At 37.4% G+C, this 72,089-nt stretch overlaps 2 protein-coding genes across 2 annotated transcripts; both read left to right on the top strand.

The window, feature by feature from the left end:
* The first annotated feature begins 16,014 nt into the window (after positions 1 to 16,014).
* LOC149180888 (zinc finger CCCH domain-containing protein 17-like) lies at positions 16,015 to 21,600 on the top strand. Its single transcript, XM_089414021.1, has 4 exons — positions 16,015 to 16,134; positions 16,221 to 16,230; positions 16,770 to 16,855; positions 20,524 to 21,600. The coding sequence occupies exons 1-4, from the start codon at positions 16,015 to 16,017 to the stop codon at positions 21,598 to 21,600; spliced, it is 1,293 nt and encodes a 430-aa protein (XP_089270147.1).
* A 19,870-nt stretch (positions 21,601 to 41,470) lies between these two features.
* LOC149180887 (pentatricopeptide repeat-containing protein At5g27110-like) lies at positions 41,471 to 45,580 on the top strand. Its single transcript, XM_089418239.1, has one exon. It carries the CDS (start codon positions 42,255 to 42,257, stop codon positions 44,931 to 44,933), a length of 2,679 nt encoding a protein of 892 aa, XP_089274365.1. The 5' UTR covers positions 41,471 to 42,254; the 3' UTR covers positions 44,934 to 45,580.
* Positions 45,581 to 72,089: the final 26,509 nt, after the last annotated feature.

Below are 72,089 nucleotides of genomic sequence, written 5' to 3'. Positions count from 1 at the left end.
TTAGTTGGTAGTATTTAACCCTTCTCATGGCATTTGGAGAAGGGTCCGGAAACTCGTCAAAAAACTTGTCCTCAGAACATGCACTTTTGCACCCTCGGAGGGGGTTTTTGATGAATGGATGGATCAAGATTTATTTATGTTTGCATTTTAATGTCTGCTACTGATGTTGCACTTCTGTACTCTTAGTAGATGTTAGAAGTAAGTAGAGATAAATTGTTATTGCTTGAAGTTTGTGAGTGAAATCAGTCATAAATGGTACTTTTATCTCTTGATTAATTTCTGCTCATATTCTCAGAGTGATACACAGCTGAATTGTTTATATGTTAATGTATGAATGTCTGGGTTACCATTTGGCACTTTTGTACGGTGGAATCATTTGTTTGTGCTTAACATATGAATAACTTATCATACGATATGCTGTTCACAACTGTTTTGCCTAACTTCTTATGCAGAATGGTTTATCTTAATTGATTTATATTCTTATGATAGCTGAATGATCTTTATTACCAGTTATTGTATGAAATCTTTTTAGATCGCATGATGAAAGAATCCTACCCCGGGTTAGTATAGATTAGATGTGTTGTTTTTGTTAGATTATAGTAGCATAGAGTCAGTTTAGAGTTTAGAATTAGATTAGCTTAAAATTACCTCTAGAATAGCATCATCAAAATCTACACACACACACACACCCTTTTAACTGGGAAGTTGGTCCCATCATCCCCAATCGGACCCGCTACACCAAACGGGCAAGGAGCCGCCAACCAGGTTCCGGACCAGGTGGGTATCCCCCTTGTTGTTGACCCGATTTTTGGGCCCTCAACATAATTGGCGCTAGAAGGAGGGCACGAACTATGAATGGCAACTAAGTCAAAATCCAAATACCATTCTAAGAGTAAATCACCCTCATCAACTCCCCCGACTTCTCCAGTACGGTTAAACCCAGAGTTAGAAGTCGCTCGAGTATCCACCGCTGCTACCTACCCTAATATATCGGACCAACTCATCATTGAACCCCCGGAAATTCAAACTTTGATTCGTAAACTCCAGGGATTCTCTATTTTTTCTCAGAGGTCTGATAAATCTCACAGCAGTGTGACTTCGCAGTACAATCCTGCTCATTCCCTAACCAGATTGAAGAGTGAAAAAATTGGTATTCAACCAAGTGAACTCCCTCTCCCTACTAGGAAAAGAGCAAGGAAAACACCACTAGAGTCTGACAGTGAGACTCTTTCATCTACTTCATCCATTTCAACCCCTTCACCGCGAAGTCAACCACCCACATCCTCATCCCAAATCACTCATCCATCTTCCACGACCCTTCCTCTTCAATCATCAAATATCATAATACCTTCATCGCATCAGGGACCATCTCCTGCACTTTCATTTACTAGCAGCTCAACGATGGCTCAGTCTCCATGGAACAATCCTGGGGCGGTTTTAATGCCTCCACCCCTGAGCCCAATACCGGCCCATCCTGAGAAATGGCTACCTAAATTCAATCCAGAAACAGGCATGCTAGCTGAAGAGCATATCAATAATTTCATGCTTTCTGTTAATCTCAACGGAGTTACCAACGAGGATGCTGTCGTCCGGCTTTTTCCTTATACAATGCAAGGAACAGCCGGGTCATGGTACTTTTCGTTACCTTCCGGGTCCATCACAAGTTGGGACATTTTTCAAAGTCAATTCCTCACCAAGTTTGGCGATGACAGATCAACAGCGACATTGATCAATGACCTATCTAATCTTAAGGCTGGGGCTAGAGAACCCATTAAAGATTTCAATTTACGGTTCAATAAGATCCTCAACAAAATTCCCGCCGCTTCTCAACTCAGCGAGGAAGTAAGATGTGAATGGTACATCACGCCCTTACCATCGAACTTGGCTATCTTCGTAGATAGGGCAAGCAAGATGACCTTAGTTGAAAACTTGACTGAGGCGTTAGCAGTAGAAAAACGCGTAGTTGCCCTAGAAAAGATATCTGCAATAGAAGAACGCAAATCTAAGAAAATCTCTTTCAAAGAAGACACCAAGAAGAAGCAAACGAAAGATCCTTTCGATATGGAAGGATTACAAAAAGTGTTAAAGGCCATGTCGAACGAGATGATTGACATAAGAAAACAAGTAGCAGAGACTTCCTCAAAAAAGCCCTACAGGTATTTTAAAAGAAATCCTCCCATGGAGGTGAAACCACCCAATGTTGTCTCAAACGTCGAATCTGAAGAAGAAGAAGAAGAAGAGAATACCACTGAAGGGCAGACTAATGATGAAGAAGTTGTGGAACTACAAGGAATGTGGGATTTCATCCTCCCACAAGAAGAAGATCAAGAAGCATTTCCGGTTAGTACACGAAGCAAAAATCAACTTGATCCTCCCCAAAATACCCCTAAACAGAAGGGCGCAAGCCCTACAACAAAAGATAAGGTCGCAACAAAGAAAAAAACTGCTAGAGCGACCCAATTTAGCCTAGTCCGATCAGATCAAGCACCTCCATCAAGAAAACTGATAGTGTCGGATGAAATGGAGTATAACATTATCGATGACATGAAAAAGACTAGGGCTAATATCACTCTTTACGAGTTGAGCAAATTGAAACATCAATAGAAAATAATGATGAAATAATTACATGCCGTGCCTACTACATCTTTACCTATAGCTGTAGCTTCCCATAGCATGGGAAGACCTCCAACCAACACGATCAATAAGATTGATCCAAATGACATCGCCTTGATTGGAGGAAGATCAAGATCCCATACTCCTCCTCTTCTTCTCACTTACGAAATTTTCAATAAAAACGTGCACAATTGCTTGGTTGATTCTGGTGCTTCAACGAATATTTTACCCCGATCAATATGTGCAAAATTGAATGTTCAGCCACAAAAATCCGCAGTGCGCATAGTTCAACTTGAGCGATCCCAAGTCGAAGTGATTGGTGAACTTAACCATGTGACCATAAGATTGTCGTCTAACCCGAAAGTATGCCAGGTTATCGACATTCTAGTAGCTGATATCCCTAAATTCTATGGTTTGATTCTTAGCAGGGATTGGTCCGAAAAACTCCACGGATATTTCTCAACCGACTGGTCGCACATGTGGTTACCCTACAACGGTAAACCCAATCAAATAAAGGTTGAACGAGAGTTGCACCAAAATTACATAGTGACTGAATTGGAAGGAGAAAATGAAGCAATAGCATACAACAACAGTATCATAGGCAATTACTCGGTAGATTCTTTCCTCGGCAATTTCAACGCTCACACCTCACCTTACTTTGAAAATTCAGTTTTGTCCCAAGTTGAAAATTTTTCCCAAACTAATGATTCAAAGTGTTTTAAATTTTTAGATAACTCTGTAAATACATCTTTGTTTTGGAAATTATATTTTGATGGCTCTAAATCTAATGAGGGAGCAGGAGCAGGATGCGTTCTGATTAGCCCAGACGGAAACAAGACCATGCTTACATGCAGACTTGAGTTCGATTGCACAAACAATACAGCGGAATACGAAGCCTTGGTGCAAGGCCTATACAAAGCAATCGGGATGAATGTTAAGTATCTTCAAGTCTTTGGAGATTCTGAAATTGTCGTCAAACAGGTACGTAACACCATACATTGCCTGTCAAGTCATTTAAAGCACTATCAATCTTTAGTACAAGATCTGACTTCACATTTCATAGCATTCAATATTTCGTCAATCCCAAGACTTCAAAATGCTAGCACAGACCTGTTAGCTAACGTAGCCTCTAGACTTATTCCCTCCGAAGATTTTAGTCCCGATAGGTTCTCAATAGAATTAATCTTCAGACCATCCATCCCTGACAACATCACCAACTGGAGAGTATTCAACGACGATCCTGACATTGTAAATTTCCTCACTTCTGAAGGATCCTACTCAAATCAAATAATTGACGAAGACCATCATGATCACCAAATTCAACAAAATAGCACTGATAATGTTATACCTAAATCAGTGGTTAAGTTAGAAGATTTATATGATTTGAAAAGTCGGTTTAAAAGGTCTGCCAATTCTAAACTCTACAGTTCAACTCTGAATTATGAATTAGTGAACCTAGGAACCGATCAGAAGCCGCAAAACGTTAATCTGGGCCACGGCCTAGCCCCTGAAGAAAAATCAGCATATATCCGTCTTCTGAGACAATACAAAAACGTTTTTGCATGGAATTACGATGAGCTGAAGACATACAACACTTCTATCATTCAACACACTATCCCTATGATTGACAATGAAAAACCTGTCCAGCAGAAGCTCAGAAAAATCCACCCCAACTTAGAAAATCAGATAAAGACTGAGCTAAATAAGTTGTTGAGAGCCAGAATAATTTTCCCCGTCAGACATTCCAAATGGGTATCCAATATGGTGCCCGTTAGAAAGAAAAACAGAGATATTAGAATCTGTATTGATTTCCGGAATCTCAACAAAGCCTGTCAGAAAGACAATTTTCCCCTCCCACCTATGGAGCAAATACTATAGGCAGTAGCGGGCTCAGAATTAATGTCTTTCCTGGATGGATTTTCAGGATACAATCAAGTGCTGGTACATCCCGATGATCAGTTGAAAACCACATTCCGAACCAAATGGGGCACATATGCATATCGCAAGATGCCATTTGGTCTGATCAATGCCGGCGCTACCTTTCAGAGAGCCATGGACATCGCGTTTAAAGGTTTAGTCAATAAATCGGTAGTGATTTACCTGGATGATATAACAGTGTACTCCAAGAAGCGAAGCGACCATCTCAAAGACTTGAAACAAATTTTTCAAAGATGTTTAAGGTATGGAATTTCACTTAACCCAAAGAAATCTTTTTTCGCATTAAGTGAAGGGAAATTGCTCGGATTCATAGTGTCGAAATCTGGTATTCACATTGAACCTGACAGAATCAAAGAAATTTCCGAAATATCCATTCCCCATAACAAAAAGGCAATGCAATCTTTCCTTGGACAAATCAATTTTGTAAAAAGGTTTGTCCCGGATTTTTCACGTATCGTTTCTCCTTTACAAAATATGATAAAAAAGAATTCAAGTTTTAAATGGGGTCTAGACGAGCATGAAGCATTCAACTTGATCAAGCAAGCAATCATTAATGCTCCATCTTTAGCTACCCCAGATTTTTCAGAATCATTTATCTTATACACTTTTGCCTCAGAGAAATCTTATGCCGCGATTTTAACTCAAGCAAATCAAGAGAAGGCAGAAGCTCCAATCGCATTCTTTAGCTCAAGCTTACAAGGTGCTGAGCTCAATTACTCAGACGTAGAGAAACAAGCGTATGCTGTTTTCAAAGCGATCAAATATTTCAAACCTTTCTTACTTAAAGCCCATACCAAAGTTGTAATACCATTTCCAGCGGTAAGAAACCTACTGGTACAGAAGGACGTGGGCGAAAAGAGAGCAAATTGGATTACCGCTTTACAAGAATACGATCTCGAGATCAAGCCAGCAAACATCGTAAGAGGTCAAGGCTTCTGCAAGATGTTAGCTGGAGCATCGCAAATTCCTGAGAACTCATCTAAAGAGGTACATACATATGAGGTAAGCCTAAACGACGCAGAATCATTATATGCGGACACCATTTATTATCTTAAGAACGGGTATGCTCCATCACATCTGGACCACACCAAGAAAATAGCTCTGAGATTGAAAGCTAAACAATACCAGCTCATAAATGATGTTCTGTTTAAAAGGAATTACGATTCTGTACTTCTTAGGTGTCTTGAGAAAACTGAAGCCGAAAAGGTTTTGCAGGAACTCCACGATGGACCAGCAGGTGGACACTATGCTGGAGAAGCTACTGCGCATAAGATATTACGTGCAGGATATTATTGGCCCACGTTGTTCAAAGACTCATACAATTTCGTAAGGAAATGCCAAATCTGCCAGACTGCTGCAGGGAAACAAAAGAAAGCGTCCATGCCACTACAGCCGGTTAACATCGAGCAACCATTCAGCCAATGGGGCTTGGACATAATAGGTGAGATCGTTCCTCACTCTTCTAAGAAGCATAGGTATATCCTCACGGCAACAGACTATTTTACTAAATGGGTAGAAGCAGTTCCTCTCAAGACAGTCAATTCTGAAAATATTATTCAATTCATAGATCAATTTATCATCACTAGGTTTGGATTGCCAACGGCCTTAATGTTTGATAATGCATCATACTTTTCTGGAAATGCAATGACTGAGTTTGCACTTAAAAGAGGGTTCAAACTGAAGTATTCTGCCAACTACTATCTGCAAGGTAACATGTTGGTTGAATCAACAAACAAAAACTTAATCAGGATTATTAAAAGAACAGTCGACCAAAACCAAAAGAATTGGCACAAAGCGCTGGTTAATGCTTTATGGGCAGACAGAATTACGAAGAAAGATTCGATCGGCACTTCTCCCTTTAATTTAGTTTATGGGAAAGAAGTGGTTCTTCCTAGTCACTTAGTCATTCCCTCTTTGTCTTTAGTACAACACATCGATGAAGTATCTACTTCCTCTTTACAATTGAGACAAATGGAAATAATCAAACTAGAAGAATGACGAGAACGAGCTAAGAAAACCCATGCTCACCACCAAGCGCTAATAAAATCCTCTTTTGACTCAAACATCATAACCAAAAAGAACTTTCAGATGGGAGATTTAGTTTTGAAATGGGATAAGGCTCATGAAGAAAAGGGCAAGCATACGAAATTTTAGAAGTTGTGGCTTGGTCCTTTTCAGATTGTAGAAGTCATAGGCCCATCGACGTTTATGTTGCAGGATTTGGCAGGTAGAAGAGATTCTTTGCCTGTGAATGGACAGATTCTTAAAATGTATTTTCCATAAGAAGATCATTCTTCTATTTTTGTAGGATAGTTTTAGTTTGTTTTTATTTTTATTTTGTTTTTTCTCTTTCTTATAAATAAAACCGGTTGTAAGCGATCATTGAAAAGGATTCATGAAAGAGCACACCAACTCTCTATCAGATTTTGATTTCACTTGTACAAATAGCAAAACTTATCGAAAAATCTGATTTTTATTATTGACAGATAGAGTTAACTTTGCCCTGAATATGATATTAGTTTCAACCTCTCAAAAAGACTTTGATGAAAGCAACCTTTGGTAAAAAATTGTTTTATGTCAGCACAATGAAAGGTATCATCAATAATAAAATAAATATTCTCTGTAAAGCTGTTGTTTTCAAACTCTATTATTGTCGTCCAGAGCTTTCTTAAGGAAAAACAATGACTGCCTCCCTGCTAAAGGAAACCGCAGCATTCAGAGAAACTATCCGAGAAAACACTATATCTCAAAGAATAAGAGGTCTCATCACGAGCCAGCTTATCATGATCACAGATATTATAACTTGCTGACTTTGCCAAAACTGTCTATCAAAACAGGGCAACGACTCAAGATTGTTGCAATCAAAAGACAAGGGGTCTCATCACGAGCCAGCTTGTTCAGCAAAAGTGTAAATCAAGTGAATGACTGTGTCATAATTTGGCCACCAAACCAAGACATTGTTCTTTAGAGAATAAAAAAGGAAAAAGTGTCAAAAAGGATTTTTCTCTGAAATGCTGTAAATAACCTCAAGCAGGAAAAAGGCTCATTGCTGGATAACAAGGTAACCCTGTCGAGGCTATGGACGCTTGCGGGCAGCAGAGGCTCTACCTACGACAAATGAGCATATTTTAAAGCCAGTACGCAGAGAAGACCTTATTTTATCTTCAAAAAGGACCGAGTAATGTCTGGTATGAATGCAAGAACTAAGCCTAGGGAAGCAAACAATTGGACAAAAAGAAAGGTTGAAACAAAGTATCATTGACAGGATGAAGGGTAATCTACTCTATCTGTCCATAACAAAATTTAGACATATGAAAATTTTTCTGTTTCAGAAGTGAAAATGTCAATAGAAAAGCAGAGATAACTGGTTCTTCACAGTGAATCGCCATTGTTGTGGTCACCAACAACCCCCCTCTTTGTTTAGTATTAGAAATAATATCAAGCAAAGGGGGACCCTTAACAAAAAATCTCAAAAATATTTTTATCAAAAGTTTTTGTATTTAACTTCCTAAAAGCTATATCGCATCGCAAAGAGAAAGTGAAGCATTTTCCTATGCGCATAAGTAAGCTGCAATGAAGCGATGCGACATTCATCGCATCGCATATTTTTGAAAGCGCCCTTAAAAGAAAATCTAAAGAATCTCCGATGGCCGATATGCGACGTCGCATATCGCAACGTCGCGTAAGCAGCACATAATGAGCAAATGAAAATTGCGATACTGCGATGTGCGACGTGCGATCTTACAAACTGCGATTTGTGATCTGCGACGAATGAGACTATTAATTGCTGCGATACAAATCGCAGAAACCACTCATCACAAAGTTTCTTCGGCATGATCTGTGAACCCAAAATCGAGCGCTCACCTTAAGGGAAATTAATGATTGCACGCATGAGTATCCAAAGATGATCGTGTTGCATTTTTCGAAGAGTCAAGTCATTATGAGTGTCATGATTATGCATTCATTAGAAATTAAAGCTTTCATGTCAATCTTTTCGTCATTCCCCTTTCCTTTGCGTAAACTGTAAGGCAACAACTAATATAAATCTATATGCAGGAAACATCTAAGGAAAAGGGGAAAGCGCCAATACTAGAAGAACAGAGAGGAGATGCCTTCGCAAATAGATGCCGCATGCAGTAGAGCCGCGGATTCCAGAGTATCACTCCACAGACACTGATGAAAATAGACTATCCAACACTCAGAGTCAAAGGCGCACAAAAGCAGCATGTTTGCAAAAGATCCTAAAGCTCAGATTGGATAAAGCAAAAAGAAAAACGCTAAAAAGGGATGATGCTTCAGAAAAGCCTGGAACAAAGAACGGAAGCAATTTTCAATACGTAAAATTGTTCAGGCAGCGAAATCCCTAACTCATTGAGTCATTCGCACGGCCGGAAGCCGAAATAGCAACAGCAAAATCAGTTTGAAAGAAATCTGGGTTATACTAAATATACACACAGCAAATACACCCAGCCAGAGGAAGATTTTCAAAAATATCTTCTAGTTTGTCAGAAAGAGGTGCCAGCTTTTGTTATTTCTACTTTTATCGCTCGAGCAAAAGGAAAAGACAACCAGCCGACTCTTTCCAGGCGAACCTCGCATTGCTTACAACACTAAGGAGCAGATACAGAAACGGTTAGAAATTAGATTCAATTTTTAGAAATAAATTTGTTTTAGTAAAAGGGCGGTCATTTGAAGCCGTTCCTAAATTCGTGTAATTAAGATTAGTTAGTTGGTAGTATTTAACCCTTCTCATGGCATTTGGAGAAGGGTCCGGAAACTCGTCAAAAAACTTGTCCTCAGAAGATGCATTTTGCACCCTCGGAGGGGGTTTTTGATGAATGGATGGATCAAGATTTATTTATGTTTGCATTTTAATGTCTGCTACTGATGTTGCACTTATGTACTCTTAGTAGATGTTAGAATTAAGTAGAGATAAATCGTTATTGCTTGAATTTTGTGAGTGAAATCAGTCATAAATGGTACTTTTATCTCTTGATTAATTTCTGCTCATATTCTCAGAGTGATACACAGCTGAATTGTTTATATGTTAATGTATGAATGTCTGGGTTACCATTTGGCACTTTTGTACGGTGGAATCATTTGTTTGTGCTTAACATATGAATAACTTATCATGCGATATGTTGTTCACAACTGTTTTGCCTAACTTCTTATGCAGAATGGTTTATCTTAATTGATTTATATTCTTATGATAGCTGAATGATCTTTATTACCAGTTATTGTATGAAATATTTTTAGATCGCATGATGAAAGAATCCTACCCGGGTTAGTATAGATTAGATGTGTTGTTTTTGTTAGATTATAGTAGCATAGAGTCAGTTTAGAGTTTAGAATTAGATTAGCTTAAAATTACCTCTAGAATAGCATCATCAAAATCTACACACACACACACATCCTTTTAACTGGGAAGCTAGTCCCATCATCCCCAGTCGGACCCGCTACACCAAACAGGCAAGGAGCCGCCAACCAGGTTCCGGACCGGGTGGGTATCCCCCTTGTTGTTGACCCGATTTTGGGGCCCTCAACACCCACACAGCTGCAGGGGTCTGCGCACTCAGCTATGGACTTCTACCCTAGGCCTCTGCTCACTCAACTGCAAAGCCTCTTCCTACGCTAAGACTCTTTGGTCTTTGCTCTCACAGACCCATAAACTTACTCAAAACTCTACCAAAACCATATGAACTGCCTTGGACTCTTTAAGCCTCTCCTTTTTATACATTCCCATGGCCCAAAAACCAAGGGCGGATCTCATCAAGCCAACACAAACTATCTAACTTAAGGGCAGAAACCCTTTTTGATTGTTTACATCCTCGTGCTCCGCAACCACAAAATGCGAAGTCTTTACATTCTTTACATAAAACTTGGGCCTTTAGCCCCAAAACTTGGGCTTTTAACCCCAAAATTGACCCCAGGGGACCCGTTCCCAACACCAACTCTATACCCAAGACTACAAATAGCTCCTTCCAAAACTTGGAACTTTTCATCCCTGTCCCACACAATCTTGTTCGGAACACCATGCAGTCTCACTATTTCTCTGATGAACACCTATGCTACCTCATTGGCTGAATATGTAGTCTTTACTATAATTAAGTGAGCTACCTTGCTCAACCTATCAACCACGACCATAATAGAATCATGCTACCTCGCTATCCTCTGAAGACCTATGATGAAATCCATGGAAATGGCCTCCCATTTCCATTTGGGAATCACAATAGTCTATAGTAGACCGCCTGGATGCTTGCATTCCACCTTTACTTGCTAATAATCTAAAAATCTAGCCACGAACTCTGCCACTTCCTTCTTCAGATTTGGCCAATATTAGAACTTAGTTACCGTCGTCAATGTCTTATGATATCCTGGATGACCCGAGTATGGCTTGATGTGAAACTCCGTCAAGATAATCTTCTTGATCTCACTACAATTTGGTGCATAGATCCTATCCTTGAATCTCACCAACCATCTTTCGTAAGACGATAGTCTGCATCCTGATCACCTATACTTGTACTCTACTATAACATGTGCATGATGTCCATGTATTTTTCATCCCGCTGTCCTACCTACAATATCCTATTATGTAACTCTGTCCCATAAGAGCTCATAGCTGCTATATGATTTACATGTACCTTCCTGCTAAGAGCATCTGCAACCTAGTTCTCCTTCCCTTTGATATATCTGATCTCGAAGTCGAACTCGCTAAGGGTAGCCAACCATCTAGCTTTCCTGGAATTTAGATTTGGCTGGTCAAACAAATACCTCAACCCACTATGATCGCTCATTAGCACAAACTGTCTGCCCAGAAGATAATGTCTCCACATCTTCAATGCATGTATGATCGTTGCTAACTCAAGGTCATGTGTTGGGTAGTTCTGCTCGTGCTCATTTAGTTTTCATGACTCATAGCACACTACATATCCTTCTTTCATGAGAACTCCACCAAGTCCTCTCTTCAAAGTGTTTGTACACACTACAAACTCCTTGTCCGGATCTGCAATCTTCAACACTGGTGCATGTGTCAACAACTACTTAAGCTACTCAAAACTAGCCTCACATTCCTCTGTCCATTAAAAATTCTTACCTTTCCTCTGCAATGATGGGATAGGATATGCAATGCATGAGATGTTCCTAATGAACCTCCTGTAGTAACCTACTAATCCCCTAAATGATCTCACCTCATCCACATTCTTAGGAGCTTCCCACTCCATGATGGCCCTTATCTTTTCAAGATCTACTACAATGCCTTACTTAGAGACAACATGTCCCAAGTAGTGTACCTCAATCTGAAAGAAGCTTAGCATACAACTGATGCTCTCTTAGCAACCTCAACACTGTTGCTAAATGTTCGACATGCTCTTCTTGATTTTTAGAATATACTAGTATATGTCATCAATGAATACAATAACAAACTTGTCTAGATAAGGACACAACACACTATTCATCAAACACATAATGTAGTTGGAGCATTAGTCAAATTGAATGGAACAACAACAAACTCATAATGCCCATACATGTTCCTGAACGCAGTCTTGAAGATATCCTCTTCCTTGATGCGTACCTGATGGTATCCCAATCTCAGGTTGATCTTAGAGAACATTGTTGTTACCTTTAGCTGATCAAACAAAACATCAATCCTTGGAAAAGGGTATCTATTCTTGATCGTTACTTTGTTCAGTTGCTTGTAATCAATGCACAATCTACGAGTATCATCTTTCTTCTTTATGAGCAACACTAGTGCACCCCAAGGCGATACACTTGGTCTAATGTACCCCTTGTCCAACATTTCCTTCAGCTGCAACTTTAACTCAACCAACTCAGGTGCACTCATCCTGTAAGGTTATTTTGATATTGGAGCTACCCCTGGCACTAACTCAATAGAGAAATCTACCTCTCTATGAGGTGGAAACTCTATAATGTCCTCAGGGAATACATCCTGAAACTGCTGCAAAACTGGGTACCTGCTCAACACATCTGCATCCTCAACCTCCTTACCCTTGTCACTAGAAATGTGCACTGCAAACATCACACAACCTTTTATGTGACTACACTTAGCCTGCATAGCGGTAACCATCCTCACTGATGTAGGCTTCTTCTTTCCCTACAAAATCTTATTTTCCCCACTATCATCCACACACTTAATGGCCTTGTCGAAGCAATCCACTTTGGTTCTATGAAGGTATAGCCAATCCATGCCCAAAATCATGCTATATGATCTCAATGGAAACAAATTCACCTGCACAAGCTCTTACCCAATGGTGAACAAACTTCTTTGTACCTGTAGCTAACTACACCAACCAAGATTCTGCATGCACTTCTTTTCCCAAACCACACTTATCCACCAGGTCAGTATTAATATAACTATAGTTAGATCCAGGATCAATCAAAATAGAAACAACTTGATCACAAAGCTTACCGTCCATCTCAATGATCGATGCCTGATGATTTGTTTACCTGTTTTCCATAGCTACATAGATACGAGGAATGTTGTGACCAACACCACCAACTGTATGCAGCTCCTGGGCACTGTAGATATGGGGTCTACCACCATTCTAATACTATGGATAATCCTTCTTACAATGATCCTTACCACATATCCAACACTTGCAATGGTTCTCTACCACTGCCTCTAACCTGCTTCTCTCCATGCCCTTTCTCAGTTGTATTTAATCTCTTGTAAGGACCTACATTTTCTTTCTCGACTGCATCTTGAGGTATTCCTTGCTTTGGTGGCCATTTTCCTTTTTCTTTCTCATTTCCTTTCAAGTCACTCTTCGTCTCAACTTTTCACTTCGACTTCTCATAATAACGCTTCAACTTCTGGATGGCCTCCTCCAACAATCTAGGCTCATCGAACTCAATCCGATCTCTATATGTTATTGGAATTCCACTGATGAATCCCTAAAACTTGGCCTTCTCCTCCTTTAGGTAAGGCACATACCTCAACAGCTCCAAAAACATGCTAGTATACTCCTCGTATATCATAGGAATCATCTACAACTCATAAACTCCTTAGTTCTATCATCATAGTACCTCTTAAACAATTACTTCTTCTTGAAGAGCCTTTCAAATGCATGCCAAGTCAAATCATATTCATCAATACATCTAACACACTTCACATCTTCCCACCAAATATTTTCTTTACCTTTGAGACTGAAATGGGTTATCCTTGCTTTCATGTTTTCTGAATAATCATGCAATCTAAAGAATTTCCTCATACCAAGCAACCATACCTCTTGTTATCACTGAAAATGATGTTGTCACAATTTTTCTAGATTAGCTTAAAGATTGGGTGTTTTCGCAGCGCCTGAATTATTTTAGCAGTTTCGCAGCGCTGCCTGTTTGCGTGGTTTCGTAGCGTGCTATGAAATTGGGAATTGGTTCGAGTTCTAAGTGAAGGTCCAAATCCTAGCATGCCTATTGTATAGAGTTTTGTTTCCCTCCAGGAATGTTGATGAGAGCAGTGACAGTGTGTCCAAGGAGGCACCCTATGATGATGCAGCTATTGTGGGATTGGCATCAAGTACATTAATGGAGTTATCTCTGAATTCTGGCTCATGGGTGATTTATCTCCTACAAAGAAGAATCCCTCCCCTGGTTACTCTGGTGACATTGAAGTGCAATCAGAAGATCAGTCAAAGCCAGTGGAGGGGATTGATGCAAATTTACATTTACTATCAAAATTTCATCTAAGATTTTAATTGATACAACTGGAGATAGTGCGCCATTTAAGGAATGGTTAGACATATTTCTGGATGACACTAGTTCAAACTTTTAAAGTGTGTTAGCTGAGGAGGACACAATTCACACACAGGTTGATGCTATGCCAGACACTCCAAGGATGCAATGTGAATCTGTTTTTCTTTATATGATAGTTTTGTCTTTATGTGGCTCGAACTGATATTTGAAGTGGACTATTGATTTCTTTGTGCACCTGTAACAAAAAGGATAAAGCATGCCGTTATTGGCTTGCAGGCAATTGCAAGTATGCAAAAGACGACTGCAGATATCTGCACTCCCATTTTATTGGAGGTTCCGATGTCACTTTCATGACTAAGCTGGTTGGCCACGATAACAAGCCTATTCGAGGAATTGCTTTTCTTTCGCATTTAGGCTCTGCCAAACTCTATTCTATTGGCCGACATAATAAGCTTATAGCCTGGGACTGCCATACAGGACAGGGAACAAATATCCCCTTAGGCGACGACAGTGGAGTTGGATGCCTTCTAAGTGAAGGTCCGTGGCTTTTTGTCGGCCTTCGTAATGCTGTCAAGGCTTTGAATACCGTCAACTTGACAGAGCTATTATTAGACAGCCCTAATGGACAAGTGCATGCTCTGGCGATCGCTGATCAAATGATTTTGGCTGGAACACATGATGGCACCATTTTAGCATGGAAGTTTAATCCTACAACCAATACATTTGACCCTGCAACTTCCCTCACAGGGCATATGTTGCCTGTTGTCTCATTAGTCTCACAGAAAGACAAACTCTACTCTGCCTCTATGGACCACACAATAAAAGTTTGGGACCTGGAAACTTTTCAATGTATCCAAACCATGAGAAATCACACATCAGTTGTAATGTCTCTTCTTTGTTGGGACCAATTTCTCTTGTCGTGTTCTTTGGATGGCACAGTGAAGGTTTGGGCTGCTACATCAACTATAGCTCTTGAAGAGATTTACACTCGTATTGAAGAACATGGTGTTCTTGCGCTGTGCATGATGAATGATGAACAAGCCAAACCTATTTTGCTTTGTTCATGCAATGATAAGAGTGTGCGCCTTTATGACTTGCCATCGTTTCATGAACGAGGTAGAGTATTCTCAAGAAATGAAGTGCGAGCACTTCAGATTGGACCTGGTGGATTATTTTTCACTGGTGATGGAATGGAGCATATCATGGTACCGGTGAATGAGGGAGGTCGAGAGCACCATAAGACGGTTATTGAAGTTGGAGCCCGAATCAAATCCAGTTTGGCATTATTGTCGATATTCAGAAATACAGAATTCGTGGTCTCTTAGAAGGCGGCGCATTTGATCATGAGGTGCTGTTGGATGCTCTATATTGCCATGGGGAATGCGCATTAACTGTTTGACAATTTCAGTCTTAGAATTTTCTTTATCGAAATGTAGTGATTAACCGCCAAATGTCAAGTGGCTTTTATGAGGGTTTGATTGCCACAAGGTCGCCACTATTATTGACACCCGGATTGAGATGTGGCGCTTCAGATGGCCATATACATTAGCAAAATCACCAGAATCACAACGACAGCTGGAAAGGGAGATTATAAAGTAGATTTTAATAGCTGATGGAGTGAAAGGAGACATTCAAGGGCTAGTATTTATGCGTGATTCGAAAACAACGGGGGATATGAAGATTTATGTTTCCATTATCATGTTTCGGTTTCTGTTATTGTGCTTTTGGGTTGCCTGAGGCGCGCAGAGAGCATCAATGTCAGATTTGCATAATAGTGCCCGGAAGGAGAAGGTTCAGAGTATATCTCAGAGTTCAAATTACAACAGCAAGGGTTTCAATTGTAGATTGAATTGCGCAGAAGATGTGAATTTAAAAGTATCCTGAACATGTTGGCGGTACTGAGGAGGATCTAGAATGTATTATATGTTGATATTTTTACATCTTTCTGTTGTTGTGTGCAGTTAACACCAGGTGCTTTTGTCTGTCTACAACATACAAGAATGACTTTGTGAAATGAAACCCAGGTCAGCAGTGTCTTCTGTATCGTTATACTATGGCAGAGATAGAAGAATTATTTGTGAGGAAGATGAAAATTTGCTGAACGATACAACATTTTGAAGGATAGGAGGGATCGAAGCTCAATGGGTTTTAGTTTCAACAGAATCCCAATTGCCAGCCAGAGAGGGGATAGTCTGCTAGATAAAAAGTGTAAAATTGGGTAGCTGAACTTCATACATGTTTCATATCTGTGAAACGAAACTGAGATTTTTCAGAACCACCCTTCCAGTTTTAACACTCTAGTTTCTAACTAAATGAAACTTGGATGTTTGATGCACGGTTGTGAGCAGCATTCAATATCATTTTGTGCACTCGGACTCCAAAGATTTATGCTAAAATAATTTGACTAGATATTGGATGGTTCTTATAAGATCACCAGGGTTGATAGCTTAAAACAGAATGCTTCATAATTTTCTTGTGAATGCTTAATTTATTTGTGATCATTCCAACAGCATTAGCTGGAGTATTTGACATTTTGAAGATGGCCCCTGGTTGCAATAATGTTAATACAGTGTTATTGGTTCAGTCAACTTCTCAGGTTGCAGAGATCCGATTTGAAGTTGCACCACAGCATCAAAACAATAAAGGAGCTCATAGTGACTCAAATCATAGTCAAAGTAACCAGAGAAAACACAGATTCTCAAGCAGATCATTTACCAACTCAAGATTTATTTCCTACGGAACAAATAGAGGTTATCTACAGCAGTTTCGTAGCGCGCTACGAAACTGCTGTAGGTGATAATTTAAAGTGCAGAGCAGCTAGTCTAACACGGTGAGCGGGAGTTGAGGAAGAGGAACAGCTGTCTATCAAAGACCACCTCCAGCACATCATAAATCTGGCATTACTCCATACTTGGGGTCATTAAAGGATTTGGGAGCAGGCTGCTATATTTTAGGAGAATGTTGGGAGACAAAAGGCCGACAAACAGGAACAGCTCCCTATATTTCAGGGCGATGGAAAACATATTATGTTAAGGGCCAACAAACAACTGCAGACACCTTTTCAGCTCATAAAGTTTCCAGCTCATTTGAAAGGTGTGGTGATATGCGGTGTTTGGGAAGAATTAAAGAACAGCAGACTTGTTTTTAAATGATGAAGAGGAATGGAAGACAGGGGACCGTGGATATAGGATGATTAATTTTATCAATTAATAGGCTGTCTTACAGCTAGCATCCGAGACCAGCTTGCTCGGTGAATGCTCCCTTAACATATCTTAGCCATAATGGAAATCATACAGCTGTCCAGCATCCAAGAAAGCATCAAGTCTACGAGGAGAAAAGAATTATTGTTTTAGTTTGATTAGGACTTTATGTAATTATAGTTTAGCATGTATGTAATTAATGCAGTTAGTTAAAGGCATGTAGGAGTAGTTAATAGGAGATTCAAACTCATTCTAGAGAGAGAAATGTATTCCTATATATGGTGAAAATTAGAATGTAATGGGGGTTGGACTGTTAATACAAAAACAGAGTTTTTTAGAGCTTATGTAAAGACTGTTACAGTAATGGCAAACAGGGTTTTTTCTTCCCAAGATTCTCAATGCATCTTTTTGTTCAAATGTGATGGTGGTTTAGTTTCTTAATGTTCTTTTTACAGCCTTGTTATGGCACAATCCCTCAGAATTCATATTATATGCTCTGACTTCCTGTGTGCTTGACAAGCTGTGGGTTTTGGTGAAGCATGTTTGAACATCACTCAGAATTCATTTTTTAATGCTCTGACTTCCTGTATGTTCAGCAGGCTTTGATTTAGGTAAATTATGTTTGAACCTCTGATGATGCAAAGAGCCTTGGCTTCTATGAGATGACTGTGATTTGGTTTATTAACTGTGAGAGACTCCATAGCCCAATGAAGACCAATTTGATGTATGTCCAACCAGCTATATTTTTATAAATGTGTGAAGAGTTAGCCCTCTGTTGTTGTGATTAATTTTCTATCAAAAGCCTGTGAGAGAGCCCTCTCTGATTAGGAAGGCTAATTCCTAGTCTAAAGTCTGGTCTGAAACAGTTACATGAAGCCTTGCTTGGTTGCAGCCCCTAGTACTGGTTTTGTGATAACATTTTGGTGCGTCTGCCGGGAGCTTAAGATTGAATTTCTGAAGGTAGCAGGAGTTCAAATGATTTTCAAGGCTGCAAAACTACCTTGGCGACTCCACACATCAAAGAATAAATTAGAAGGTGACTCCACTGCTAGAAGATCAGTAGCTTGATGAAGTTTCAAGATGGATTCCACTGCAAGAAAGAATGCCAGGTATGCTCCTATGAATCGGTCTCATATCCCTGGTTTTCCAAATCCTATGCCAAAGGTTGATTGGTTGGATGATCTTCCAATATTCAAAGATGAAAAGAAGGATGATGCTGCTCTCCATTTGGTTAAGTTTCACATACATGTACGCAGTCTTAAGGTTCATTTCCCTGAAGATTGTCTCATGAGGATGTTTATGGCTACTTTAGAAGGAGAAGCATGGTCTTGGTATAAAAGTTTGGAAAATGATTCATTATCTTCTCTTGCTGATTTCCATGATGCGTTCTGTGAAATGTATAAAGAATGTTATCCTTCTTTGTTGCTGCTCAAAGATTGCTGTAGGCATTCTTTGAATCTTATTCAGTACTTGGAGGATTGTTATGGTGATGATGAATTTACAGATGAAGAAATTTTAGAGGCTCTGCATGACAATGTTTTTCAGCACCAAGAAGAAGGTATAACACTCCATGAAGCACCGCATGAGGAGCAGCAGGGGTTTAGTTGTGAAACCCATGTTTCATCCTTTGATATTGATGTAGAGATGCAGCAGATTGGTCTGGCTTCAGATCATGATGAAGATGAAATTGATTGCACCCAGCAAGAAGAAATATTGGAGGAAATTTTCTATGACCCTCAGGCAGAGGAAAAGCTTGCTCAATTTTGTAATTCCTTGCAGCAGCTTACTTCAAATAATGATCATAGTAGTGAGGAAAATTACATTGTTTGTGAGCATCATTCAGATAGGCAGTTGGATAGTATATCAAATAAATTTGGTGTGGCTGAAGATAAGTTGTCTAAAGATACAGAAAGTTTTGAGAATCAGCAAACTAACCATGTGTTTTTTGACCCTATAGCTGAATACATGGATAAGATTTACTATTCAGGCGGCTTCCAGTTATATTTTCATGTGGAAGAACAGTTACACCTCATGCCGCCTCAGTTACTTCAGTATCTGATTTATTTTTGTTTCAAGCACAGCCAAAGGACTCAAATGTCAGATAAGATGAATGATTGGCTACATTGGAAATATCATGTTGCTTGAGCTACAAGTGGAGTTTGCAGCTGATAGGGTAGGTAGGTAGATTGCAAATAAGCTCAAGGTTGGCTGAGCATTTATTTTTCAGTAGCATTAGTTTCTTTCTCCTACAGTCATGCTTGTCAAGCAAATTTCTGTTTGTTACAAATGGGTAAGGCACTGGAGCTGCGTGTTCTTAGCGCACCACAAGGGCACACTATCCCTAGTGGAGCCACTGTTATCACTGAAAATGATGTTGTCACAATTTTTCTAGATTAGCTTAAAGATTGGGTGTTTTCGCAGCGCCTGAATTATTTTAGCAGTTTCGCAGCGCTGCCTGTTTGCGTGGTTTCGTAGCGTGCTACGAAATTGGGAATTGGTTCGAGTTCTAAGTGAAGGTCCAAATCCTAGCATGCCTATTGTATAGAGTTTTGTTTCCCTCCAGGAATGTTGATGAGAGCAGTGACAGTGTGTCCAAGGAGGCACCCTATGATGATGCAGCTATTGTGGGATTGGCATCAAGTAAATTAATGGAGTTATCTCTGAATTCTGGCTCATGGGTGATTTATCTCCTACAAAGAAGAATCCCTCCCCTGGTTACTCTGGTGACATTGAAGTGCAATCAGAAGATCAGTCAAAGCCAGTGGAGGGGATTGATGCAAATTTACATTTACTATCAAAATTTCATCTAAGATTTTAATTGATACAACTGGAGATAGTGCGCCATTTAAGGAATGGTTAGACATATTTCTGGATGACACTAGTTCAAACTTTTAAAGTGTGTTAGCTGAGGAGGACACAATTCACACACAGGTTGATGCTATGCCAGACACTCCAAGGATGCAATGTGAATCTGTTTTTCTTTATATGATAGTTTTGTCTTTATGTGGCTCGAACTGATATTTGAAGTGGACTATTGATTTCTTTGTGCACCTGTAACAAAAAGGATAAAGCATGCCGTTATTGGCTTGCAGGCAATTGCAAGTATGCAAAAGACGACTGCAGATATCTGCACTCCCATTTTATTGGAGGTTCCGATGTCACTTTCATGACTAAGCTGGTTGGCCACGATAACAAGCCTATTCGAGGAATTGCTTTTCTTTCGCATTTAGGCTCTGCCAAACTCTATTCTATTGGCCGACATAATAAGCTTATAGCCTGGGACTGCCATACAGGACAGGGAACAAATATCCCCTTAGGCGACGACAGTGGAGTTGGATGCCTTCTAAGTGAAGGTCCGTGGCTTTTTGTCGGCCTTCGTAATGTTGTCAAGGCTTTGAATACCGTCAACTTGACAGAGCTATTATTAGACAGCCCTAATGGACAAGTGCATGCTCTGGCGATCGCTGATCAAATGATTTTGGCTGGAACACATGATGGCACCATTTTAGCATGGAAGTTTAATCCTACAACCAATACATTTGACCCTGCAACTTCCCTCACAGGGCATATGTTGCCTGTTGTCTCATTAGTCTCACAGAAAGACAAACTCTACTCTGCCTCTATGGACCACACAATAAAAGTTTGGGACCTGGAAACTTTTCAATGTATCCAAACCATGAGAAATCACACATCAGTTGTAATGTCTCTTCTTTGTTGGGACCAATTTCTCTTGTCGTGTTCTTTGGATGGCACAGTGAAGGTTTGGGCTGCTACATCAACTATAGCTCTTGAAGAGATTTACACTCGTATTGAAGAACATGGTGTTCTTGCGCTGTGCATGATGAATGATGAACAAGCCAAACCTATTTTGCTTTGTTCATGCAATGATAAGAGTGTGCGCCTTTATGACTTGCCATCGTTTCATGAACGAGGTAGAGTATTCTCAAGAAATGAAGTGCGAGCACTTCAGATTGGACCTGGTGGATTATTTTTCACTGGTGATGGAATGGAGCATATCATGGTACCGGTGAATGAGGGAGGTCGAGAGCACCATAAGACGGTTATTGAAGTTGGAGCCCGAATCAAATCCAGTTTGGCATTATTGTCGATATTCAGAAATACAGAATTCGTGGTCTCTTAGAAGGCGGCGCATTTGATCATGAGGTGTTGTTGGATGCTCTATATTGCCATGGGGAATGCGCATTAACTGTTTGACAATTTCAGTCTTAGAATTTTCTTTATCGAAATGTAGTGATTAACCGCCAAATGTCAAGTGGCTTTTATGAGGGTTTTATTGCCACAAGGTCGCCACTATTATTGACACCCGGATTGAGATGTGGCGCTTCAGATGGCCATATACATTAGCAAAATCACCAGAATCACAACGACAGCTGGAAAGGGAGATTATAAAGTAGATTTTAATAGCTGATGGAGTGAAAGGAGACATTCAAGGGCTAGTATTTATGCGTGATTCGAAAACAATGGGGGATATGAAGATTTATGTTTCCATTATCATGTTTCGGTTTCTGTTATTGTGTTTTTGGGTTGCCTGAGGCGCGCAGAGAGCATCAATGTCAGATTTGCATAATAGTGCCCGGAAGGAGAAGGTTCAGAGTATATCTCAGAGTTCAAATTACAACAGCAAGGGTTTCAATTGTAGATTGAATTGCGCAGAAGATGTGAATTTAAAAGTATCCTGAACATGTTGGCGGTACTGAGGAGGATCCAGAATGTATTATATGTTGATATTTTTACATCTTTCTGTTGTTGTGTGCAGTTAACACCAGGTGCTTTTGTCTGTCTACAACATACAAGAATGACTTTGTGAAATGCAACCCAGGTCAGCAGTGTCTTCTGTATCGTTATACTATGGCAGAGATAGAAGAATTGTTTGTGAGGAAGATGAAAATTTGCTGAACGATACAACATTTTGAAGGATAGGAGGGATCGAAGCTCAATGGGTTTTAGTTTCAACAGAATCCCAATTGCCAGCCAGAGAGGGGATAGTCTGCTAGATAAAAAGTGTAAAATTGGGTAGCTGAACTTCATACATGTTTCATATCTGTGAAACGAAACTGAGATTTTTCAGAACCACCCTTCCAGTTTTAACACTCTAGTTTCTAACTAGATGCAACTTGGATGTTTGATGCACGGTTGTGAGCAGCATTCAATATCATTTTGTGCACTCGGACTCCAAAGATTTATGCTAAAATAATTTGACTAGATATTGGATGGTTCTTATAAGATCACCAGGGTTGATAGCTTAGAACAGAATGCTTCATAATTTTCTTGTGAATGCTTAATTTATTTGTGATCATTCCAACAGCATTAGCTGGAGTATTTGACATTTTGAAGATGGCCCCTGGTTGCAATAATGTTAATACAGTGTTATTGGTTCAGTCAACTTCTCAGGTTGCAGAGATCCGATTTGAAGTTGCACCACAGCATCAAAACAATAAAGGAGCTCATAGTGACTCAAATCATAGTCAAAGTAACCAGAGAAAACACAGATTCTCAAGCAGATCATTTACCAACTCAAGATTTATTTGCTACGGAACAAATAGAGGTTATCTACAGCAGTTTCGTAGCGCGCTACGAAACTGCTGTAGGTGATAATTTAAAGTGCAGAGCAGCTAGTCTAACACGGTGAGCGGGAGTTGAGGAAGAGGAACAGCTGTCTATCAAAGACCACCTCCAGCACATCATAAATCTGGCATTACTCCATACTTGGGGTCATTAAAGGATTTGGGAGCAGGCTGCTATATTTTAGGAGAATGTTGGGAGACAAAAGGCCGACAAACAGGAACAGCTCCCTATATTTCAGGGCGATGGAAAACATATTATGTTAAGGGCCAACAAACAACTGCAGACACCTTTTCAGCTCATAAAGTTTCCAGCTCATTTGAAAGGTGTGGTGATATGCGGTGTTTGGGAAGAATTAAAGAACAGCAGACTTGTTTTTAAATGATGAAGAGGAATGGAAGACAGGGGACCGTGGATATAGGATGATTAATTTTATCAATTAATAGGCTGTCTTACAGCTAGCATCCGAGACCAGCTTGCTCGGTGAATGCTCCCTTAACATATCTTAGCCATAATGGAAATCATACAGCTGTCCAGCATCCAAGAAAGCATCAAGTCTACGAGGAGAAAAGAATTATTGTTTTAGTTTGATTAGGACTTTATGTAATTATAGTTTAGCATGTATGTAATTAATGCAGTTAGTTAAAGGCATGTAGGAGTAGTTAATAGGAGATTCGAACTCATTCTAGAGAGAGAAATGTATTCCTATATATGGTGAAAATTAGAATGTAATGGGGGTTGGACTGTTAATACAAAAACAGAGTTTTTTAGAGCTTATGTAAAGACTGTTACAGTAATGGCAAATAGGGTTTTTTCTTCCCAAGATTCTCAATGCATCTTTTTGTTCAAATGTGATGGTGGTTTAGTTTCTTAATGTTCTTTTTACAGCCTTGTTATGGCACAATCCCTCAGAATTCATATTATATGCTCTGACTTCCTGTGTGCTTGACAAGCTGTGGGTTTTGGTGAAGCATGTTTGAACATCACTCAGAATTCATTTTTTAATGCTCTGACTTCCTGTATGTTCAGCAGGCTTTGATTTAGGTAAATTATGTTTGAACCTCTGATGATGCAAAGAGCCTTGGCTTCTATGAGATGACTGTGATTTGGTTTATTAACTGTGAGAGACTCCATAGCCCAATGAAGACCAATTTGATGTATGTCCAACCAGCTATATTTTTATAAATGTGTGAAGAGTTAGCCCTCTGTTGTTGTGATTAATTTTCTATCAAAAGCCTGTGAGAGAGCCCTCTCTGATTAGGAAGGCTAATTCCTAGTCTAAAGTCTGGTCTGAAACAGTTACATGAAGCCTTGCTTGGTTGCAGCCCCTAGTACTGGTTTTGTGATAACACCTCTGCATCCTGTGATTTCTTCATATCTCCATTAAAGGTAGGTGGCTTCACCTTCTTGAACTCATCTAGAAAGTATCCCCTATCACTCCTCCAATAAGGAAGATAGCGATGACGATCATGATGTTTATCATAACTAGAACTAGAATAGTACCTGTGTCCAGAACCTCTCCTATATCGAATGTCCAACAACCTGACATCTATGATCGTGTCATATCTATCCGACCTGTGACCACTATAAGACCTGTGTCTACTAGGAGATCTACTGCCATATGCCCCATTAGTTTTGTCCTCTTGTCCATGGCTAATCTGAAGTGGCCCTTGTCGTTGCAATTCTGACAAACTTTGAAGTAGTATTGCATTCACCTCTTCTTGTTTCTCTTGTGCCTGCATGATTTTATCATTGTCCACTTTGCAACTCCTTATTTCTTCCCGCAAGCTTCTCAATGTGTCTACCAAATCAGAAGAATGCCCCACACCACACTACTCATCTGATGCATAGGGAGATTCTATGTAGTCTACCACCTTGCTAGCCATTTGGTCTCTTTCCTGCAAGGCATACTATGTCAGCTAAACCAATTACAATAAACCAACGTACCTTAGCATAATTCGGGGAGGATACCTTGTCTGTAATATCATCAAATCAGCGTGATACATATATAACATAATCATAATAGAATATAGACATCTATCAAATAAATGCATCAACACATAAACATCCTTCTAGGTAGGGTCCAGTCATCAATGCAAGGCCATATCAACAATGCATGCTATGACCTTATGCATGACAACAACCGTTATTCCATCATACACATTGCCACATGCAACCATCAACATGCATAAGCAATGCCTAATCAACTACACATACGCATAACCGCATGTAGTCAAGCATAAGCAATCAATTCTTGTAACCAACCTACAAGACTGATACATGTAATCAAACAACCAAGAATGCAACCCAACATACAAGGATGTAATCAAGCTGCATATAATCAAGTAACCAGTCATATACTTCTGACGTTACATTCCACAAAATCACATCAAGTTCCTCATGATAAACTCACTACAACTAGGATCAAAATGATGTAATGCAACAAGCACATGGAACACAAGTGTAAGAGGCACACATGTAACTGACATGCATGCATGACTAGCACACACTACCCATCCAGTCTGAGGGGTGAACCTAGCTCTAATACCAATATGTAACACCCCCTCCCAGGTATACCCAAAGTAAACATGACAAATGGGGTAAACATGAGACGAGAGGCTACTATGATCAGATTTGACCTCCTATGTGACCTTAAGGAAGTGGAATCGACGGAACATCACACACAGTGATCCAACATCATCAATCAGAACCCTCAAGAGATAAGCCATCCACTCAGACAACCTTTCCCTATGTCCCACTATTATTCTAGATCTCTTAGGCCATCGTCGCTCTCATGCTATAGGAAAGGGAGAGACCAACAACCCAAAATAGCTCTCACAGGCCTACCTACCAGCGACTGCGGAACAAAATTTCCAATTCTATGCCAGCGACCCCGTGATTTAAGCCACTTTTCTACCCCAGAATATTGGCCTCTACCCAGAACTTCTACAAACTTTATAATTCATTAATGACATGATAACAATGCTGATCAATCAAAATAAACCTCAAGACTAGGCCTGAGCATCCCAACCAAGACTAACATTCTATCAAACACTTGGCATCAATACAACCTATAGGTCTAGGATACAAGACAGAGCATAAATGACTGAAACAACTTATGAAACATAACCAGGAGGATCACCTCCTTCTCCATTGAACTACTACATCATCAATTAAGTCTTGCATCCATCCATTTAATAGTTACAATTAAATACATGAAATAACCATGACATGAACCAATCATTTAACCATGCTTATAACCAGCATAAAACCATATAAATTTCAAGGATATGACAGCCATTAAATCCACATATAATCCTGTGTAAAAGTAAGAGAACTTAACTTTATTAATCATAGGCAAATCCGACCAAGTTCGGGACTTCCACATACCACCCAACCATAGACATGGCTGAACCAAATCTTTCTTTTAGCCAATCATCCCCTGCCATATTCCAAGCATGAATGTGGGATCTCATAGAACAACCAAGGGAATCCAGAGGATAAACCACCTCCACCATCATCAAACTGTGATCACGCCAAAGTCAGTGCTCTGATCACAACTGAACAGAACTTGGAATGCCATCCGGAATCCATCACTATCCTCGAGTAATTTCCATCTCCTTGTCTCTCAGGCTTTACCGTAATCCAAAATTAGATCACTAGGCCTTAGACTGAGACATCTCCCTTAGGCTTTACCATGTATCCTGCCAAAACCAGTCAAGGAATTCCTAGGCCTTTGGGAATGGAACTTGAGACCACCTCCGCCCTAGATTCTGAAATCCATCCGGAAAACCAAATCTTAAAACCCAAAATAAACATCCCAACACCATGGCATCTGGAAAAAGGCAAGGCTAGGCTGAAAACCACTATCATAACCCAAAAAATCCATGCCACCAACAACAAGGTGCAACAAGAGAACCATACACCAACATGTAAAGCCATTCATGTCTAAACCAGCTAGGAAATCACACATTCAAAAGGTTACCTGCAAGTATTAATACTAAAGTTTCTTGATCTTGCTTTCCTTTCCTTGATCCTTGCTTGCCTTCCTTTCCCTTTGCTTGCTTTTCCTTCCTTGATCCAAAGTGAGAGTGCTCCAAGAAAACTCTAAGTGACCAAGAGAGTGAGAGAGAAAATAATGAGAAAGCTCCAAACTTAAACTTGAAAAAAGCCTTGAACTTATCCTTAGGAACCTTTTTATGCATGAGGCCTCTAATTTCTTCATTTTCCATTATTTTCCTTCAATTTCCTCCTCACATGCAAACTATGACCTTTCACCTTACTTTTCTCCTAATTTCCTTTATTTTCATAATTAATTTTGTGCCAAAAATGCCTTTTTTCCTTTTAATCCCTTTTCCTTAGCTTTTCCAATTTTCCTTAGCCAAAACACATGTCTAGTGATGTCCGCTAGGATATCTTCGCCCAACATTCAGCTTGGAATAAGTGTCCCTTAACCGTGGTATTATTTTTCCTTTATTAACTTTTATTACATGAAATTTTCACTAGGGTTGTTACAATAAGAAACCATTTTCACATGTCCCCTTCAAGGGCTTGTATGAATAATATCATGAAAACATCCTCATCTTTGACCATGAAGTTGTTGGTGAAATCTTGAAACGTGCTAATGTGTTCTTTTGTGACCACTCTCTTCTCACAACTGAACTTAGGTAGTATATTTAAGTAATTTTCAGGCATGTTGTATAGCAGCTGAGGAAAATCTAATGGGGAATTTCATGCTACCACCCAAGCCAATGGTTGATTAGGATAATTGTAAGGTTGACCTTATCTAGCCATAATGTGTCGTAGAATCAAGTCTTTAGTTGCAAATGAAATCAGAGTTATGCTCTTCTCATTTTCTTATGGAGTCACCTTTTTTAGTTTGTTCCTAGGATTGAGTGAGTCACAACACTCAAATGCTATCTATGAGGGTGTAGTATTCATATGAATAACTTTGGAGCAAGGAATTTGAGAAATCGCTATTTCTAAAGGTGGAGGGGGAGTATTGGTTATTTGAGTTCCTTAGGGTTTTTCCAAGAGGGTTTTATTTCACTAGTTTTGAGGTGTAAAGGAAACTTTCATGGTTAAAGACAAGAGGAATCAAATCTTGATCTGGATTACTCCGGGTGTGTCTTCTTTATGAAGATAGAGTGTAAACTTGTGTGGTAAGGAGACTAATGTTAAGAATGTGGAAGAATAATTGATGCAAAATGGTATGATAAGTGAATTATGTATAATGGACAGTGTAAGCTAATTGGTCGTTATAGTATAGGAGAGTAGGATGACTAGAATGTTAATGATATGGAAGGAGGAATTTAGATAGTTTAGTCTCCAGGTGGAATGCACAAATAATAATTTTAGACTTTTTCCACCACAAAAATCTTAAATACATGTTGTCATTCCCTTAGAAAGAAGTCAAATTTCCATAAGATTTTGGTCCTCCAAAGTCACACTACATAGTGATGTAGTGCAAATCTTAGGAACATCTAAGTGTGATTCTATTTGTTGCTCTATTTTTAAGATATTCTATGTTTTATATATGGATGTGATCATATTATAATCATGAATATGTGTGTTATGTTTGAGATATTGTTGACTATAATGTGCTAGATTGTGTTCTTTGTCCTAAGGATATTCAAAGGTAGGATGGCCCAATTGCAAGAAAATACAATCGTAAATTTAAACTTTTTTTGTAGATCTATTATATAAATGGTTGTGTCATTCAAATTTGAAATGAGTTAGTCTAACGAAATTTCACTTAATGTTCAAGATGCATGCATTTCAATTTCCCCTTTAAGTGTCACAAGAAAATGAAATTACATGAAGAATTTCACCATAACCATCAAATTAAATCCTTATGTAGATATAACCCTCTCAGTAGTTAAATGTGAATAAGTGAATACAACAAAATTAACATCACAAGCATTCCAGGAATTATTTCACCATTCACATCCAACATTCATTATATATTCTTCAAGAAAACATGAAACATACATGAAAATCTTTCAAATCTTGTTCAGATTGTTTTTAATTAAAAGTTGTTTAGGAATCAAAGTTGAGTGAAAACCACCAGACATTAAATGCTTTTGTTGGGCTGCATTTCTGCTGATCCTGAGTAGGAGCCTTCATAACCCTTGGGTTTGACATAAAGTTTTTAACATGTAAAATATGGATGAAAGATTGAAAATCAAGCCTTGCCCAACTTAAAGGAGAAATTAAGAATTCCTTTAAATAAGTTAAAATCTGATGAATGGAAGAGTAATTAAGAATTCAACCATTAGAAAACACATGATTTGAAACTTACCATTTTCTTGCAAAACCCTTTTAAGAAATATCAAGAAAGTCAAGATACGCTTCAAACTAACTTGATAGATCTTACATTAAAATTGAAACAGGTCATAATACTTGTAGGTTTTAACCCTTTACAAAAATTACCTGCATACGAATTCTAAAAACAGAAAATAAACAATGGTCAGAGCATAAAACATAAAACAAATATACACAGAGATTTTCCCCTGGATCCCAAAATCAGGACTACTAGATTGATTTTTCATTATATTCCTTTCAATGTTACAATACATATATATACATGTTGATGCATCCATAAACCCCAATCCATTAACACTGGATTAGAACATAACCGTAGTTCCCTTGATCGGATCTACAAAATACCATGGACATAAAACCATCATGCCCAAAACCATGTGCAAAATCCATGCACCAAACCATAGCTAGGTCCGCCCACATAATATAGGGTCCAAAAAAGAATTTACTAGGGCGCTGCCAATTGGACTTTGGCTATCACAGTCTATCCTTATAGCTTGTTGTACTAACCCCATTCTTGAACACAATCTTTGCAACCAAAATGCTTCCTTGCTTGCATGAGTGGTTGCCATGTATTCTACCTCTGTAGTTGAAAGTACCACTACAAACTGTCTCTTACTCATCCAACTGACTGCACCTCCAAATAGGTTAAACACATACCCACTTGTAGATCTTCTCTAATCCAAATCTCCAGGCCAATTTGCATCAACAAAGCCACAGATGTCCAAAATTTTGTCCAATCCTAGTCTTCCTTAGTAGCACAAACCATAATCACTAGTGCCACATAAATACCTAAAAACCCACTTCACTTCTGTCCAATGCTCTTTCCCTGTTTTGACATAAACCTGCTCAATAATCCCACTGCATGTGCAATGTCTGGTCTAGTAGAGACCATTTCATAAATTAGGTATCGACTACACTTGCATATGGAAAATGAGACATGTTCTCTTCCTCTTATAATGTCTTGGGACACCGTTCAATAGATAACTTTACACCTACAAGAATACAAATCTTCACTAGTTTACTATCTTGCATATTAAACCTCTACAATATTGTCTCAACATACTTCATCTAGTTTAACCAAAGCTTCCTATTTGCCCGATATCATTTAATTTCCATGCCCAAAATACATTTTTTGGCACCAAGATCCTTCATGTCGAATTTGGAGGACAATTGGGTCTTCAAAGCCTATATAATATCTTTTCTGTTCCCAACTAGCAACATATCATCCACATACAAGACCAGATAAATAACACAGTCACCAATTAATTTAAAATACACACAGTGATCTGCTTTGCTTCTAGTGAACCCAATTCCTCATATAAATGCATCAAATTTCTAATACCACATCCTTGGTGACTGTTTTAACCCATACATAGAATTTTTTAACTTGCATACTAGTTCTTTTTTACCCTTCACCAAAAAGCCTTCAAGTTTCTTCATGTAGATCTCTTCTTCTAGATCCCCATGAAGAAGTGTTTTCTTCATATCCATCTTCTCTACCTCAAAATAAAAAGCAGCAGCAACAGATAAAAGTAATCTAATAGAAGCTACCTTGGCAACAGGAGAAAAAATATCACCAAAATCAATTCCTGGCACCTTGGAATAACCTTTTGCTACCAACCGAGCTTTATATTTCTCAACCTTTCCTTCTGCATTCATCTTCTTCTTGAACACCCATTTGTTTCCAATGGGTTTCCTTCCAGCTGACAACTCCACCAAATCTCAAGCCTCATTTTTGTGCAAATATGCCATTTCATCAACCATGGCCTCTTTCCAGAGTTTACCATCCTCCGAATATACTACTTCCCTCACAATTTTGAGATCATCATCAGTAATAGATAAAGAAAAATTGAACAAATAGTAGAAGGACTATACCTTTCTGGTTGCCTTCTTTCTTGAACTGATCTTCTCATCGCTGGAGTTTGTGGCTCTTCATCTTCTGATTCCTCTTCTACTATAGATTTTGATTCTTCCTCCTTTAGCTCAAACTCTATCTTCTCATGTTCGTTTGGTAGGACTTCATGTTTAATAACATATTTCACCTCTCTAAACACCACATCTCAGTTGTACACAACTTTCTTTGTTTCTAGGTTCCAAAGCTTATAACATTTTAAACCGTCCTTATACCCAATAAAGATGCACTTTTCAAATTTACTATCCAACTTTGTATTTTCTCCTTTGGAACATATGCATCACATCCAAATACCCTCAGATGTGAAAGAGAAGGTTTATTTTTATGCTCCAACGTTGATGAAGGTGATCTATTGACCAAGTAACATGTAGTCCCCAGAACCTTTGCCAAAAATCCATGTCCTAACCTGGCACCACTAAGCATGCTTCTTTCCCTTTCCATCAACATCTTATTCATTCTTTCTGCAACCCCATTTTTCTCAAGTGTGTATGGAGTAGTCTTTCATCATGCTATACCACACTTCTTACAGAACTCTTCAAATTCCTTCTTGCAAAACTTTCCATCGTTATCTATCCTTAGCACCTTTATCTTCTTCTCTGTCTAGTTTTCCACCAAAGCCTTAAATTCTTTAAACCTGTCAAAGAATTTAGATTTCTTCTTGAGAAAATGTATCCATGTATTCCTTGAGAAGTCATCTATAAATGATACATAGTACATATACTTTCCCAGTGATGGAACCAACATAGGTCCAAACACATCATTGTGCACAAGCTCTAATATATATTTCACCCTCTTACCACCAAGGGGAAGCTCACCCAATTCTGCTTCCCATATCCAAAATTTTCACAGAAATCAAAATTCATAGAGCTATTAGACATACCTTCTACCATACCATTACGATGAAGTATTCGAATGCCCTTCTCTCCAATATGTCCAAGCCTTTGATGCCATAGCATGGTAATTCCTCCAAAGACCACTAGATTTTCTGCTCCACTTTAAGGAACCACAAAACTGTTGCACCCATCAATAACAGTGCTACCTTGAAGATTGCATAGATTTCCAATCCGAATTCCTTGCATTAATACCAGTGCTCCCCGAACCATCTTGCAAGTCTATTTCTCGAACACTGTTTTTACACTTGCATCATCTAGCTTTCTTACAAAAATCAAATTTTTGGCCAATGCAAGAATATGCAGAACACCCGTAAGTCTTCTAAACCTTCCACCTTGTAACTTCAACTTGAATTTTCCATGAATAATGATTCTAGCCTACCTATCATCCCCTAAGAAGACATCATCACCATCATATTTCTCATACTCCCAGAACCACTCTCTATGGGGAGTGAAGTGAAGGGATGCACCTGATTCAATCAACCATGCCTCATGATCTACATGTGTACTTGAAGAAGAAGCCAAGTACACATCCCCACCTTCATCTGAGGTGGTTTTTACCTCTGTAGAAGGAGCATCATTATACCCCTATCCTTTCTCAAGAGCTTTAGATTTACACTCCCTTTTGAAGTGCCCTTCCTTTCCGCATTTCTAGCACAACTTTACAGGTTTTCCTTGAGATTTAGATCTCCCTCTAGATTTAGATCTCCCACTCGAGGACTTGTTTTTGTTTCTATTCTGGGACTAACCTCGTGAAGATATGGAATCACCATTCTAGCAAAGCCCCTTTCACCCCCAGTGAAGATAACATTTGCCTGTGGTCTGCTGAAGAAAACAATACCCCTTCCACCCCTGGTGGAGATAGTACTCGCTTGGCAGCTGCAAAGAGCATCCTAGTGCCTCTTTCATAGGTGACAAACACAGGAACAGGAACCTTCTTTGTTTTATTTTCAGACTCCTTTTGTTGCCTGGAAGGTTCACCTTCCTCTTGAAGATCTGGAAATATTTGAGGCCCCTTGAAGCACTCATGGGCAATGAAAGTTTCCCATGACACTCCCAACTGAGTGAGCTGATGCAAAACAATAATTTTGATGACAGAAAAATGATAAATACTATTGAGTTGTTGTGGATATGGTTTTCTTTTTGCAATCACTGTCATCCTCTCTATGTTTTTACATATGAAATAAGGAATTCTCATCATTCTGACCCTGGTGAAGTGCATAAGCAATCTGATGTGGTAGGCATAAATTCTGGAGAACCTACCCTCACATGTAAAGTATTTGATGATAAGTTTCATGAGTGGAACATACTAGTCCTCCAAAAATTTGAAAGGAAACACCCTGCTAAGTTTACCATGGTACTTGGCCTTGATATAAGGCTCATAATGCTGCTTACTGATATTTTGCCTTTTGTTCCACTTTTCCCCTACATCTGGAATTCTTGTGGCCTCTGCAATGATAGTTGGTGAAAGAGTGAAGTTGACCCCAACAAGATGTACCATATTGTTATCCATGTTTATGACAAATTGCCTTGCTAACTCATGGTGATATTTGACCCTCTCAACCATTTCACAAAACTCAAAACAGGACTAATATCTGAAACATGTGGTGGCTAGTGGGAAAGCAAGGAGTTCACTCATGTTGATAGGTTCCTCCCTAATGATTTTTCCACCTTCGTGAGGCTTCCTGGACTGCACATTTCTTTCCCTTGAGCTATCACTAAGTGTGTCTTCTTCAAAATTTGATTCACTACTTCTTTCCATGCTTGTCTCCATGATATAATGTGATAATGATATGGTGACAATGACAATGGGTGGGGACAAAGAAGATGAGTATGAAGAGATTTTGCAAATGGAACAATAGTAATGAAGTGGAGTAGGGGAATGAAGGGAAAGATTTGGGAAACTAGGGTTTTGACTTATGAGGGACTTAGGGTTTAATAAAGGGGATTAGTTTCTTAGGGGATTAGGGAAAGGGAAAATGGAATCAATGGGTAGTTTCTAGTGCAATGAAGTTTGGGAAAAGGGACAAAGGATGTTGGTTTTGCAATGATGTGATAGTTTTGAAATGAGGTGACAAAGAGTATGGAGGCAAGCTAGGGTTTTGATTTCAGGAAGCAAAACTCATGAACAAAACATGAAAAAGACTTATTTCAGCTTAGGATAGATGAACACTTACTTGTAGGGGGTGAATGCAGCATTTGGGAGAGAATGAGATGAATTTGAGTGAGTTTGGAGCCTCCTTGGCCGATGCACAGTGCACTGGGCCCAATGCGCAGTGCCTCTGTAATTTTACACAGAGAAAAGTTGTATGATGCGTAGCGCCAACCCTATGATGTGCAGCGCCAGCCAAAATTGCTACAAAATCTGGGTTTTCTTCCTCTTTTGTTCAATTTCCCTTCAAAACACGATTTTGGCTCTCCACTTGACTTTTTGCACAATGGAATGACTAACTAGCATGAATTTGCTTTATATATGATGCACTTTAATTTTTCTTCATTGCAAACCCACTTTTATAAAGTCTTAGTCACTTTTTCTCAAAAACTCTGTTTTTCAGTTGAAGTTTGACTTTTTCTTGGCAATTTGATGGACTGATGTCTTGGTGCTTTTGTTTTTGTAGTGGCAGGAGTTGGCAAGGTGACCAGGAACAGCTGATGAGCTTATTACATACAAAAACACTTAAATTACATGAAATTTTTTACAAAATATGGAAAAACTATGTTTTCACCTCAAAATAGAGTTTTGAGGTAAAAAATATTTATTGAGCATATCAGAAGTAAATTTATGATTTTATGAAACTATTTATCCTCCTCATGTTCCTGCTGACCTTTTTATTCAATTTTGGATGACCATGATGACAAACCCTAAGACCTAGTGAAACTAAACCCTAAAACTGAATGAAATGAACTGAAATGACTATAAATGACTAAAAAGAGGTTTTGAACAAGCCAACAGGTATATGACATGAGGGAAACTGAAATGAAGCCACTACCATTAGTTGATCCATGACCTAATGGAATGCAGCTGATCGAATAAGATATCTAATATGCATGCAAAAGAGCAATTTGATCACCGATGGAAGTGTGAAGACACTGACACTAACAATACCCATTTTGTCCCAATAACATTTTTATCATGAGGTCTTGGTACTAATTCCCATGTATGGTTAATTTCTATTCGGTCAAGATCTTCATCCATAGTCTTAACCCAACATTCATCATTGCTAGCTTGATTTACATTTTGTGGTTCAATTGTGGATAGTAAGGATAGACAACTAGAAGTTCCAACAAGAGTTCTTCTAGTTTGTACTGCAACTTCCTTATCACCTAGAATTTGAGATTCTAAGTGATTTTTCTGAACATACCTTGATGGAGTCTTTTCTGATGCTTTATTGATTCCTTCTCCAACATTATTTTTTCTTGTTGTAGGAGTATCTTCATCATCTACTGGTGCTTCCTTTTTGGTACCTATGGATGCTTCATCAATCACAACATCAATGCATTCAACAATATTTTGAAGTCTTTTATTGTAGCATTTATATCCTTTGCTTCTAGAGGAGTATCCAAGGAGAATTCCTTCATCAGATCTAGCTTCAAACTTTCCAAGTTTATCATCATTATTATTTATGTAACATTTGCTTCCAAAAACTCTAAAATGCTTGACAGTTGGAGGTTTACCAAACCATAGTTCATGAGGCGTTTTGTCACTGTTTACCCATAATGAGCTTTGTTGAGGATGGTTTTCACTGTTGTATGTGTTGCTTCCCCCTAGAAGGTATGAGGTATTCCAAACTCATCAAGCATGTCACGTGCCATTTTTTGGATTGTTTTTTTCATTCTTTCTGCCACTTTGTTTTGTTGAGGGGTTTAAGCTATAGAAAACTGCCTCTTAATGCCATGTTGTTCACAAAATTCAAAACCTCATCCGATATAAATTATCCTTATCTATTAGATCTAAGAAATTTGATTTTCAAATCTAACTCATTCTCTACTAGAGCTTTGAAGACTTTAAATTTATCAAATGCTTCATCTTTATGTTTTAATAAGCCAATCCAACACATGCGAGTAAAATCATCAATGAATAATATGAAGTATTATTCCCCCTAAGGAGACTTCTTTCTCATAGGACCACACAAATCAGTATGAATAAGTTCAAGTGGCTTACTTGAAGCACCTTCTTTGGCATTAAATTGCGCCCTAGTTTGCTTACAAAATTGACATGATTTGCATATGGTACTTTTTGGTAGAGAGATGTTAGGCAAGTCGCGAACTACTCCCATTATGTCTGAATTTTGTAGTTGTCTGAAGCTTAGGTGTCCCAATCTTCTATGCCAAAGCCAACTTTCTTATGATTTGTTCAATTAACAATGTTCTAAACTGCCTTCCAAGACACAGACATTACATGGAGTCCTCGTTCCATTTATGATGATTTTACCTATATCAAGATTTTGAACCACACAATTCTTTGATCTGAAAACCACCTCATGCCCTTGATCACACATCTGAATAACACTCAATAAGTTATGTTTTAATCCATCAACAAACAAAACATTTCCAACTTTAACTTTTTCTTTCAGCAAAACAGTTCCTTTTCCTTTGATAGCAGCAGGTGAATTATTTCCAAATGTTACATTCTTTTCTTTCTTTATTTCATTAAAGGACATAAACTTTTCTTTATCACCTATCATATGTTTTGAACATCCACTGTCAATGTACCACATATTTTCTTGATCTCCTACATATAAAGCTAAACCACAATTCTCAGATTCTATGGTTTTCCTTTTCCATACCTTAGATGTTGTTGCTTTTTGTTCATTCTAAAGAGTAGATCGTATTTTTCTTCTGCATTTAGTTTCTTTATGCCCAAATTTATTGCAAAAGGAACATTCAGATTCATCTTGAAGAGGTGAGAAGGTATTGTAAGAGTATTTCTTTAACCCAGTCTCATTATTTTGTTTTCTTTCTTCTCTAGTCATGATAGTTTTATAAGCAATACACTGAGCAAATTATGACAAGTGAAGAATTGACCATTAAAGTAAAAGTTCTTGGGAGTGTGGTACCTTCTTGTGTAGCTTTCCCTTTGATTGTGATAAGGGTGATTCACCTGAGAAACATTTGATCCCTTACTCCTTTGTTGAGAGCTGGAATTTTGTTGATTGCTTCCTTTTACTGCATTGAGATAACTTCCTGTACCTATTTCAGAAGATTTTACAGTCTTTGATGATTCTCCATTGTATCCGAGACATATTTTTATAATAGGAGAGCATTTTACTTTGATTATTTCTTCTAAGGTCTCAGATCCTTTAGTAAATCTAAGGTTTAGATGTTTTGATTTTTCAAATTCCTTCCTTAGACTTACAACTTCTAGTTCTAACTTTTCATTATGCCTCTCCTTTTCTAGGATTTGTTTCTTCAAAGCATCTTCTGCTAATTTAGCTTCTTCTAAACAAATTTTAAGATGAGTTATTTCTTCTATGAGATTATCCTTTTCTTCTAGGGCATCCATAAAAACATCATCAGATTCATCAATACATTTATCTTCAAATGCCATAAGTAGTTGATATTCTTGATCAGACTCACCTTCTTCTCCATTTGAAATACCATCACTATCTTCGTGTGTGTAGAAGATTCTCTTGTTTTCTTCATCTAATATTCATTTTTGAGCATCCTTTCCTTTCTCATGGTTTTCTCTATAAGGGCATTTAGCAACATAATAACCAACTCTTTCACAAGAAAAACATTTGAAAGGAAGCTTACCTCTAAATTTGCCAGTACCTACTTGGAGTTTCTTTATGAAATTTGCCTCTTCTTCATCTAATACATAACCTGATTCCTTAAACTCCTCCTTTTCCTTTCCTTTAGAAGTAGATTTAAATGCAACTTCTTTGATATACGAGGGACCCCCTTTTCTCATTTCATAGGCAGTTAAAATCTCATGAAGTTGTTCAATAATAAGATTCTTCAAATCCTGCATTTGTTCAACGACAGAGACTTTCAATCGAATTTTGGGGTTAGAGATCTTAAGATTTTCTCAACCAATGATGATTCTTTTATTTCATTACCAATATTTCTCATAGAATTCATGATCTTATCTACCCTAAGAAAGAACTTGCAATACTTTCATCATTATGCATTTTGAGAGTTTCATAGTGAATTCTAAGAGTTTGAAGTTTGACACTTTTTAACTTGGTGTCACCATAACTTTGGATGATCTTGTCCCATATAACCTTTGTAGTATTTAGTTGCATGAATTTGACAAATTCTTATTCTTTCAAGCTTCCTAATAAAGCATTGACAACCTTTGCATTGGTCTCATATTTTTTATTTTCTGCTTCATCTATGGGAATAGAGGATGGATATTGATAGCCTCCTTCAACGATTCCCCAAACATCTGCTCCAAGTGATTGTAGGTAAGCTCTAGTTCTGACTTTCCAAAAAACCAGATTGGATCCATTGAACAATGGTGGCCTGATAGATGTTGATCCTTCTTGGTTTCTCATCTTGATGAATCTTCCTTCAAGTGATCAAGCTTCTTCTGAAGGACCTGCTCTAATACCAATTGTTAGAAAAATACTTGGGGGGGGGGGGGGTGGGTAAATCAATATTTTAAAACTACTTAAACTTTTCTTTTCTTATTCAAATTTATGTACATGACTTCTATGAAGAAAACCTACGTATGTACGTGACTATGATAAAGACAAGTAGTGGCACCTGGTAAAACCATTGGGGTTAAGGCCCTAGGATGACGTGGTGCGTGGGCCCATTCTGTGCGATAAGCGCCACAAGGTGTGAATGTATTGTCATATGGGTAAAAGGGGGTGGGGAAGCTCTAGCATGAGGTGTGTAACACCACATAAACCAGAAGATCGTCCCTAAAATTTTCAGCAAGGAGCAATGTTGAGACTTTCCGAGGTTTAAGTCCCAAGGTGACGTGGCCAAGAAGAGTCCTCACCCATGTACTTTGCATACATTGCATATGTGTTGTAGGTTGGTTCACATGGACCACAAAAATGAGACTATGTGTGACCTAGTATGACTGGGTTGGTTGCTGCCACTTAGCATGAATTGGTGCATGTGTCAGACAACCATGTGGGCGCCACATGGTAGGTTAAATGATGTGGCATTGTTTGTTAAGATAGCTTTAAACAACCATATATTTTGATCCCAATATCAGATAGGGGAAAATTTTATATCGTTGGGAAGGTCTCAACGAGATGGACACAATGGCGTTATCCATTTTAATTTTTAAGGAAAACAGAAAAATTCAAAAATTTTGGACCCATTTCCATAACTGGACCTTGGAGATTGGGTCTGCATAGTAACAACCTCATTTTAACCTTAGTTAGGGCTAGGGATAGTAGGGAGTATGTTACAGTCCATCTACATACTATTTTTCTTCACTTCTTATGAATTTCTTTATCACTGTAACATCTATATATTCCCTCCAGTAACCTTTGTTGATCTATTACTCTAGCATCTATATATTCCCTCTAATATCCATAATATTGGTGTGCTAGTATAATTTTTTTTATTTTTTGGAGCTTGGTATTGTGAGCACCAAAGGAAATTCTTAAACCTTGGTCCTACATATAGACTACCACTTCACCATCAAGCTACTCATGATGTCTGGGCTTACAGAGCTCTTTGGTCTGACGCTTCAATTTTTGGATTCCTTTCTTTTGTTGATTCGTAGTAGTTGTATAAAATTCCATGGCCACTTTGACTGCATCCTGTTCAACCCTAATGTCTCGAGCAGGCATTACCTTACTTCTGTGGTGCTTTCAACCCATCCTCCATAGCCTTTGAGACATGGTGCGACAAGGGTGATTGGGGGATGGCATATCGACTCAAGTGGCAGATCAAGGGGTCAAGAGTGATGCTTATAAATATGAATGGGGTCAATCGAGATGGTGCATGTGGTTATAAACCAGGGGAAGAGCAACAAAGGGAGGAGAGGATAATGCTAATGGAGGAACGGTAACAGACGCACCCATGCGATGACCCTTAAGTGCTAAGGATAGAGACCAAACGAATGAATCCAAGGGAGTTTATTGCCTTCAGCCATCACTGTAATGATCAAGGACCGAGATAATCGCCTAAGAGCATGCATGCATCAAGAAACAATCCCAATATAGAGAGAAGCAAGTGAATGGTCAGAGAGGGAGTAGCCATTATAACATGCACCATTATAAAACCCACTGAGGGGGAGCATGGCATGATATTTGCCACTTGCCCTCATTAAAACATGTCACCTTTTAATCATGTAAAACATCAATTGGCATCCCACTTGGGATAAATAGATCTAATGTTAATAACATGTTTTTCCTTTTAAAAAATCAGAAAATTAGAAAAAACAAAATATGTATATCATCTTAAGTCAATTTAATTTATATTATTTCAAACACCATGTTTGTTTGTTTGCTTGCTTGCTTTTTTAATATAAGTTAGCCACTTTGCATTACGTCAAATGAGGATTACATAGACCAAAAAATTTATGCTATTGGTATGCCCAAAGGGAAACCAAACCAACAACATAAGTTCAGAGTCTTGAGGTTGCTAAAACCTCGTCTAACTAGAGCATCTTGTAAATAGAAACTTATAAAAACAGGTTGGTTGTGCTAGACCTTGACATACATCGACATGAGAAGACAAAAAATACTACTAGTGCTGCAAGCAAAACTAGTGAGTCATAACAATTATTGGGCAGAATCTCCAGGCATTTTTACTAGCTGGTCACTACTCTCATCTGAGGAGAATGAGATATTGGTTGATCTCCTAGCTAAAATGGCCAACTTGCGGTATACTATCAATTTTTCCCTGTAACTTTTCCATTCTAATACAATTCTCCATTGAGTCCTCAAGTTCCTCCATATGTGGCATGAAATATTCAAATGATGTTTAACCTTGTGCCAACTTCATGCCATGATCGATAGTGTGATAAGAGTGCATACAATATGCCAAGTATAGTGAGAAACACAACCCCCTTTTGTGTGAGGTAACATCATATCAAAATGAGAAACCCCCTGCTAAACACTCTCCTTCGGAAATTTCTGACATCAATTTGAAATTGTAAAAAATAAAAAGTATACCATCCTAATTTAATGTATATTATCTCATAAACCAATTTAATGTTTAATGTAAATGTGAAATTAACGACTATTAAAATAACTTCTTTTATGAGCAACGGAGCTCGGAGTTCAATTAAATATTGACCACAGGTTGCCAACATACAGATGAAATTTTCATTCGTAGCTTTCGAGCTTGGGGGTTTGAATCCCGCTTACACGGAGCTTGGCATCTTGGTGGAATTATCAGGGCTACTGCAGGTGTCCTTCCTTGTTTAGAAGACGGATCAAATCATGCAAAAGTTCAACAAAGCGTAGATTCAAGCAGGTCCGGCAGCGGGCTAATTGGAGAATTAAATGAGAACTAATTTCTTTAAATGTTGGATTGGTTTGATTCAGTGAACACTGAAACAATAACGTAGAGATTCGAGAAACGATACACTGAAACAGATTGTACCAGTCCTAAGTTAACCTATCAAATTTAATTAAGGGAGGAGTAAAACAAAAACCTGGACACAAGTATGATTCAGTGTTTTAATATTTCCAACACTGCATAATGTTTGGCCTCTCTGAGCATTTGTCACTGTCACTAAAATATGGCCTTGCCTCAATGCGGGACACCCAACGTAACTTACCCCTGAGAAATCCTGCCGGAATTATTTTCACCTGTTTGAAATTGGATAGGATTTGAGGACGTGCATAATTTTGGCCATTTTAATAAACCCATTTTACTGTTTTTCAGATGCAGCCTTATAAATCCTCTCGATGCATTTTACCTATTTTAGTGGATCAGTGTCTACCTGTAAAATAACATTTCATCTGGATTAAAATGTGGCATTACCTCTTTCTTCACCCATGGCCGCCCGCCATGATTATTGGTTTTAGGGCATTTGCAATCTGTTGAGAAAGTATCTAATGGTGTTCATCTACTATTTCTGTCAAATTCCAAACAATTAAAGAAACGGAGAAACAATCTGATGTTGAGAAGATGTGAGTCGGAGTTGCAGCAACGAGAGTCTCATACATGTTAAAGAACCAGAATGCAATGTTTTTCACCCCAGTGCTTCTTCACATTCACTCCAAAAATGTCTCCACTTGTGCTGTTAAATCACAACCCAATATACAAATGCTTTGTGAGCAGAACCGATTGAAAGAGGTGTTGCAGGTATTGAATACCATAGCCTGTCCCGCAGACTCTTTCACATACGCTTCTCTATTGAAGGATTGCACTAAGAAGAAAGCCTTGGCAGAGGGCAAACTTGTCCATGCCCACATGAAGGAGCGCGGATTCATACCCAACAAGTTCTTGCTCAATTCCATTATCAACATGTATGCCAAGTGCCAAAGTCTCGCGGATGCTCGGAGGGTTTTCGACCAAATGCCAGAAAGAGACGCGTTCTCATGGACTAGCATGATTTCGGCTTGTATCTGCACTGGCAATCCGGCGGAGGCATTGGCATTGTTTCGTCAAATGCAAAGGATGGGATTCGAACCCGACCAGTTCACCTTCGGGACTGTTCTCCCTGCCTGTGAGAGCTTGGCAGATGTGGAAGCTGTCTATGGAGCTATAATTAGAAGTGGAAAGAAGCCTGATGTCTTTGTGGGGAGTGCCCTTGTAGACATGTATGCAAAATGTGGAAGCATAGAGAATGCACGCACTATGTTTGATAAAATGCCTGAACGAGATGTAGTATCCTGGAATAATATGATTGCAGCTTATGTCCGAGAAGGGTGTGCTCGTGAGGCCTTGGATATGTTTCAGCAAATGAAACGATCAGGTATCCAACCCAATGAGTTCAGTTTCTCCACTGTTATCCCTGCTTGCACGAAATCTGGAGCTCTTGAACAGGGGATTGAGGTCCATGAAGAAGTCAAGATGTTGGGATTTCAAACCAATGCCTTTGTCGCCAGTGCCCTTGTAGACATGTATGCCAAATGTGGAAGCTTAGGGAATGCACGTAACGTGTTTGACAATATGCGCCAGCGAGATGTTGTTTCCTGGACAGCCATGGTTGTAGGGTATGCGCAGAATGGTGATGTTGATGAGGCTGTGGATCTCTTTGAGAAAATGCCCGAGCGAAACATAATCTCCTGGAATGCGATGATTGCTGGCTATACATATAGTGGACTAGTTAAGGATGCCCTGGAGCTATTTCAGAAGATACCCCAAAGGAATGTCATCTCATGGAACACGATGATTGCAGGATATGCACAGAATGGGCATGCCAATGAAGCCCTGAGGCTCTTTCAGAAAATGCGACTGGAAGGGACGAAGCCCGACTCACAAACCTTTGGCAGCATCCTTCCTGCTTGTGCTAACTTGGTGACTGTGGAAAAGGGTATGGAGATCCATGGGGAAATAGTTAGAAGTGGATTACAATCTGATGTATTTGTGGGAAGTGCCCTTGTAGACATGTATGCAAAATGTGGGAACATAAAGAAAGCCCTCGATGTTTTCAATAAAATGCCTCACAAAAACACTGTCTCCTGGACAGCAATGGTTGCGGGATATGCACAGACTGGGCACAATGTGGAGGCAGTGGAGCTTTTCCAGCAGATGAAATTGGCAGGCATAAGCCCGGATACTAGCACCTTTGCTAGTTTCATCCCAGCATGTACCAGCTTAGCAGCTCTTGAACAGGGAATGCAGATCCATTTGGAAGTCATAACAAGGGGATTTCAGTCTGATGCTTTTGTTGGGAGTGCACTTGTTGACATGTATGCAAAATGTGGGATTATAGAAATGGCGCGCAGTGTATTCGATAATATGACAAAACCAAATGCTGTCCCATGGACATCAATAATTGCAGGATATTCACAGAATGGGATTAGTATGGAGGCTCTGGAGCTTTTCCGACAAATGAAACTGTCAACCGTGAAGCCAGATACAAATACCTTTGCTACTGTCCTCTCAGCATGTGCTAGTTTAGCTGCATTGCAACAAGGCATGGAGATCCACGGAGAAACAATTAGGAGAGGGCTTCAGTTTGATGTCTTTGTGGCCAGTGCCCTTGTAGACATGTATGCAAAATGTGGGAGCATACAGAAAGCTCGCCATCTGTTTAACAAAATGCCCAAACGAAACATTGTTTCCTGGACAGCAATGATTGCAGGATATGCCATGCATGGCGATGGCAAGGAGGCTGTCGAACTCTTTGAACAGATGCAACATTGTGGTGTGAGTCCAAACCATGTAACTTTGGTTTGCATTTTATCTGCATGCTGTCATTCGGGTTTTGTAGATGAGGGCCAACAATATTTCCATTATATGATTCAGAATTACAACATCAAACCGACAATGGAGCACTATGGTTGCATGGTTGACCTTCTTGGTCGCAGTGGGTTTCTCGATGTGGCACAAGAGTTCATCAATAAAATGCCAATAAAGCCTGATGTGAGTGTATGGGGATGTTTGCTTGGTGCCTGTAGAACACATCATAATGTAGAGCTAGCTGAATATGTAGCAGAATGCATTTTAGAGTTGAACTCCAAAGATGCTGCACCTTATGTGCTTCTGTCAAACATATATGCTGCCTCTGGCAAGTGGGATGACCTAGGAAAGGTGCGGAAAATGATGAAAGAAAGGATGGTTAGAAAAACACCTGGATGCAGTTGGATTGAGGTAAATAAACAGATCCACTCTTTTCCTCTATCCTTGTTGGAGAGAGCCCCACAGTCCCACATACAAGCACATTGGATTTAGGCAGAGATTAAAAAGCCTTCTAGGTTAGCAAAGGTGCTAAAGTATGTGCCTCATGCAAAAGTTTTGCTGACTGATGTTAGGAAGAGCAGAAGGATTAACGTCTCTTAAAATGGTGATAAGCTGATTATTGCTTTTTGGTCTATCAAGACATCCCTCTAGACAGCTATGCAAGTAGTTAAGAATCTGATATTATATTATGAAAGTCTCTCTGCCATCAGATTCATTTCCAAGAGTGTTGTGCAAAAAATGGTCGGGTGGGGTGGCAATCACTACTATGATTTCAAGGATGGACAGTTTTCTTGCAGAATTTATTGGTGATGCTTATTAAAGCTCTAGGCATTCTGATTTTCAATTTGATTTTAAGATGTTGAAGCTGAAGCTCTATGCATATTAGCCACCCGTGTTCTCACCATAGCCTGGAAACTCTGCACTTTTCTGAGAGATCAGCACTGACAGATGACAAAAAGCTTGCATTTTCAAACAAGGGTTGAACTACTTTTTCTGGTATCTAACAATGTTTAGTTCTTCAAATTGTAGTGGCTATTTTTATCTGAGACAAGAAGAACAATCACAATAATAGATACTTGTTTAGCAGTTATAAAGCATAGATGAACTTCACAAGACATGTGGTGGGATAATCTCATGTGTAAGGCATATTTTCCTATGCCTGATATTGTAAACAATAACTTCCAAATGCCAAGCAATGAGATTATCCTGTGCTCTTGTCCATGGCATCGCTCCTATCCGACGTTGACTGTATCTTATCGTTCAAATGGACTATAGGAAGGTGATGGGTCATGTACATAATTTTTGTATGGCTCCAAGATTTGATATGCTTCTCTTATCAGCGTAAAAGTGAAAAGCGAAATAAGGGTGGTGAGGACTCCCTGTGTCAGACAGAGTTGGAGCACTTGTTGTGATAATGGCCCAGGGTCAAAAGTTAAAACCTGGGGGCACACTCCCATGATAATGTGGTTGACTGAAGTCTTTACAAGGTGTAGGTCATTCTAAGCCATGATAAAGTGAAGGTGCTCTTATTGATGGAAACTTGACTTAATTGAGAAGGGGGAAGGGGATGAATCAATTTAGTATATTCATCGACAGTTTTTTCTTTTCTTTTAACTGGTTAATTGAAACCTTAAATGAACATCTTAACACATAATGGACAACATATTTGGTATGTGAACAATAAGTAATAAGTAAACCAAAACGTCACATCAAGACATAACAACAACATATATGGACACTAGATATAAGTGGAAACCCATAAAGGGAGAAAACCACGACTTTGTTATTGTTGTGATGCAAATGCAAGCACCAACTCCCTTATTACGTCTGATTTTCTGTAGGCTCCAACCTACAAGATGCTGCTACCTCAATTTTTTTGCAAGCTATAACATGCAAGGAAGCTCCTACTCCCATAAGTTCTATGCAAGTTACAACCCACATGAGACTCCTACCTCAACAAGCTCCAACCTCATATTTATTGAACTACAACTTGAAAGGAGACTAGAATCCCTTGATACATACAAAAAATAACATGTTGATTTACTTAGTCTATAACTCTACATACCTCCATTTTTGTCTCAGCTCCTTTCTCCCCTCAAATTTGCTTTACACCTGCTCTTTGTGTACTAGGGAATTAATGAATAATTCTACAATCAAATCTCACATTCTCTCATTCTCTAACTTTTTAGCCTTTCAAAAGTACATATTTTTATAAAGATAGTTTGATGGCTTTTAGTATTCCACACAAGAATATGAAGTGAACAGTGTTGCCTCTTTGCATTCCACCAATTCGTTTCACATCTTTTCAGATTTTGAATATTAAAAACAAAATAAATGCTCCATCCAATATTATTTTGAGCCACATGTAATGATTAAATACATCAACATAATGCCAAGACCATGTAACTTAACATTTATACTCCACTCACCAAGCATTACCAAGCATCAACAATACTTTTGCATATCAAGCATACCAATAACATATCCTTTGCAATTTCTGCAACTTCATATATCAACAACCTCAACATAATATATTGACATAACACATCAACTGTGCATACACTTTGTCATCACCCTTTGTTGCTCCTTTGTTCTGCGGTCAATAGTTACGTTCTGTTGTTAACACCTTTTCCTCGCCGCTCCTTAGCCATCAGTCTTTGCATCACAACTTCTTCATGCCTTTGCCTTAGCCTTTCATCACAAAAGTAATCATGCATTTTCCTTTGCCTTGCATCACAACATCTCACTCATCATACACATACAAGTTTACCATTAATCACTACTCCATATGCACATAATTTGCCTGACTAATCAATATCAATCAACATATGTAAACACAAGCAACCTTTCACCAACACCCTTTGCAGCATAACAAACATATGAAATAAAGCTTTAACAATATGTTTTCCAACAATTCATGCATCAACACAAGCGTGCCATCAACAATACATATTTAACTATGCATATGCCAACCTCAACATAACATATTGACATAATACATCAACTTGTTCATCAACTATGCATAAACTTTGTCATCACCCTTTGCTGCTCCTTTGTTCTATTGTCAATAGTTATGTTATGTTGTCAACACCTTTGCCTTGCTACTCCTTTGCCATCACTCTTTGCATCACAACTTCTTCATGCCTTTGCCTTAGCCTTTTATCACAAAAGTAATCATGCATTTTCCTTTGCCTTGCATCATGTCTTTTCCTTTGCATCACAACAATCTTCTTGCATCACAACATCTCACTCATCATATGCATACATGTTTACCATTAGTCACTACTCCATATGCACACAATCTGCCTCACTAATCAACATCAATCAACATATGTAAGCACAAGAAACCTTTCACCAACACCCTTTGCAGCATAAAAAACATATGAAAGCAAGCTTTAACAATATGTTCTCCAAGGCATAACAATACCTGCATCAACACAAGCATGTCATCAACAATACTTGTTTAACTGTGCATATGCCATCATACTTTACTGCTTCTTTACCTGCTGTCAACATACAACATATCTCTTTCAGCCTGTCAACTTCTCATACACATATGGTGTTCACACTTCATTTTTCTCTTTTGCCATAAAAAACCAGCACAACAACAATATAACCACTTATGTCAAGCAGGCATAACAACATGCAATCATCATCATAAGCATACAACACAACATTAATTGTGCTTAAATGTGCATACAATTGCAATCAGTGTTACAACACAATGTACACAAGCATATATGCAAGCATCAATATCACATATGCAAGCAAAAAATTATTCACTCTCTAGTTCCTTTTTGCTGCCTTCATCTCTTACTACTCCTGCCATCATCAAGCATACCAAGCATAGCTTGTTTCTCTTGCTTTTCCTTTGTTGTTACTTTGCCATCACCTTCATCTCTTGTTGCTCCTGATGTTCCTTTGACATCAAAGATAACAATGTCATCAATCTCCTCCTATGTCATTGATGACAACACAATGTTCCTCCTCCTTTTTGTCCTCAAGAAAAAATATTCTCCATACCTCTGCTTACCTCCCCATTTGACATCAATGACAAGGGGTTCTCCAGAATTGTTTAACTATTTGTAATATAAAGAGTTAGCTTTCTATAGTGACAACTTGCTTATGAAATCTACTCTAACATGATTCAAATAAGAGGTTGATGGAATCTACTCTAACATGATTCAAATAAGAGGTTGAGGTAGGATAGGGATATTGTTTTAATTCAAAATCAAAAGATGTATGCTATGAGGAAATGAATACACCATTATATTTGTGTGAAATCCTCTATATATTTTAGCTCTGTGACACTGATAATAATAGAATTCTCTGGCTTCATGCTTGACTCAAGCATTAGGTACAAGAGTTTTAGTGCCTCCTTATTGTACCTATCATTGACTCTTGACCGTTATCAATCTTAGAACGTTAATTCAATGACAAAGGTAAACCCTTTGAGCTCACTCTTATCTTCCCTTGCATAGATATTTGCAACCTTTAGATGACCCTGTCTTCTTAAAGAAAGGTTAGTGATGTGTTATTTTTCCAGTGTCTCAGAGTATTGTACCATGTGTCAAGCACTTGCACTGGACTGACCACTAACGTTTTCTTCATTGTGCATTTAGGATTTACTCCAATAGTGCCAATATTATTCTCCTCATTTTCGTTTCCATTGGTTGTAGGCAATAATATAGACTTTCACACGGAATCAAACCACAAAATGTCCTTAAACAATGTCTCAAAGACATGTTCGACTCGACACGCAGTTGTTGTTGTTGTGTCGAACATTCATATTTTAATAAATTGAAAAGTATGGCCATGTCACTTTGGATTAAATGAGATCGATGTAACCAACGCACAACGCACATTAAAAAAATTAGTTGATAAAAGCTGATAGGTGTATATCAACCACATTTATTAATATTATTATTATTATTATTATTATTTATAATTATTATTATTATTATTAAATAATAATAATACAATAATATAAATAATAACCAACCACATTTATTATTAGTAATAATAATTAAAAAAATATTATTATAATTTATATCATAAATATAAATATAAATTATAATAATTATAATTATAATTATAATAATTTTTTATTTAGATTTAAATTATTATTATTTTCTACAAGTTAAAATTATGATAATTATTTCAAAATTATTTTAATAATTATAAAAAATATTTTTATAATTATATAATAAGTATGATAATATTTTTGTAGAGATTATTTTCTTATTTATATTTATAAATAAATAAAAATTATAATATTATACCTTGGGAATATGAACTCTTAGATTAATAAACCCAAAGGACTGGTATTATAAACCCAAGGGAATAATAAACTCAATGAATTAATATTAAAACCCAAAGATAGATATTATAAACCCTAAAATAAACATGGTTGACCATGGTTGATTTTCATATTGAGACAATCTTTGTCACAATGCGACATTAGACTATGGTTGATCATGATTAATTTTCATATCGAGACAATCTTTGTCACAATGTGACGTTCAACCATGGTTGATTTTCATATTGAGACAATCTTTATCACAATGTGACGTTGGACAATACTTGATCATAATTGACCATGAGAATAATAAACCCAAGGGAATAATATAAATCCTAAGATAAATATTATAAGCCCTAAAATAAATGATGTTGGACCATGGTTGACCATATTTGACCATAGTCGGCCATGTTTGACCCTGATTGACTATGGTTGATGATAGTTGAAAATGGTTGAGCATGGTTGATTTTCATATTGAGACAATATTTGTCACAATGTGACGTAGGACCATGGTTGGCAATGGTTGACCATGATTATTAACCTAAGGGATTTATATTAAACCCTATGATTAATATTATAAACCCTATGAATAATATTATACCCTAGGAATATGAACACTTTGATTAATAAACACAAGGGATTGATATTATGAACCCAAGAGATTAATACTAAAACCCCAAGGGATTATAAGCCCAAGGAACTAATATTAAACCCAAGGGATTAATATTATAAACCCATGGTATATAAACCCAAAGCTAAATATTATAAACCCTAAAATACACATGTTTGACCATAGTTGACGACGGTTGATTTTCATATTGAGACAATCCTTACCACAATGCGACATTAGACGATGGTTGACCATGATTGATTTTGATATCAAGAGAATCTTTGTCACAATGCGACGTTGGACCATGGTTGACCACAATTGATTTTCATATTGAGACAATCTTTGTCACAATGTGATGTTGGACAATGGTTGACCATAATTGACCATGGGAATAATAAGCCCCAAGGGATTTTAACCCCAAAAGAATAATATTAATACCAAGGGAATAATATAAACTGAAGATATATAAACTCTAAGATAAATATTATAAACTCTAAAATAAATGTCATTGGGCCATGGTTGACCATAATTGGCCATGTTCGACCATGTTTGACCAATTTTGACTATGATTGACGATGGTTGACAATGGTTGCGCATGGTTTATTTTCATATTTAGACAATCTTTGTCACAATGTGATGTTGGGCCATGGTTGACCATGATTATAAACCCAACAGATTTACATTAAACCCTAGTATTAATATTTTTTTTTTGGTAGGTAAGCACCCACGGGGATTTGAACCAGTGACCTATCATAAGGAGTGCCTTAACAGTGCACCCATTCACCGTCAATCAAAAGCCCCGTGGGCAACCCTAGTATTAATATTATAAACCATGTGAATAATATTATACCCTAGGAATATGAACTCATATTTTGAAACCCAATGGATTGATATTATAAACACAAGGGATTATAAACCCAAGGGAATAATGTTAAACCCAAGGGAATAATATAAACCCAAGGTATATAAACCCTAAGATAAATATTAGAAGCTCTAAAATAAATGTTGTTGAACCATGGTTTACCATAATTGGCCACAGTCAACCATGTTTGACCAATGTTGACCATGGTTGACGATGGTTGACAATGATTGAGCATGGTTTAAAATTAATATGTTGAGTTTAATATAAATTCGTTGGGTTTAATATAAACCCAATGAATTTATATAAACCCTAAAATAAATGGCATTGGACCATGGTTAACCATAATTAACCATGGTCGACCATGTTTGACCAATGTTGACCATGATTGACCATGGTTGACAATGGTTGAACATGGTTGATTTTCATATTCACACAATCTTTGTCACAATGTGACATTGGACCATGGTTGCATTAGGGGAATTTTGAGGTATAAAATGGGCCTCCTAAGAAAAATGTACAACCAAAATAAACTTTATAAGAACCAATAGAATTCAAGATGATGATGTCAACCATGGGGGATGATTCACCATTTTTGGAGTAAAAAAGTGAAATATTTAAAAACTAATAAAATAATAAACTATTTTTTCAACTCGTATTTTCAACTTGTATCTCTAAGGTTTTACTCAAATTTCGAGCAAGAGTACTCGTTGGATGCAAAATTTGATTCCTCATCCAAGGAGTACCAATGTTGAATACTTTCTATGGACCCTGCTACATGAAAAATGAGAAATACCTGAAAAACATGATTGCAATCACATTTTTTTATGTATTTCTCATTTTTCATGTAGCAGGGTTCATTAAAAGTATGCAAGATGGATACTCCTTGGATGAGGAATCAAATTCTACATCCAACGAGTGTTGCTGCTCGAAAATTGAGTAAACCCATTGGGATAGAAGTTGAAAAAATAGTTGTTTCATTTTTCCCTCTAAAATTTGATGAAGTAATCTAATCTTATTTTATTATTTCCACTATTATTTTATAATTTCCTTAGGAGGCCCATTTTAGACCTCAAAATTCTCCTAATGACCATGATTATAAACCCAACAAATTTATAGTAAACCCTAGGATTAATATTATAAACCTTGTGAATAATATTATACCATATGAATATGAACCCTTAGATTAATAAACCCAAGGGATTGATATTATAAATCCAAGAGATTATAAACTCAAAGGAATAATATAAACCCACAATATATAAACCGTAAGATAAATATTATAAGCCCTAAAATAAATGGCGTTGAACCATGGTTGTGTTGATTTATGGTAGCATCGAATGTGCTCTAAGTCTCAAATTTTGCAGGGAGACTTGGCCACATGTATTTCAAAGAACCAAGAAATCGTTTTGGGAAATTCCACCCAGAGACAGTTTTGTTAAAATAATTAATTATTTTTTATGGGTCCTTAAGTCTAAACTTAGGAAATTAAAATAATTAATGGGTATTAATGTACCTATGGGTGTAACTTGTAGAAGAAGACGAGGATCAAGCAAAAATGATCTTAGCCATTGATTAACTTCTAATCTGGGTCGTTGAATGTCAACGAGAAGATTATTTGATGAGGCTTGAGGGTCATTTGGAAGCTACACAGAGAGAGTTCAGATGATCGAATTTACGAAGCAAAGCAGCTGCTGGAGAGAGATTCCAGTTGAACTTTTGTAGTAAGGGGTAGGGATAGTATCCGAAGGGAATTCTTCCCAGTCGAAGAATACTTAGCAGAGAAGACAGAGGGAGATCTAGCAGTGACAACACAGAGAGGGAGGCTAATGTAAAGCTATGCAAACCCATGCATAGGTAGCGTAGAATAATGCAGAGGCAACGTATAAACCAAGAGGAAGTTCGAAAATCTGTTGGGAGATCGATTTCTGTCGCAGGATTCCAGGGTGTGAGATCGGTAGAGAAAAAGTCATATTTCTAGAAGCAAATCGAGTAGCTGGGAAGAGTGACACAGTTCCTAGATAATGAGGTATTGGGTTGACGCAGACACTGCGCGGAGGTAGCTAGGGGTTGTTCACTCAAGTGCTGGATCAACCAAGATTTCTAGTGATAAGGTGAGATAATCTCACTTATCCTCCTGTTAGTGAAATTTCTTTGTAAATGGATTTTTAGGAGGAAATCCAATGATTCTATTCAGATTTACTACTACATAATAATAAAACCCTTAGAGCTGCTGCATCGATTTCCCTGCTTTGGGTTTTTCCCTGAACGTTTGTCAAAAATAACTGTCACTTGTGTTATATCTCTCTATTGTTTAGTTTCTTGTTTCAGCATATTATTTTAAATGGTGTAAGCTGCAGCGTATGTATTTCAACGTTTGGCGTAAGAAACTGCAAATAACTTGTTCATGTAAATTGAACAAGTAGGAGAAATATCATCAGTTGCTACAGTAGGGATTCTGGTTTAAGGAATTTTCACATGGTATCAGAGTAGTGCAGGTGAGACAAGAAGAACAGTGCCAGAGAACCCAACACTGAGCAAAAAAGGAGATTGAAATAGTTGCAGGAGGTAGCAGTTCTAATCCCCAGAGGGATTGCGCAGTCCAATCTAGGAGGGCTAAATTTTCAAGGAAAGTCTCTCTTTAAGTGGGTTGACAGAGAGGAAGGGCTTCCAGATCAAAATATTTTCGTGGCAGAGGGAGCAGTGCTGAGCCTTAGCATGAGGAAGAGCTTGTGGGATGCAGTTTTTATGCAGACAATTTGCTGGGCATAAAATCGTTAGAAGAGTTAGGAGAATCACGGTTGAGGGAATTTCTTCCTCAGAGCATTCCTAGCCAAGGAATTCGAATTCTCACGAGCTGAGAAACAACAACGAGAAGCAGATCTACTGACTCCAGCAGGGAGTGCATAGGCTATCCTAGAAACAACGCACAAGAGAGAGGAGGTCATTCGACTTTTTATTTGGTAGAGATGGCAACCAGTGGGATGACAGATCAGGACAGGTTAGATGGAGCATCCAACTATGTCATCTGGAAGGCAAGGATGTCATTCTTTCTAGATGAGCATTCTTGCAAGACCTATTTCAACAGTGTGGTGGTTGTTCCTGCAGATGCAGATCTGCTGAAGAAGTAACAGATAGAAATGGCGAAGGCCAAGAGGATGATCCTTGATGGAGTAAAGGATTATGTGGTTTGTCACGTTGCTAGCAGAGGGTCTGCTAAGGAGATGTGGGATGCCTTGGAAATGATGTATCAAGGATATTCTAAGCAGCAAATGATGTACTTAGAGAAGAAACTGAGATATGTGCAGATGTAGAAGGGGAAGTGCATATATCCGTTCCTCATGAAGCTTCAGGAGACCCGGGATGAGTTAGGAACTGTGGGGTCTACACCTCAAGGTTCCAAGATGGTGAGATTGGCCCTAAACTCAGTCTTAAAAGAGTGGCAAGTCTTTGTCCAGAGCATCCTGGGCAGGGAAACTTTGCCAGACTAGGATAGTATGTGGTCAACTCTCAATCAGGAAGAGTTGAGGAGAGATCTAGTAAAGTGCAGGATTGACGGAAGCAGAAACATCGGGTTGAAGCCCAAGGAGGATGATGAGAATGCAAACCTTACATCCAAGGGGCAATAGGAGCAGTAGAGGTGGAAGAAGAATGTCTCGAAGATCAAATGCTTCAGGTGTGGTAAAATGGGTCACTACGCAACACAATGTCCTCTCAAGAAGAAGGAAAAAGATGGGAAGCATGATCCGAAGGCTGTACCCATGAAGATTGAGGAGGATGAGTTCACCATGACAGTCGAGATATCTCCAGGAGGGAGATGGGCTAATTTGGAGTTGTAGTTTGAAAGAGCTACAGATGGGCAAGATCCTTGAGGAGTCCACCTCTCAAATCAATACGTTTCTACAAGAGGCCAAATAAGTAGTAGCAGGATAGACTAAATGTCAGATGGTGCAGAAGAGTGTTGGAGCGACAGATGCATTGGCTAGAACGCCAAGTCTGTGCAGTGTAGTGCAAAGTTGCAACAATGTAGGGAGGCGTAGTGCAGTAGCAGCAACGCAGTGGCTTCAGAGGGACAACGTAGGACTATTAGTAGTCAGATCTTTAGCATCAAGATGGATCTATGTTGAAAACTTGTTCAATAATTTGGGATGTTTTTCCATTGTTGATGTAATGGCAACAACAATTTGTAGTGCAGGGGCAGTTAGCATTGTCCGTGCTAGCAATAACACGGATGCAAAAATTCAGAGAGAGTTGTAGTACGGATGCAGTGTTGATAGTGGCAGTGTTAGCAGCAATAGAGTTGTAGCAACAATGCAGTAGTTGGTGGACAGCATATCAGACATCAACAACACAGAGGACAATGTTATGAATTCAGGGTGATGCTTCAATGGGAGGCATTGCTAGAGCACATTCCTCTCTAAGAGGGAGTGTTGATTTCTGGTAGCATCAGATGTGCTCTAAGTCTCAAATTTTGCAGGGAGGCTTGGGCACATGTATTCCAAAGAACACATAAAACGTTTTGGGAAATTAGATTCGGAGATAGTTTTATTAAAATAATTAATTATTTTTAATGGGTCCCTAAATCTAAACTTAGGAAATTAAAATAATTAATAAGTATTTATCTAACAGTGGGTGTAACTTCTAGAAGAAGACGAGGATCAAGCAGAAATGATCTTAGTCATTAATTAACTTCTAATCTGGGCCATTGAATGTCAATGAGAAGATTATTTAAGGAGGCCTGAGAGTCATTTGGAAGACACATAAAGAGAGTTCAGAAGATAAAATTTCTGAAGTAGAGCAACTTTCGAAGAGAGATTGAAAGTGAGCTTTTGCAGTGAGGGGCAGTGATAGTATCCGAAGGAAATTCTTCCCGGTCGAGAATAATCAGTAGAGAAGACAAAGGGAGATCCATAAGTGGCAATGCAAAGCTAGAGAGGCTTACACAGAGTTATGTAGGCCCACGCAGAGGGAGTGTAGGCTGACATAGAGGCAATGTAGAAGCCAAGAGGAAGTCCAAAAATATGCTGGGAGATCAATTTTTGTGGCTAGATTCCGGGGTGTGAGACCGGGAGAGCAGAATTCAGATTTCCAGAAGAAAATCGAGCAGCCGGGAAGAGTGACATAATTCCTAGATAGTGAGACATTGGGCTGACACAGAGGCAGCCAGGGGTTGTTCACTCAAGTGTTGGATCAGCGAAGATTTCCAGTGATAAGGTGAGGTAATGTCACTTATCCTTCTGTTAGTGACATTTCTTTGTAACTGGATTATTGGGAGGGCATCCAATGATTGTATTTAGAGGATGTTTATCCAAAAATAACCGTGTCACTTGTGTTGTATCTCTCTATTATTTAGTTTCTTATTTCAACATATTATTTTAAATGGTGTAGGCTACAATGTATGTATTTCAATGTTTGTCGTAGGAAATTGAAAATAAATTGTTCATGTAAATCTATCAAGTAGGAGAAATATCATCAGTTGCTGCAGTAGGGTTTCCGGTTTAGGGAATTTTCACAAGTTGACCATAATTGACCATAGTCGACCATGTTTGACCAATGTTGACCAATGTTGACCATGAATGACAATGGTTGAGCATGGTCTAATATAAATCCGTTGGGTTTAATATAAAGCCAACATATTTATATTAAACCCTAGGATTAATATTATAAACCCTGTGAATAATATTATATCCTAGGAATACAAACCCTTAAATTAATAAACCCAAGGGATTGATATGTTAAACCCAAAGGATTAATACTAAAACTCTAAGGGGTTAATACTAAAAACCCATAGGGATTATAAACTCAAGGGAATAATATTAAATACAAGGGATTAATATTATAAACCCAAGGTATATAAACACTAAAATAAACATGGTTTACCATGGTTAATTTTCATATTGAGATAATATTTGTCACAATGAGATGTTGGTCCATGGTTGGCCATGGTTGATTTTCATATTGAAATAATATTCATCAAAATATGACATTGGACCATGGTTGACCATAGTTGATGACGGTTGATAATGGTTTACCATTGTTGACCATTGTTGACCATGGTTGACCATGGATGACAATGGTTTAATACTAAAACCCCAGGGGATTATAAACCAAAGAGAATAACATTAAAGCTAAGGGATTAATATTATAAACCCAAGGTATATAAACCCTAAGATAAATATTATAAACACAAGGTATATAAACCCTAAGATAAATATTATAAACCCTTAAATAAACATGGCTAACCATGGTTTACGGTGGTTTAATTTCATATTTAGACAATCTTTGTCACAATGTGACATTGGACCATGGTTGAGACAATCTTTGTCACAATGTGACATTAGACCATTGTTGACAATGATTAACCATTTTTAAGAAGAGTTTCGGCGTAAATCACATGTAGAAAAGACCAAGTCTTTTCTACACTAAAAGACTTAGTCTTCAGCATTAGCAGAGCATGCGGAAAAGACCAAGCATCATGTTTGTATTGAGGAGGCCAAGGTTATTGCCAAGGTTGCGCAGTTCCATCACCGTAAATTCAGGGAAGCCATTGAAATTGAAAAGAGGCCAAACAATCTCAATAGAGATGACGGCTGGAAGATCAGTAGTTGTTGGATCCCTACCCTTTCTTCCTAGTCTTGCCCTCCCCCCCCTCACACCCCTCTTTTGTTTGACCTTTTCTAGCTTTCTAGGTTTCCCTGTATTATCCCGTATCCTTCTCCATCCTCCTAGGTTTCTCCTTTGGTTAATTTATTTTATTAATGGTCATATTCTTGACCATCTTGTTTTTAATTTTTGTCTCTCGTTCTAATATTTTTATTAATAATGCCTTATCTATAATATCTTAATCCCTTGATCCATTAGATGGCTTTACTTATAATTTTGATTTTATGTTTTTTACCCTTACCTTATTCAATCCAAAATTATTATTATTATTATTTATTTATTTATTTATTGTTAACTAATAATTAAAAATAATTTATTAATTCCAAAAACCCTTTTACTTGACCTAGATTGACTATATCTTTCCCTATTGGATTTAAATGTTTAAATATATTAAAAAGAATTACATAAATTAATTTAATAACCAAATTTAAATAAAATGATATGAAAATCCCTTTACTTAACCTTGATTAACTTTATCTTATCCATATTGGACTTAAATAATTAAATTAATTAATTTAATTACCAAATAAAATATTTATAAATAAAATGCAATAGTATAAGATTCAAATATATAATATATTATAATATATAAATTATTGAATTTTAAAAATAAAATGAAATAGTATAAGATTCAAATATATAATATATTATAATATATAAATTATTGAATTATTTATTAAGAAGATAATTAGTTACTTTGACTAGATACCTATAATTAATATTAGAATATTATTATATAATCTAGTCTTTTTTATATAGCCGTTAATGGTCGCACTTAGCTATTTGGAAGTTCTGCTCTCTCTATTTAACTTGCAGCTATGATCTGACTCATCAACTTGTCCTGGTGATGAACCACACTAGTTGGTTCGAAACGCGTCGACAAAGGTTTTCTACATGTGATTTACACCGAAACACTTCTTAAAAATGTTATGGATCACAGAAGCCTCAATTCAACAATGATTAACCATGGTTGATGACAATTTACAATGGTTGACCATGGTTGATTTTCATATTGAAACAATCTTTGTCACAATGCATCTTTGAACTATGGTTGGCCATGATTTTCATTTTAAGACAATCTTTGTGAGAATGCGATGTTGATCCATCACCGTGTTCATATTGAGAAAATCTTTGTCACAATGTGACATGGACCATGGTTGACCATGATTATAAACCCAAGAGATTTGTACTAAACCCAATGATTAATTTCATGATCCATATGAATAATACTATACCCTAGGAATATGAACCCTTAGATAAACCCAAGGGAACAATAAACCCAAGAGATTAATACTAAAACCCAAGAGAATGTAAACCCATGGGAATAATATTAAACCCAATGTATCTAAACCCTAAGATAAATATTATAACCCCTAAAATGAACATTGTTGACCACAATTTACGATTGTTGATTTTCATATTGAGACAATCTTTGTCACAATGTGACGTTGGACCATGGTTGATTTTCATATTGAAACAATCTTTATCACAATGTGACATTGGACCATAGTTGACCATGAATGTCCAATATAATGTAATATTGCAGCAATGGTTGTTAGATTGATTATCGTATTGAGACAATAAACCCAATTTTTTTTAAACCATAAAATTAATAATAAACCCTAGTATCAAAATTAAATTATGTCATTTACTATAATTATTAAATAAAAATCTACTATTTTAAAATAGACATGAATTTTTTAGAATGGTAAGTCATAATCTTCAAATCTTAACTATTATTTTTTAAAATAACATTTTTTTTATATAATAAAAGACATTTCAAAATATTTATTAACTAAATTGAGTTTATCTATTAATATTTATTAATTAAATTAATTTTATTTATTTCAAATACTAAATTAACATAAACTAGTATAAATACCTTATTCTAAAATAGGCATAGATAATATTGAATTGTAAATTGTGATATTCAAAATTTAACTAAATTTTAATTTTGATATAATAAAAAGATATTTCAAAATATTTTTTAATTAAATAAAGTTTATTTATTTCAAATATTAAATAGTATTTGAGTGGTTTCAAATTTGCTTTTATTTTCTCTTTTGAAAATGACATATTGTTTTTCTTTTGGCGTGGCCTAAAACGAAAAGTGTGAACAATAAAATAAGTATTAACTTTGTTTCATCCCTATTAAATAATAAAATATACAATCAACCTAAATTATTATGCACAATCATCTTCAATACATTATAAATCCAAAATAAATTAAGAATTATCTCTAAACCAATCAACATTAATCAACATTTTTTTAATAATATCTTCTATCTAAACATACTCATATGTTTGTAAAACATTCCATTACTATTTATTTTGTAATAATTTATTAATTATAAAAGAATTATATATATATATAAACTAAAATATTGTTGACCAATTTTACTCGTATGTTTTACAAAATTTTCTATTTTCTTTATTTGTCATTCATAATTTTGCACAAAAAGATTCATCATTATTCCCAATTTGTTAAAGTATAAAATAGGATCTAAAACACAGTCACAATTCATAGAGAACAATATAAACAAGCCCACAACGCAAATTTGTTTTTGAACCTCCGCTTTAATTACGACTAAAACAAACAAACTCAAGTCCTTAGGGGAATTTAGATGCACAATCTACCTTCCCTCGTAAAAATTTAAAAACTGTTATATGTAAAGCCTATCAATAACATTGAATTGGATTAAAGATCCATGGTATCGTTCCCACTAATATAAAATAATTGGCCCGAAAATGTTTTATTAAAATATTATTTATATAAAAGTTATTGATTAGAAATTAAGTAATGAAAACAAATCTGATCTCATTTAAAATTAATATGACCTCAACTCTCTTTGATGGGGTGAGAATCTCAGAGCACATGGCGAATCGAGTTCCATGCTGTAAACAACTTGCATGTGGGTAGAGGACCGATTTCCTTGTCTTCTCGTTTGAATTGATGTACTAGGGGTGTAAAGGCACTCGTGTGAAACATCTTAATGTCTCGGCAAGTGTGGACGACAAAGATCTAAGGAGCGAGATGGCTCATTGCTATGGCTTTTGTGTTGGTGTTTCAGTTCAATGTTGTGCTCCCAGTTGGTATTTTGCGAGCAAACGAAAGCAACGGCAACAGATTTTCAGAGTAAGATGGCAGCTGTCGAGCTTCCCCTCTGACTCTTGGCAGTGTAAATTTATCATTGTTCTTCTCCAAAGGCGACACCCCATGCTTTTATGCACATGCACAGTTCGACTTAAGGTGGTTCAGGTAAGTTGGTATTTTTTATTACGTTGGAATTTAGAAGGTGCGAGTTGCTGGTCCACTGGAGGTTGCTGGAGGTGGTATAGTTGGTGGTGTTGTTGGGGGTGGCGGTGGTTGTGCGTGGGATACTCTGTCTCAGGCGTTTGGACCAAGAATTGGCATGCCTTGTGTCTCAGTGGGTGTTTTCTTGTGTGTTGTGGGGATAGCGGAATTGCCTCCTTGAAGGTTACTGTGGAGGTATGTTGGTGTGGTCTGCGAGAGGCCCCTTGGGGAGCTTCGGCCAAGGGTGAGATTAACCCGTCCATTCTATCTCTATTTGCTCAAGCTCTCAACACTCTAAAGGGATGAAAACTTGGAGTGCACAATTGGTGAAGTGGCAGTAGCCGGGTTGCTACATGTGGTTGTTTGTGGAGTAGTTTGGGTAACAAGAGGTCTAGCCTCTAGGTGAGGAGGTTTCGGAAATTTATAGTGGGTCGTGGCCTAAAGGTTTCTAGTGGCTCCGACACTCTTGAGACGAGTACATGTAGTGGTGTTGTTGGTCTGTTCAACATGTGGCCTTCCCCTCGGCGTGGGCGTTTTTCCCTCCCTCCCAACCCAGGCTCAGCGGGGCACGGGGACCAAGACATGCTAATTCAATATGTGGAGTTGGGAATGGTGGCAATTGGGACGCGCCGGGGTGACAAGACTGTCATTCACTCCCGACAGATAGGTGGTTGAGCACGTGGTGGCCGCGACAGTAGCAAGCAGGTGACTCGTCATGGAGGGCGGTCTCAACAACGTCAACGACGTGGTGGTAAGGTCAACTGGGGGTCTTAAAGACGTTCAACTCCTAGCCCGCGGGTAATTCAACACTGTTGTCTAGAGAATTGCCACGAGCTAATTCAAACTTTGCTAAATCAGGTGGAGTCAGTTGAAACGATCTGAAGGGAGGAGCATGCTGAGCTGGTGACCACCTTCGATAGGATGAACTACTTTTAGTGCCAGGTTAGAGAGTGCATGGCGGTGGTCTGGCATGGCCAAAACCATCTTTCATAAAAAGTGGAAAAGCTGGATAGATGGATGGTGCACTTCGAAGGGCATGTCCAGTATAACTTTCGCCCTCTACCTCCTCCAAGAACAACCCCGAATAACCCAGCGTCCATCACTTCGGATGACTAGCATGCCCTCAAGTATTTTCTATGTGTCATTTGTCTTTTGGTTTCTGTGGCCTTCCTGTTTATGGACGATGTCCTTAATCTCTTTTTTATATTTTTGTCATATGATGCAAACAATGGTCAACAAAAGTGATAGGAATGAGACCACCTATTTTTTGTTACTCTGGATCTATATCTCTTTTGCGAGATAAATAGAAGTTGACTTCAAAAAAATAACCTCCTCAAAAAAAGTCCCAAAAATCTCAAACAAACTAATAACAAATAAAAATGCAAACCAAGTATTATATTCTTTTTATTTTAGTTTCATACAAACACTTCATCGAACTCTTCTTAAGAAGATAACAAAAATGCGAAGTCTCCCTCGAAAAAAACATATAATTCAAGCAAAAAAATTAATTATCATCTCTACACACTAATCTAATTAGGCTCGTAGTAATTATGTGAAGATTTCATAACCAAGCCTCTTGGTTCGCCTCCTATAAACTCTCTTACAATATTATAGATTTGAGGCTTTTGCGATCTTCATTTTGTGTAGTGTTGTCTTCCGGATTTATCACATTCATGTTTTTGTTGTATCGACGTTTCGAACCAACCTCTATGGTTCATCATTAGGATCAGACGTGTGAAAAATCAGATAATAATGGAGCAATAAATAGAGAAAAGGGTTGAGATGATGATGAATGGAGCCGACAGGTTTGATAATGTTCGGAAATAAATTTAGTTTAATTAATTAAATGTTATTATTAAGTTTTTGTTATTATTAAATGTTTATATTTTTATTGATGATTATTAGATTATTTGATATTTATATGTTTATATTTTTATGATGATTATTAGTTTATTAATTAATACTAGATTGGGTAACTAAGGTTTACATAAAATTATTTGAATATAAAAATTACAATTTTTATTTTTTATTTTTAGGGTTTTTTATTAATGTTATTTATTCAAATATTATAATGTAATATTGTAGTATTATGATGTTATTTATTAAATATTATAATATTATTATCTAAAAGTTTTTGTATTAATTATGTTAGTTGACATTAATTAATACTTAATGTTATTAATTTAAAAATAATATGACGCAACATTATAATGTTATAATGTTTTACATACTATAATGTTATAAATCCATTAACCAAAAGTTTTAGTATTAATTAGTTTGTTGAATTATTAATGTTAAATTCATTTTGTATTAACATTAGTGTTTTAATTGTTGCAAGATAATTAAAACATCTAATTTTGTAATATAACTAATTAGGTTTTCTATATATCACTAATTGAATGTTTATTATATTTCTTTTTATTAATTAATAATTTGAGATAAATTGCTAAGTTCGTTCCTAATTTTTGAAGTTGGAATTAATATTATATAATGATCTATAAAGGTTTACTGTTTTTATTTAGTACTTGATTAGGTCAACTAGGGTTAAAATGAACTTATTAAAATATTAATTGAATGATTTTAGGGATAGGTGTACCATCAAGAGATAAAGGAGTCGGAATATCTAGGAGACAGTAGAATCCCCAGTTATTGTAGGAATCCAATTATGACTTATTTTCCAACCATCATCACGGTTGAGGTTATTGGGGCGTTTTCCTATTTCGATAGATTCTCTAAATTTTCTATGGTGATAATGATCGATTTTGGCCAACACGCTCGAGTTTTCGATGAAAATGTGATGATTGGTTTTACTGGAGTGCTCGGCCAAAGATGAGGTTTTGGAGCGGTTATGTTTGATGTCTACAACATGTTCCTGAATCCTAGTTAATATAGAACGACCAGTCTCACCAATGTAGGATTTTCCACATGAACATGGAACTAAATAAACCCCTTTATGGTGTTTAGGATCAATAGGATCTTTTACTAATTTCGGACATTTGCTAACTATATTCAAGGGTTTGAAAGTGGTTTTTATATTATTCTTTTTTAAGATGTGTGAAATCTTATCAGAGGGAAGGTGAACCTTGCCTGCAAAATCATCCACTGGTTGTTTCCTTTTAGGATTCTTTGCTTTTTTGAAAGCTTTGATTCCTTGGTGTCTTCTATATCCATTCTTTTCAAAACCATCTAAGAGGTGGTTCTTTTCTTGATCAAAATGATCATAATCCGAAATACGTACCACCCTGGTAGCTAGAGCGTTGAGCACCTTGAGTTTCTGAGCAGGATGATGGTGAGAGTTGGCATGCATATAGTGTTATGTGTGGGTTTTCTTGCAATATACCTGGTGAGATATTGAGCCATCTTGGTTTCTCTTGATTAGGATGTCAAGAAAGGGAAGACAACCATTCTCTGCCACTTCCATTGTAAACTTGATGTAATTTGATTGACTATTAAGGTGCTTTAGGAATTTGTCCAAGTTTTCTTTTCCATGAGTCCAAATGACGTAAGTGTCATCGACAAATCTTTTCCAAAGCTTAGGTTTTAAATGGGAAGACTCATTGGCTTTAGCTTCAAAATGTTCCATGAACAAATTGGCAATGATGGGGGATAGAGGTGATCCCGTGGCCAATCCACAAGTCTATTCGTATATATCATTCCTGAAGCTAAAAAAGGTGGATTTCAGACAAATTTCTATTCATTTAGTTGTGTCAGGATCAATGATTGTATGGACTACTTCCATGGCTTCATCTATAGGAATGTTGGTATAGAGTGCTTTTACATCAAAGCTCACCAAGATGTCATTTCGGTCTAGTTTTATGTGTTTGATCTCATTAATGAAGTGATTGGAGTCCCTGACGAAGGAGCTAGTGTTTCCTACTATCGGTTTAAGCTTCTTAGCAAGATATTTCGCGAGATGGTAAGTGGGACCTCCAATGGTATTGACTATGGGTCTAATGGGGATACCTTCCTTGTGAATTTTAGGGGCTCCATAAATCCTAGGGGTGTAGGGATTGGTTTCAATAAGATTCTTGATATTGTGTTCATTGCTCATTTTTATTAAGTTATTAACGTTTTTGGAGATCTTCCTTATGGGATTCTTTTTTAATTTAATGTAACAGCCACTATTGGTTAAGTGGTCTATCATTTTCTCATTGTAATCTTTTGTGTTCATTATAACAGTGGCACCACCTTTGTCTGCTTTTAAGACTACAATGTTAGGGTTTTGGTTTAGGGTTTTGAGAGAAAGGTATTCACACTTGGAGATATTTCTTCTGGGTGGTATAACTTTTCTTAGGATGATGGAGCAATCCATCTAATGATTTCTTTGATATTATCAGGTAAATCCTTAATCCCATACTCAATGTTGCATAAAATGTCTTCTTTGGGGATGGTGCTAGGGGAAATAGCAAAATTCAGGCCTTTTCAAGTAGATCTAAAGTGACTTGGTCAATCTAGGCATTGGAAAAAATAAAATAAAATAATATATATAATTTTAAAATATACCTTCAAATTACATATAAATAAATATGGCCATAAGCAAAACAATAGACTTACACAGATCCAATAAAAAAGTAGAGAAATTGCACCAATTTATTTTTTGACTTACAGAAGTCAGTTATTTCAACCAGTGCTATCGCAATAATTATTCCAAATTATCAAATCTGTTAAGTAAAAGGGATTGGGGAACACCACCCACTTACCATGTCCAGGTGCCAAGCCAATCTCATTCAAAGCGTTTGGAGATCAAATGAATGCATTCAAAGATATTGAACTGATGCTACTATTTTTGCAACTATTATTTCTCTGAACGCCCTTAACTTTCGTTATGGAATCCTGTACAGGCTACAAAAGTAAAAACTCCAGGCCAATTGGTTTTCGAGAGAGGCATAAAAAACCTTAAAAACCCATCTGACAACACCTGAAAACAACACTAGGATTATGTTACAACAAAGAAAAAATACAACAAGACCTAGTTTTAACAGAATTTTTGCATGCTGGCAATAAAACGATTACCATTGCCCTCATGGTCAAGCGGAAAGAACCCTAACATACTTGTTCTAAATAATGAAACTTGGAATGAAAGTAACTAAAAGAAACAAGTGACTTACTGATCATCATCAAAAACCATGGATGAAAAAAGTTGGAAGCTTCACAGACACACAGATCCGGGGCAAAAGAAATGTTAGAAACCAACTGTTTGTATCAAAAAGAAAATCCTCATAATCTACAAGTCAGAGGGGAACAATAATCATAAACCAAAACCATCAATCTTACGCCAAGAAACACTAAGCCAAAATCCTTAAACCAAAACCATCAATCTTACACTTGAGTGATGATCAACTGCGTCCTTGGTGTCATATCGTTCTTGGCGGTCCCACTAGCGTCCTTGTTGACAATGAAAAACTGTGCAAAACCATATAATAATAGCTTCTTTATCTGGAAAATCCACAGTGGAACAGAAAGCCACACATTGCAGGCTCGGATTGCTCTTCCACAAAAACTAGGTGATGAAGCTTGTATAGAGCATGAATTTAAAATATCAATATGCACATTGTCTGTATTTTATTCATTAAAAATAAGATTACATATATACACAAATGTTGTCTCAAGATAGGGAGACTATTTTGGACACACAATCTATTGGTTGAGGAAATCTCTCAACCACACACCAAACTAGGAACAAGTAGATATAGCCAACTCCTATAAAATAGGAACTGACTCCTTACATAGAAAGAATCACAACTAGAGACAAGTAGGAATTAGATATTCTAACACTCCCCCTTAATGATCTCTATATCAATCTGCAAAATCTAGCTGTGGTGAAATATACCAAAAAGAATATGTTGATGTCCATATAAAGGAACAACCATCTATCAAAATGCATGGGTGCAAACTGCTAGTCTTATAGGATGTCCTTCACGTACATGGTTCTGTCAACCATTATAGCTGCACACCTGTACCTGTACATGTACCTGTAAATCCCCTTCCAATATCATCATGGGTTTTATCGGATTACTCGTAACCATGCCACCAAGGGCTCTCAGCCACCAAGGCTAACCACAGCCACGAAGGCTCAACAATGCCGGCAAGGCACTCAATTCAGCTACGGAGGCTCTTCATGTTAAAATGAGATACTACTAGGGCACTCCAGCCACCATGGGCTAAGGGTTTTGTTGGCGAACCCTAAACCACGTTTATAGGAATCTCTGTCCCACTTCTTCACTCTTACATGTGGTTTCTGACTTATCACAAACCGACACTACAAATACAAAGTGGTTTTTAGATAACCACAAACTGTATGGGGATACACATGCCTTACAAGGCTTACGTTTCACACTCCAAATTTTGGAGTTACCAGGTACATACTCTACAAAGACCACTACAAAACCATCCTAGACTTGCTTACAATTAAAATGTGTGACTCATAATACAACATACTAGTGAGTCTATTCCACAAACTCGCACAAACTTTCACAAACTTTCACTAGTTGTCCATCATAATAGTTGTTACTGCTCCTTTAATTTTCAGTGTCACTATTGCACAAAATTAATATTTGGTGCACTTCAACCTTATTACCCACCACATAGTACATTTGCATCATCTTTCTGATTTAATTGTTTTATTGGATTCACCTTGGCGATTTGTTAGAGTAGCTAATTCTAACAAAACCACTTCATTGAGTTAGCTAAGCTCAACGCTTCTAATTCCAAAAAACAAAATACCATTATTTGTTTTCTTTGGAGTTTCTAAACATGCAATCATAACCAAAATTGCATTTCTACATTGAGTTGATCAAGCTCAATGTATTTATCTTACCAAACTCCAAGTAAATTTAGAAAATTTACTTTTCATATTTTACCATACCGTTGCAAAAGATTGCTTGTTCCAACCCACCATGGAGATTTAAAAAATTGCTCCAAAGAAGGTTGAAGATCTTCTTTCTTTGCTGATGAGCACAGATATGCAAACATGGTTAAACACCGAATAACACTTTCAGCTGGAGATGCTTCTTGTAAGGCTTCTACATCTCGTCGTTGCACAACTTCTTTTCCAGGTCCAACAAAATTGGATGGCACTCCATCCCTTGAAATTCTGCTGTTAGTCAGAACACATGTTGTGCTAACTCGTGATATCGATCGAAGCGCTTTCCAAGGAGGATTTCATGCATCTTGTCGCGGCTTTCTCAGCCATGGAATGGGACTGTGGTACTTCGGTGGAGTGGGAACAAGATTGTTCAACCTTGTTTTGTCGGGGCAGTTGCACAGTATATAATTGAACATGGCGGGGATGTGAATGCTGCTGGTCAGGGTGGCCAAACAGCGATTGCAACAAGATAGGGTATGTATTCACTCTTGTACACCAGCGGTCCATTTGGATCGTGCATGGAACATTAACGCACTCACCAATATAATGTATGCCAATAAAATTAACGCACTCGCCAATGTATGCCAATAATTTATGCTTCCTACATTTGTATAATGCATCTTTTCATGCTCAATCGAATGCTGTAACTGACACATAATTCATTGGCCATGATATGTAACATAGCCAATAATATATAGCGCTGCAATAATCTGGTAATGCCATAATATATAATGTTACTCGCAATATATAAGTTGCACAATAAATGTTTTTTCAATTCGAAAAAAAATGCTGTCTTTTTATGAATAAAAAGAGTACTTTCTCTGAAGTTTTCCATACATTGTCTCTTAGATATATATACGATCTGTGACAGTGTCTATTTCCCATATATAAATTTTTCACTAAATTCTTATACAATTTTTTTATTTCATATATTCTTATCTTATCTATAACAAGTGTAACATAAATCTATTTATCCAGTTCCTTTCTCAATACTTAATTTTCTGGTCAAAATCACCTATTACTTCAAATTCCTAAGAGTTTCAAATGGGTGTTAATACACCCAACATTCATAAGTATGCTCTGTACAAATTCCACCAAATGGTATTTATTCTGAGTCGATCTCCCTTTTTGGTAGAAGGTCTGTAATCTGTTTTTTTCCTCTATAGAGGTGTAAATATGTGATGCCTTGGAAAGTGGATTCTAAGATTTAATGTGCCTCGTCCAGTTAGACAAAATGTGTGAGTTAAAAAGTATGTTCTTTGAACTAATCTATAATGCTCTTTGCATCTTCACAAACAGTGATATTTTATAGTCTCAACCATTTAGCAAATGTAAAGACACCCTAGAACACAATGATCTCAGTTTTACTATTTGTCTCTATCCACCCTGCGCAATAGATATGAACGTTGTACAATAAGAATGCTATAGGCCAACACCTCTATTTACCCTAGGTTAATATCAAATTCAATAATTTTGTAAGAGTTTTGATATATGGCACACTGTTAACATAAAGTCCTGGCTGTGGCATGTGCTAATAATGCGAAATTGTCCCATCCACCGCTAAGTTCCATTATCTTATGGCATGAGTAATAATATATTCCACAGTAATAACATACAAAGCAACGTATGGCATGAGTAATAATATATATGGCAATTTATGAAAGTTAAGAACATCATTATGTAATCACCGCACTCATGCTATATGAAGATTACGCACTGTAATATATGACCATACAGCATTTAAATATACTGCAGTTAGAAATTGCAATTACTCTTGTATGTGGAGTTAGTTAATATTAGAGAATAGTAAATTGAGCGTTAAGTCGAGTTAAGTCGAGTGATGAATGAAGAGTCGAGTGTAGTTTATATTTAAAGAGTGAGTGAAGTCAGTTAAGTGTGTACCTAAAGTTATTTTAAAGTTATTTTAGGTGAGTGGTTATTTGAAAAACGTTAAATACTTTTCATCGGATTTATTGTAAGAATCAAGTTTTGTGTGATCAATAAATGTGTGTGCATGTCAAGTTATTTTAGACTAATGGCTACTTGAAAAATGTTAAATACTCTTCACCACATTTATTGTAAGAATCAAATTTTGTGTGATCAATAAAAGAACAATAACTCGTGTCTTTTGTGTGTGAATTTGTGTCTAAACTCCTCTACTTTTTCAACAAATTGATATCAAGGTTACAAAAAACCAGAGAAAGAAAATCAACACTACTTTTTGAAAAAGAAATATTTTTTCGTCTTGTTTGAACTATAAAGTGAAGGACTATAACTCACTTTATAGTGGTATTCAAAGCGTTATAACGCTCCTAGGCTTAGCATTATCATATTTTGCAAGCACGTTGATTTCACGCTCCTAGGCTTAGCATTACCATATTTTGCAAGCACGTTGATTTCCTTTGAATTTGGTAGCGTCAGAGAACTAACCCATGCCTTCATTATCGTGGATAGCGTTAGTGCATCATAAGACGAGGCGCCTTACTCTTCATAAGAAGTACAAAGACTTGTATGGTGAGATGGGTTTTTAATACTAAGGTTCCTTTATATGCGTGGAGTGGAGTTTTTAAAATACGTGGAGTTGAGACTTAACACAACTCTCCATTTTTTTGTTTCAATAAATTTCTTTTTAATAAGTGACAATTAAAAACGGGTTTTATGAAGGTTGGTTAATTTGAAAGGGATGATTTAAAAGTTTCCTTTAACTGCAAAGGCTTGGACGTTAAAATGTTTTTTTAAAAAGTTTTGAATTATTAGAAAGGATTAATTGCCACAAGAGGGTTTTGTGCAGAAAGAAGATAAACTTTTAAAAGGTTTTTTTATATGAAAAAAAACAAAGATATATGGTATAAATAAATTTTTTTTAAGGGTTTTTAGAAAGAGAATTTAGGGTTTTGTAAAGTTCGTTGGTCTACAAAATTATTTGGTTTTTTTGTGAAGTATGACAGTGTTTTGGATGAAGATTGTGCCTTACAGGGCTGCATATTGAAAATTCTATTTTTTTTGGGCGATATGAAAGACAACCTCATGCAATCAACAAAGAAGCTATAAGAAAAGAAATGACAACCGTCATTGGTCCCAAAGCACGACTGAAGCAGACTAAGAAAAAACTCGAAAAAAAGAGACAAAGATCATTGCCACGGTTAGAGAGGTTCAGGCCACAACTGAGGAACTGAGAAGTCTAGCAAAAGACAAAGAATAAATCAAGGGTGATTGGTGTAACTTTGATCTGCTACCACTCCTATGTTTACAGGTAAATATTTTGATCATTCGGTTATCAAGATGTTAACTTTTATTCAAGCTAAAAAGTTAATTGAGTATGAGTCTAATAACCCATAGGATGAAGTATGCGATTCTTTAGCATTGAATTTTATAAAACAGGCATTGGATGATCAATGTTTGTACAAGGTAGAAAAAATTACAACTTCCAAAGAAGCATGGAAGATATTGGAAGAAGAATTTGGTGCAAGGGAGAGTGACATGCAACAACAAGATGTGTCACAATTTGTTGAGTCAGCCATAGATATGAGAGTAGATGAGCAAGACTCTAAGAGGACAACAAAGCTTGGAGATTCCCACTCAAAAGTGGATGATAGTTGTCAAGACCATAAAATTGAAACCCATTATGCAACTATGCATATGGATGAAGAATATGCAACAAAGATTGCAAAGAGAGAAGTTGAAGCCTTTGTGTGTGAAGCAGAGCAAGAACATATAAATGCTAAAGGACTCCACTGTAACGTGTATGATGCAGATGATGGTGAATCCCACACTGATGAGACACATGTGGATGATAATTGAAAAGTGAGATGTGAATTGGTGAATCCAACTGCAACTGATGGATTTGGTGAAGTTTAAATTGTTAATGAAATTGAAAATGAGCACATGCATGCTCGGATATCCTACCATAGTGTGGATAAACATTATGTTGATGATATTTGTGGTTTCTTTTTTGAAACATGGATTGATTGTGGCAATATGGTAAGTGCAATTTATGATGAAGAATTGAAGGTTGAAGCTGCCACTGTAACAACAATATATGAAGTAGTTGGAATTA

This window comes from Pinus tabuliformis, chromosome 3_2 (assembly GCF_031772625.1).
Source record: "Pinus tabuliformis cultivar Carrire ecotype Pingquan chromosome 3_2, CPIR1, whole genome shotgun sequence".
Lineage (NCBI taxonomy): Eukaryota > Viridiplantae > Streptophyta > Pinopsida > Pinales > Pinaceae > Pinus > Pinus tabuliformis.
This window is presented reverse-complemented; position numbering and strand designations above follow the sequence as displayed.

What these genes read in the sequence shown, in the direction of transcription:
- LOC149180888 (XM_089414021.1), top strand. Translation starts at nt 16,015, where the DNA reads ATGTCAGATTTGCATAATAGTGCCCGGAAGGAGAAGGTTCAGAGTATA. An exon ending in TGGTTCAGTCAACTTCTCAG is followed by an intron (nt 16,856 to 20,523) that starts GTTGCAGAGATC and finishes TGTAACAAAAAG; the next exon opens with GATAAAGCATGCCGTTATTG.
- LOC149180887 (XM_089418239.1), top strand. Translation starts at nt 42,255, where the DNA reads ATGTTAAAGAACCAGAATGCAATGTTTTTCACCCCAGTGCTTCTTCAC.